Here is a 72,089-nt window from a genome sequence, read left to right as displayed (position 1 = left end):
CTTGTCAGAAAGTGTATCTCATACAAATATGACTTCAATAACGCACAATGCAGGTGAAGCAAAAGCATATTACCAGGAGACCTTGGCTGCTCGTGTCATACCCTGTGAACTATGACAACTGAACCAATATGCTAGTCAAAGTTTCTTTTGCCAAATTAATGTCTTCATGTCTGTGTGAGATGTCTCATACCGTAACCTCACCAATTCTCCATTAAGAAGTGGCATCTTCTAGTGCACTCAGACTGCCTGGAAAATTGGTGTCCTTCTTTCTGCAATACTTCATGTACTGCTCCAGACAATATTGCAGCTAACACATCAGAACTGGATTCTGAGGTGGATGTTACACACCAAGGATCACTCTTTCCCAAAACATGCTCTGTGGTTACCCTCCATCTGCTTTGGTGACTGTTAGACAGTTCCTGGTATAAGCAAGTCTTCATCAGCTGTAGTAGCTAGAAGAAAACAGGAGGAGTCTGAAGACAGGAAAACACACAGTAATGTCCATGCATCCAGTCAGTAGCAATCATGACTACTGAGTGGAAGACAATGGCAATATATGCAATTCAAGAAATGTGCTCACCTTCATCATAACTATTCTGCTTGCCATACTATCAGCACTGCATTGGTTAGCACCTGCAGGCAGCAATGGAGCATTGTGAACTTCCAGGTGCTCTGCGTGCTTTCAGGAATCTGCTATGTGTATGTTCCAATTGTTGAAGGGCACAGATGTTTGCCTTTGCAGCCATGGTTGCTCTTTTCTCCCAGACCACATCTCTTTATTGCTCCCAGAAAACAATGTGTTAAATGAAGTTGTCTTTGCTGAAGCTGTTATCCAGACATTCTCTTTCCTTGCCTTATGCGTGTTCTTTTTCTTGGGCAGCTGCAGATGAGACAGAGGGACTTGTGACTTCCAGTGCATCCTCCAGTCTTCTTGCCAGCATGGTGGTATGAAAAGGAGAAAAGGCCTTGGCTCTGTATAAGCACTACTCAGAAGTAACAAAAACACATATATTATCATCCCTGTGTTTAGCCACTGTGAAGAAAATTAACTCTACCCCAGCCAAAACCAGCATAGGCCTGTACAGTTGCTGTCACAGTTGCTGAGAGTACAATGCTTGGTTGGCAGTCAGCTTACAGTGGTCAATGTTGAATGTACAACACCATGTGTCTAGTCCATCTACCTGACTATCAGACGGAAGTGGGGGTTGCCTTCACAGTAGTTGTGGCTGTTTACTTGAACTGGATGTTCAAAAGAGTCAGATCATGAGATGGCAGGAGAAACATCCCAGAATTTTGGTTGTGTAGTCTAAGGTGGGGTGTACCAATTTTTGGTTGCTCCATGGCCCACATCCAAACACTAGGAAAATGCCACAGGTAGTGGAGGTCAGCACTGTTATAAAAAAGTGAAACCTCCAGAGCAAACCTTCCTTGTCTGAAAGCACTAACTCACTGTAAAGTGAAAGCTATTGGACTGCTGCCACTATGTGCCTGCTCAGATAAGTACACTTAAAATGAATTACATAATCTTGATGTAGCCCAAAGAAAGCAGACAAGCAGCTCCAAGTAATTTCCTGTTTAGGGTTGGTGTGGGTTGGTATCACTGATGTAAAAGGCCTTGCGCAAGTAAGCTGTAGGTATTCATTGCATCTGCTCTAGAGGGTGGTCCCATGGTGTAAAGGAGAGCACTCTGGACTCTGAATCCCAAGGATCTGAGTTCGAGTCTCAGTGGGGACCATCCTCTGGGCAGTTAAATGCCTCCCTGCCATCTGATTCCATCAGATCTCAGATGCTAAGCAGAGTCAGCCCCAGTTATTACCGGGTGCTGTACACAGTCCTGAGGACTTCACTGTCACTGTCCAAGCTCTCTTGGCCATGGCAAATGGACCTTAGGACTTAAACAGTGGGGCTAGTTCTGCATATGCTGTGCCTCACCTCAAAAATCCACTGGGCAGGCTGGAAGGGCACACCCATGTGGGGAGAGCCCTTCCCAAATCTTCCTTCACAAAGTCTGGCCATAAAACTGCTCTAGACTGCTTTTCAGAGTCTTTATTGACTTACTTGATGTGATTCCAAAACTAGAGTAATTCTGGCTATCACGCTAGGATTTAGCTTTTCTTTAGAAAATAATATTGTGTAGGCATTCAACAGTCTCGTTGCAATCCTGTATTTTTGCATCATGACTCCAGCTATAAGCTTGGTAATGTCCTTAACATTATTTCATTAGGGAAATAGCTCAGGAAAAAACTGCCTAGAATTGACTAGCAGTCTCCAACTGTCTTAGTTTGAGGGAAACCAAAATGTTTGCCAAGACCAGAGGAGAGTATTCCTCCTCAATAACCACTCACCCCTTATTAAATTTAAAAAAACCAAAACCAAAACCAACTTTAATTAGAAAATGTATGTAAGAAGGTGTCTGTCTATCTATCTATCTATCTATCTATCTATCTATCTATCTATCTATCTATCTATCTATCTATCTAGATACAACTATAAACGGACCAGAACAGGCTACTCCCCCAGCACCAAAAAAACAACCCCCAAAATACTCTAGGTTCCTCCTGGTGCAGTTATATTTATGGACCCTTCTCTCTCTCCTCTCTCTGTCTCTGAAGCTCAGGGTGCCCAGAGATGGAGGGGAGAAGGTGAAGAGCAGAGCCAGAAGGAGCTCTCACCAGCTTGGGAAACAGTGGTTTTCCCCAGCAACTGCCCAAAACAAAGTGAAGTCAGCACCTAGGAAAAAGCTTCTCCCTCTCCCAGGTGCTAGGAAGGTGTTTTGCACCTCCACCTCTCCATTAAGTTGGAATATAGAATTGTTAACCTCTCCTTTGTTCTCAGTCCTGGCACTTCAATGACCAAAATCTTTGTGTTGGTAGGGTGAGAAAAATTCCCTGATGGACTCCCATCACCACATTCCTTTGTCTGAACCTTTAACACAGACTAGGCATGCTAAACAGCAGTTTTGTTGTCTTTCCGATTCTGTTCCAAGTTATGGCCTAACTACAAAATGACGTCTGTATATTGCCATAAAATGCCACAGACAAGAATTACAGCCATGTCTGGGTATGGAGATTGAGCTGCCAGGCTTGCTGAAGACCAGCACTGTACTCAGGGATGCTGCTAGATCAGTAGACTGCAAATTCCATGAACACTAATTCAGAAATTTTTTCAGCAAATGGGTGGAAAATGGAGGATGTTTGTCTCACTGTTTCTTTACTGCAGCACAAATGTCACTATTCTTTTTCTTCAGCAGCTAAGTGAGGGAAATGTCAATTTCAGTGCAGGAAAATAAAACTGGGCTCCTACTCTGAACACTGATAGAGACAATGCTGAGATGAGAATTACAATGGGGACCAAACACGTTCTTCTGCTCATGATTTTCTCATCTTCATTTCATTGTCAAGCTTTCATTGTAATGAACACCAAAAGTTTAATAAAGAGAAGCCATATGTACTCAGTTTGACTGTGTTATATCAAATTACTTTTTTGTCTTACAAATAGCTGCTGCTTATTTATTAGCTGTAGAATTTGTAAGGCCACAATTTAAATCCTCCCACAAACTGGATGAAAGAAGACTATGTGTGTGCATGTGGGTGTTCAAACTGTCTTTTCTATGTATGTGGTGAGAGGATGACAATTGTTATCATTACCAAAATACAGACGAATAAAAATAATGCAAGATCAGCACACTTTGACTCTGTGCTATTGCTGAACATTTCTTACAGCTGTCAGTGCAGTTTTTCTGTGAACTCTTGGCAGTTGTCACAGACCTTTAGAGAATAGTATTTTAAAACAAAATCATTACTTAACTCTTGGAAGATTACAAGCAGTCTTGCACAAGTGTCTTTTGAACGACAGAAGAACATCCCTCCTTCTTCCACTAAGAACTGGTTTAAAAACTTCCTCCCACACCTCTTCTCTCATTTTGAACTAGAACACAATGAGGATTTCTCTCTCTTGAATAAAATTTGTAAGGAGGTACATGCAACAGGTTTATGTGTGTGATGAATTGGAAAACATTGATACTTACGTTAAGAGTATGTTGGAGTTCACTGAGGGACATACACTGTATACTTTTGTATACAGAAAAGGAACAAAATAGGAATGTATTTGCCATCTGTCTAGATTTCGTTTGATGTGGTTGAAGAAAAGAAATATAATATGCGCAAGATCACATTTCTAACATTCGGTTTAAAAATGTGCAGCAAAGACATGTTAATATCAAAATATAGGAGAAAACAAGCCTATTTTGCTGACTGGCACTTCTCTTAAACAAAGTGAGTATGAAGATGTTTAAATCATGTGAAGATTCCACTATCAATTTTTCAACGGAACATTTACAGTGTTCAATAAACAACTTCTGTATTAAATATGTGTATATTATATCTTGTAATATATAATGCAATATAGCAGTCCATTACATTACACAAAAACTGGTGAAAAACAAATTGGATATTTCTTCTACAATGGGAGAAACCCTTATGGCCATACAGCAGGTGAAAACTGGCAAGGCAGCTGGGGTGATGGAGTTTGGAAGCAAGGAGGCCAAGCACTCCATGCTAAATTTCATGAGCTTGTGGTGCACTGTTGGGAACAAGGTGAACTACCATCAAATCTTTGTGATGCAGTAATCATCACTCCATATAAGAAAAAAGAAGAAAAAAACAAACTGCTCAAATTACTTTGTTGTCTACTGCTGGTAAAATTTTTCCAAGAATACAGATTAATACCTGCTATTGCAGAAGAACTACCTGAAAGCCAGTGTAGTTTCAGAGCCAATAGGAACACCACAGACATGGTATTTGTTCTCAGACAATTGCAGAAGAAATGTAGGTAACAGAACAAAGGACTGTATGTAACTTTTGTTGATTTCACCAAAACTTTTGACACTGTGAGCAGAAAAGGGCTGTGGCAGATTTTGGAACAATTAGGATGTCCTCCCAAGTTCCTCAAAATTATCATTTTACTTCATGAGGGTCAGCATGGCCGAGTCAGACATGGCAATGTACTTTCTGAGCCCTTTCTAATAACCAATGGTGTGAAACAAGACTGCATTCTTGCACCAACTTTATTCACACTCTTCTTCAGCATGATGCTCCAAAGGGCCACGGCAGACCTTGATGAAGAAAATGGCATCCAAATCTGATATCATACTGATGGAAGCCTATTCAACCTAAGGCGACTGAAGGCTTATACTACGACTTTAAATTATCCTATCTGTGAGCTGCTTTTTGCTGATGATGTCACTCATGTTGCCCACACAGAAGCAGCTCTGCATCACTTAACATCGTGCTTTGCAGAGGCTGCTGAGCTTTTGGGGCTGGAAGTCAGCTTTTCTCTACCAACCTGCACTTCAGGAAGTCTTCCATCATCCCCATACCATCATTGGTGAATCAGAGCTCAAGTCAGTCCAGCATTCACCTATCTGGGAAGCATCATTTCCTCACATGGTAAGACTGATAGATAGACAACAGGTTAGCAAAGGCATACAGAGCTTTCAGAAAAATCCATAAAGGAGTCTAGCATGATAAACATCTGAAGAAAAGTACAAAGATTAGAGGCTACAGAGCCATTGTACTGTCTATGGTTTTATATGGGTCTGAATCATTGGTCATCTACCGCCACCACTTGCGACTCCTCAAATGCCTCCATTGGCAATGCCTCCATACAATCCTAAACGTCTGGACTGATTACGTGACTGATTACGTGACTGTGCTTGTTCTTGAACAAGCAGGGGTTACCAGTATCAAGGCCATGCTGATGAGAACACAGAGCTGTACTGGGCAGGGCATGTTTCCAGGATGGAGGATCACCACCTCCTGAAGATTGTGCTCTGTGATGAACTCATCACCAGCTGTCATGAGAGAGGAGCCCTGAAGAGAAGATACAAGGACTCTAGTGCCATGAGAGACCCCATAAAACAGTCTTCAAGCCAAGTTAGCGTGGGATAAGATAAAAAGGTAGATTCTGTAATATCTAGACTTAGGGTTTTAGGAATACATGATGACATGCCCGCGTTAACACAGATTTCCATGGTTTTTATAATAATGTCCACCCAATCCCCTACTTACACATCTCTTGGTCCAGCCCCATCCTGTCCCTGGTCCCAACCTTGTTCCACCCCCTTAGGATTTGAGTCTTGGGTCAGTGGGACCCTGTTCTTCATTTTTTCTTCCTCAGCATACATAGGGCTCTTGGAGGTTTTCCAGTGTTCTTAGGCCCAAGGTTGTGTATGTTTATGTCTTGTTCTGCAGGCCTTCTGATATTCTTCAGCTTTCTACCTTGAAAAGACGTCTAAACACTAAAATAATTGGAACTACTGATATGTGGTAGGGGTTAGGATACATAAACAATGAACTTAAGCTGCCAGACATATTATCACACTACTTTTGCTTTTTTACTACAGTTACAAGTACTTTTAAAGTCTATAAAAATGAAAAAAAAACCAAAAAATCAAAACCCCCATAGTCATCAACTCCCTAAAACAATACCTCAGCCTTGGCCATATTGACTACCATCAATGGTCCACTCTGACCTCCAGTCAAAAGACATGGAGACACACTATTCATAACGCTGCTGCTTTCTTTGAGAACACATGCAGAATCAGTCTTGAGGAGAAAAGACAATGCAGAAAGAACCAATATTACCTAAGGAGACTTTCTGCTGTGCCTTTTGCAAACAAATTTGCTTATCCCACATCGGCCTTTTTAGCCACCAGCACACTTGCAGCAAGCATATGTAGAATCCTTCCCAAATCTTTGTTTGCAAAGCCTAGCCATGATGATGAATGTTTGTATCAAAAATAGTTATGTCATCATTCTTCGGTGTCATTATTATTTTCCCTGGGTGGATTTATCTGTTTGGCTGATGGCTATCAAATGAGTTAGCACTTCAGCAGTACTCAGAAGGGTATGTGGACTAATATTTTCCATTTCTCCTTCATTACGTGTTTTCAGCTGTGGTAAAGAGATAATACTTCCATCCTCAGCTTTTGCATGCATACATGCTTCAGCTCTTGGTCTATTCAGTAAATGTTTCAATAAGGAGATAGAGATTTGAACAGAGAAAGAAAAATGTGGCACATTTGTCAGCAATGTAAGCCCTTCTAGTGTTCAACAAACCCAGTTAAGAATGAGGCCAGTAGTCTAAACCTGTTGTGCTGGTTTAAAGGTAAACCAGCAGAAGAAATGAACTCAACACGAGAGAGATTATGAATCAGAGCTACAATTTAATGATAATATTATAATAAATACACTGACACAAAGGGAAATTGCTTTCAACTCACAAACCCCAGCAGTATAACGCAGTGTCCTGGGGCACAAACCCAAAGGGGTTTGTTAGCCCTTGTGCTGAGACCTGTGTGGTTCCCCCAAGTCCAAAGCAAAAGGAAGTGAAAAACCTCTTGGTGCAGGTGATGGCTGTAGTCTGGTCGAGAGTGGTGGTCTTCTCATGTCGAAGCCCTACTGTTCCTCTGGATACTACGAGAGGTTCCTGAGGTCTTCTTACCCACCACTTATGTACCCTCAGGGAGCACCCAGTCCCTCCCCCAGGACAGGGACTCACACAATGGATGATTAACTCTGTGAGTCATGGGGTATCCCTGAACTGTTGATGGCCAATTAGCAGCCACACCGCCCCAGGCTGGGTGCGAAGGTGCTAATGACTCCCTGGGCAGCTGCTGCTAATGGTCCATTGTTGTTGGGAAATGAGTAGAGGGGTTAGAATACACAGCTTTGTTCACCCCCACACAGTGATAACTGGTCCCACCTGCTGAACTAGGACACCTGTCTGCACTGGGTGCATTTTAATACTTTTTAACATACTAAAAGTATTCTGTATTGTTCTGATTTTACTGCTTTTAAATATAGCTAGATTAAACTGAGAGTGGGTTTTTATTTGTTTGTTTTGTAGTTTTTTTGGGTTTTTTGTTTGTTTTGGGGTTTTTTTGTTTGTTGTTTTATTTTTAGGTCTGGTGTTCTGTAAAGAGAACCCTGTGTAAATGAAAACTGTACAGTTTTATTCTGAATCTTTGATTACTATTGGAACTTCAAGAGTAAAGAAAAATATGGCACCTAGTTCCTTCTTATGTTATCTCCAGTGGCAAGTCTGTCTTCAAAATGTTTGTGGCCACTTTGTGTCTCCTGACCCCAGCTGCCCCTTCCCACATCATGTCACAATTTGATTACCTGTTCTGTGCTAATGCAATTGTTTGTGTGTGTGCTGTGGATGGGATCACTGCACTAAGGTGACTTGAGAAACAAATTATTTTCTTTGATTAGTGACCAGTCTAGAGGGCAGGCCTGTGGACATTTTTAGTGATACACTGATGAAAGCAGCAAGTAGTGGAACTCATAGAAACAGTTTACTTCTATAACCACAAGTATAAACCACAAACTGGACTGGACCTATCTTGTCTACACTAAAAAACTGTACTGTGATAAAAGTATTTAGTTAAATCTGGTCACTGACTGAGTCAGGGCACCTTGAGAAACAAATGAAATGGAGTGTGCAGTTCACGTATATCATAGCAAATGTTCAGTCAGAGACCACATTCTGACTGTATATATGACCTTAATTCTTTTATTTCTATATCTTTATAAATACTACCTTTGCATCCTTAATTTCCATAATTTATTCTTGCCGACCAGGCTCTAGTGAGATTGCACACACCAATATGATGTTCAAGCAAATCCCAAGTTTATTCAAAAACACAGGTATATATCACCTTAAGTCCTCCCGCCTTAGGTGCGGTGGTCTGACTCCAATTGGTTGAGGCTGGAAACATGTCCTTTTAAGGTGAAAATGAAACTTGTAAGGTGGTCATTCAGACCCACCAAAATCAGGGGCTGCAACAATTTATTTTTGTTATTTTTGGGGGGTAAGGCTAATAAAGCAACCCTCAATATATGTTCCTTTTCATATATCCAGTAAAATATTTTCCAAAGTGGCTAACTTTCAATTCTGAAGGAGGCTCATGCAATTCCATCAGTGCTACGGCCCTGATTTGACTGCAACTGCAAAAAATCTTGTTAGAATTCTTTGATTACTTCTTTTTCTAAATGCTTGCATAGCCATTATATTGAATTCCATGCTCATCATCCTTCTCAAGGTGTTCTTTCTTTCTGTATTAAAGTATAGAAGTCTATAAACTGAATTTTTAGAACGTAATTATTATTTTTGTGAAATTTGAAACATAGCCTAACTATAGATATTCAACGATGATTTAAATGTTTTCCAATGTTTCTTGTTTTGAATTATAAGTCTTTTGGAGGTATATAAGGGCAAAGAATTTAGGATGTTATGTAATGACTAATATGAGACTGCATGCAAAGGCAGTATGTATGTAAGCTTAATCTCTTTGGGAATATTTCAAGTAAAGGATGTTAGTGTTCTAAAAGAAATAGGAACACACTTCAACAAAACAAAACCAAACAAGGAGGGAGTGTCGACCTGCTGAAAGGCAGGAGGGCTCTGCAGAGGGATCTGGATAGACTTGAGAGATGGGCTGATTCCAATGGGATGAAGTTCAATAAGGCCAAGTGCCGGGTCCTGCACTTTGGCCACAACAACCCCATGCAGTGCTACAGGCTGGACACAGAGTGGCTGGAGAGCAGCGAGGCAGAAAGGGAGCTAGGGGCACTATTTGACAGGAAGCTGAACATGAGCCAACAGTGTGCCCAGGTGGCCAAGAAGGCCAATGGGATCCTGGCCTGTATCAAAAATAGTGTGGCTAGCAGGACCAGGGAAGTGACCCTTCCCCTGTACTCTGCGTTGGTGAGGCCACATCTTGAGTATTGTGTTCTGGGCCCCTCAGTTCAGGAAAGATATTGGGGTGCTGGAACAGGTCCAAAGAAGAGCAATAAGGCTGGTGAAGGGACTGTGGGGAGAGGCTGAGGGAGCTGGGGTTGTTTAGCCTGGAGAAGAGGAGGCTTAGAGGTGACCTCATTACTGTCTATACCTACCTGAAGGGAAGTTCTAGGCACGTGGGGGTTGGTCTCTTCTCCCAGGCAGTCAGCAATAGGACAAGGAGGCACGGGCTTAAGCTCTGCTAGGGGAAATTTAATTTAGATGTCAGAAAAAAATTCTTTCCAGAGAGAGTAATCAGGCGTTGGAATGGCCTGCCCAGAGAGGTGGTGGATTCACCATCCCTGGAGGTTTTTAAACTGAGATTGGACGTGGCACTGAGTGCCATGATCTCGTACCAAGGGTTGGACTTGATGATCTCGGAGGTCTTTTCCAACCCAATCGATTCTATGATTTTATTCTAAGCCCCAACCCAAAATACCAAACCTGAAAATTAAAAGGTGAAGTAATCAGCATCACTTGATTAACTTCCAGATAAACTTCCTTCAGACATCTGAGTGACAGCTCCAAAGAAAAAAAAACAAACCAACTTTCACAGCCATGTGTGTAAGAGAATCCAGAAACCACAAAGGAGCATCTGAGACTGTAGGATATTCTGCAGATGCCTACACTTTTTTTTCAGCTGGGTTACACTGAAAGAATTTCAGATGAGGAGCGTGGGGAAATTATGATGGAATTACCTAATTAAATACGGATTAAGAATTGTATTTGACGTTGTTTTATTTGTAACCTATTATTTAATTTATAACATATTGTTTTGTTTGTAATGTCTTTCTTCAAATCTTTTATTTCCAAGGCTCACCTGTCTTGCTCACTACACTTTTGCTTTCTTTCTTTAATAACTTAGATAAAGGTCAATCAGGATAAAACTGGTAAACTTAGGATGTAATATCTGGATAAAAGCAGAAGCAAGGAGTCTTAATAGAACTGCAAGGAAATGCAAATATAAAACAGTAGATATATCAGCATCCTGCCCATTTTGCTAAGATTTCTCAAATCAGTGTCAGGCTGTTCTGTTAAAGCTATGTCATTTAAGTATGTCTAAGGTAAAAGCTGTCCTTCCCGGGGGAAAAAAAAAAAAAGAAAAAACAAAAGGATCCCTGTAACCTCCTCCACATCTGGAACTGTAGACCTGCATACAGCATCAGAGTATGTCCATGTGGATGTTTGGCATCTAAACACTTTGGCATCTAAATACTAGTGTTAGCCGTAAGTAGGTGCATTGCAGAAAAGTTTTTCATATTTTCAGCAGTAATAATAAAGAAGGTGAACAACTTAATTGATTCTTTTGAACCTAGCATGACAATCCTAAGTAGTGAGCTAAACATTCATGAAAGATTAATCACTTAGGAAATTAGTATCTTCTTGTATTTCAGTAGTGAAACTTCACCAGCGCCATCCGTTCGCTAATAGACAGGATGATGTTCTTGTCGTGTACTTCATCTTGAAGCACTCAACCTTCGGATGCTCTCCTGTATAGGTAGCACCTGCAGCAGCCCTGTGAAATAGTCATGATGTCTAAACATGAAGAATCAACAGAAGGAAATGGTAATTAAAAATATAATTATGCAACTTAAGCACATATTCATTTTCTGCATGTAGCTCAACAGTGTGCAAGTTGTGTTTTTTTCTTATTCTTTTTTAGCATGAAATTCTGCTAATCACAATTCAACATCTTTTGTTCTGAAATGTATTTATTGTGTAAGTTGGCTAGTGGTAGCATGGCAGTGTGGCTTTCCACTGGTTAGCAAATCAAAAGAGTGCAATCACAGTTTTGTTATTTGACTTATATTTATATGTAGTTTATAGGAAAGATTAAGAAACGGGGTGCATTTTGTGGCTTCTGTAAACTGGACAAACCCAATACTTTCTTTTCTTATTGCTTTCAATATTTGGTATGAAATATCCAATATTCTTCACAGTAAGACTAACAATATTTCTATACTGATATCACATTGTTCTAAATCTAAGAAATATTTTTGTAGGATTATAATGCTTAATGATTTATTCTGGAAAAGTGCAAGGCAATTCTTTAATTTGGGAAATGTTTTCTGTTCCCATGGACCATACTACTCTTTCTAAAATATTGATCTTTCTCTTATGGAACAAACACTACATTTCTTCAGCATGGAATATAATTTTCAGGATCTTATTCTAGGCTGGTTTCTGAATGAATTCATTAGGTCTTGCTGAGTACCAGGACTAGTACTATTAAACAGGGCTTTCTATATTCTTAGTCCGTAATTATAGCACATAATAGTAATAAAATGTACTTCAATACAAAACATCAAAAGGGACTGCTTAGCATTTTGGCAGAATATAATACGTAGTTCACTTTAAAAGTATATCCTCCGTTTTTTCCCCCATTTGTTGTCTGAGCTCCTTCATTGTTTTTCTTCCCCTCAGTTTTTTTACTACAAGACCCTTTACTGATTAATTTGGTTTTCAAGCTGTAAGTGCTAATGGAGTTCTTTTTAACATAAGACAAGCACAAAATTTAATGCAATATAAGAAAACTACTTAATGGCTTCAACAGAATCTTTACCTGAATAAGAAATAATATGAGCATGACTATAGAACATATACATTTTTATAAGCATTGATAATGAACAAATTCTAAGAATACCAAAGTTTTAAGTTTACCAAATTGACATATATTCTAATTCAGTGACTTCAAATTGCAAAGAACAGCATTGCCATGGCAAGTCAGTACTGCATACTTTGTAACTGGACAAGGTGGACACCTTTATGTTGCAGAATTATGATCACTCTTTGACACTTTTCCCCCCATGAAATTTTACTATATATATATATACCCAGTTTGGGGTATATTTGGAGAGAAGATCATATGAGTAAACTGAAGACAGTATTCTGATTTCAGAACACCTGAAAAGCTGGAGTTCTGTTACAAGTACATATGAGTCATTTTTAGAATGTAAATCTAAATCCACTTCTGACTTAAACAGATCCAAGGACAGGAGTTATCTAGCATAGGACTCAGCAGATAATCTAGTTGCTATTTCTTTACAGCAGGTTTTGCCACATTGCTGTTGACAGTCCCAAAGAATACTCTTGCAACATTTGCGAAAAATGCATTCTAGGGAAAGAAATTTTTGCTCTTTTATATTTTTAATGAAGCAATTCTTAGAATGGTCATTCTTCTTGTTTCATAACCAGTCTTCTGCAAAATCTGTCACAGTGGGAAATGTATTGTTCATTATGCTGAATTCACGACTGTGAATTTATTGTTCCTGGCATCTCATACAGGAAAAGACAACCTAGAGCAAAAATCTTCAGAGTGGATGTTTAAAAGGGAGCAGTTGGAAAGTGCCTCTTGTCCTCTAAATATAATGAGGAGAATATGTGGTGTTCTGATCAGCTCTACTTACAAACCTTAAAAGAGCTTTCTTCTCATGAGATAGGTAAAAATACCATTGCCTTCAGACCCACTAAGAACACTACATTTGTAACTTGAATATAAACTTTTTTTCATATTATTTTATGTCATCCTCATTTTAACAATACTAAGAATGAATGACAATAAGCTAAGTAAATCCCCCTTTGCAACCTGAAAAGACCAGATTGATATGATTTACCGCAGTCTCAGCCTTCTCACAGTGCATTGAATACTTAATATTCTGATCCTAGTTCTTACAGTAAAGACTGCGATGAAAATGAAAAATTGCCCACCATCACACCATTGTATGATGAAGATACAAAGCAAATGTGGTGTCTTCTTTTTATTTTATTACAGTAACCAATGAGTCCTGCAAGCTTTTCAGTTCTCTAGCCTTGATTGAGGTAAAGCACTACATGATTAGATCTTTGCTGGGAAACAGGTGTATCCACAGAGGTGATGTAAGACACAGAGGCTGGCAAAATTTTGCACATGTTTTCCTGAAGGGGGTGAAATACTGAGGAGCTTCTCACTGAATTATCTTCTTCCTCTACATTCTGTATGTTTTATAACAAACAAACAAACAAAAAAATCAGATTTGACCCAAAATTCTTGCACTGAAATTGTGCAGTAGACTTACTCATCCTGGAAGGAAAAGTTTGGCTAGCAGAAGTCCTGACCTATAAAGATTTCAAACCTTGGCATGTGTAAGTACAGCCCAGAAGAAAACTGAAAAGAGGAGAGTGTAATCAGATGTTGTATCCAATGCCAGCCATGGTGTCAACATGACCTATGGAACCTCAGTCACTGTCATTTTAGTAGAACATCAGTAATCAGCAATTTTTCCTTATCAATGGAGAACAAACAAGCTATTAATGGCTGTCAGTTGAATGCATTCCATTTGCTCCCTGTGGTCCCCATCTGTATTTTTCAAATTTTGACTGGACTACAACTAGTTGAGCAAATTCTCTTAAAGAGCAGTCTTCAGAGAGGGAAAGCTTATTGCATCTGAGCCAACTTCTGGAAACTCTTTGGGTGTAAAAGTCTGCAGGACACCGCATAGACAATAAGATTAGTAAGTCTTATAAGACCCTGGTGTCTTTACCACATTGTAGTATAAATATTCTGTAATATAAATATTCTGTAGTATATATTATGTATGGATATCTATCTATGTATGCATATATATGTAGTATATATGTAGTGTTCTGTAGTATAAATGTTCCATGTTATTTATGATCTTGTCAATTCAGCTGGGGAAAATGAGCACTGTATTAGCTGCTGTGTGTGTAACTGGAGAGCAGTTATAATTTTACTTTATAAATTCATCGCTATTGCTGGACAGGACATATTTTTGGGGTTGTGTGATTTTTATTTTTGTCCATTGGCAGAAAAATTTTCAACACTAATTAGGAAAAAGAAAGAAAAAAATCAAGCATGATCTCAAATAATGAGTGTAATGGTTGTTCTATAAATGTAATTTTTGTTTGAAATTTCTGTGTTTCAAGTTGCTTCCTTTTGTGCATGAGTTGGGCTCAGGTGTTTTTCCCAGTGTCTGAAAAGAGACTAAAAGGCTGGGAAGTGTTAAGTTCTGAAATTTTGGATGCTGAAATCTTAACTAGTTCACTCTTGCCAAAGACTTTCTGTGAGATCTTGGTATATTATTCCCTATGTGTTTCACAGCTGTTACTTCTAGTGATATGTACTCTCCCAGAAGCATCCTGACATAATCTCATATTTACATGATCAGAAAGAAGACTATAGTAATGTATATAAATATTGGGAATTGAATATTGTGCAACTCTTTTCTCTTTTTGACTAGTACTTCATATACATTGCTGATGTTTCCACACAATTGACATTGAGTTTATTATCTGTCCAGGCTGATGTCTTTCCAGCACTGAAAAATGTCCAGCATGATCCAGTTTAGAGGAATACACAGTAATTGCTTGCAAGGCTCTATTGGTATATGATCAATTTGGCTTGATAATTCATAAAGTAGAAAATAATTTTATAACATATACAAAAAGTCTGACAGTGTTTTTTGATATACAGATTACTTTGCATAGTGCTGAATTTTTTGTAGCACCAAAATGCAGAATTGATTAGCATCAGTCAGTTTTACATAGCAGTAATGGGAGAAGGGATATTACAACAGTAAGTCATATTGTGTGAGGGAGTTTCAAAAATCACTAGTGAAAAATTACAGTGAAAAATCACAGTGAAAAATCAAGAAAACTCTGAAAGTGTAGAATAAGTTTAAAAAATCAAACCATGAAATCTGAGTAGCAGCCTCTGATAGAAGATGTACAGACAACTTGGGAAAGAAGGTAAGGATAAAATAGCCCCCATGATCTGCTAGACACCTCATGAAGCAAAGACTAAGGTGTTATTCAATTTTTTTTTCCGTCCTTACTTTCCTCAGCAGCCAACCTGTAATGTTCAGAGCTCTGTCCTGAGCTGTCAGATGTTCTGTCTTGTATCTGTGACATGCAGGTTAGTCTGAGTCCCTATTCAGGATGTCCTTTTTTAGCCTTGTTGGCTCATATGTGTCTGTAGTCTAAATAAGCCTTCAGGTAAAATGATATCTTACTCAGATTACACTGTCACTACCTTTAATCTAGAAAGGTGAGAAAGTTTCCCTAAACTATTGTGGAAAAAAAAAAAGTGAATGGATTTCAAAGAACGAAAGGAGTTATGTACTATATTTAAGTATACTTAATGATATATACAAATATACTGTTATTTGGACAAGATCATATATCCTGGAAGATGTAGCAGTTGAGATTCTGCTCTGGGTCACATAAACTCAAGTTAGATGAGTCAAAGGCTAATAAGCTGATACTAACCCTATGAATATTGATACTGTGAAGATAAGAAGTCTTATCAAAACTTTTCTGGAAAAATGAGTAATTCCAGACACTGCTTTTGTGACAGTTGATTTTGCTGGAGGATTCATTGAACTTTTCATAAGTTTGATCATGTTTAAAAAATCTCAAGATCAGTATATGAACTGCACATATAGTGAGGATTTTGTTCCTCCATCAAATACTACATTTTGAGCATCAAAAATATATTTCAAGTTCCTATAGGATACTAATAGAACGTCTGAAGAATGCACTCAACTGTTTCTCTATATTGTGGCTTGTAGCAGAACATTTAAATTAAGTGCTAGACTGCACATAGATTTAGTGTCACCGTAAATGTAATTTGTATATTGCTGAAATGCTTCTCCAGTAACTCAGTAAGACAGGGTTTTCCACAAACATCTAAATTGCTGAGTTATGTGCTACCTAGCCTCTTCCTTTGCTCTTTGAAAAGTATTACAGAGTTTATTACCTGAAGTAGCTTTTTAATAATAAAATAGTAATGTTAAACCCAGTAATATTTATTTATCTCATATTGCTTGAATACTCAACCAACTATCAACACTGGTCTTTGAATGATAAGTGCAAAACAATCAGACAGAAAAAGACAGTTATTAATACCTCTTGTCTGAAATACAAGTCATTGAGATAGCCACAATGTGGTTGTGGTGTGGGGTGGTGATGTAGCTTCATGAACCCATGCATATTACGGTGTTAAGGACAGATCTCAGTGGGGGTAAGGCTATTCTAACGCCTCTCCTCAGAGATTTTTTTCCCCCCTCCTAAACAGCAGAAACTTACACAGCTGTCACAAGTGAATAACTTTTAGTTCTACTTTGAACTTCAACTTTCAGGCTGGTGACATAGGTCATGGAATAAGGTAGAGAGTTAGAATACTGGAGGAGCAGAGAGCCTTTGGCTTCCAGTTTCTTTTAAAAATAAAATCTAGTAAAATGCTTTTTGCATCAGCATCATACCCAAAGACCTGGAATAGATCTCTTATTCTGTAGATACATCAGCATGAGATGGACACACCACTAACATTCTTCATATCAGCACATTTTATTTTTCTATGAAAGTCAGTGTGGAAATATAATTTTAAATTTTTGCAGAAATTAATTTTGAAACTGCACTTGTACTTTCTGCATATGTCTATAGTACCCATTTCTCTTTTAGCTGCATGATTCCATGCAATCACTGGTTGTGTTTTCTAGGTTTGTTTTGTGGCAATACCTATTTTTTTTAATTTCATGTTTCTTCTTTATTTCTTTAAAAATCCTTCTGTATCACTCATGTGCCTGATCATTTAGATGCAAAAAATGATAAATACACAGAAATTAATATTCAGATACAGTCCCTTATAGTAGTGTTTGCAGTACTTTCTTCAAGCAGTCTGCAACCTGTAAATTAGATTAGGACTTTATGTTACTCAAATATTGGATTCAGTATAGTAAATTTGTTATCTTATGCTATTAAAATTAAACAGTCTCCAACAGCAATCTTCTCCTTTTAAGTCTCTATGTTGCATAGTCCCTTGTCACTTTCACTCTCATGTGAATATGATGTCAACATGATGTAAACTCAAGCTTAATATATTTCAATGCTAATGAATGTTTCAGTATATATGATCAACCTGCATTTGTTTGCTTAATGTATAAATTCATTAGACTCTGCATTGAGGCAAATCTTTCACCAGTAATACGGTTTTCTGGGAGTTTCTGTTTGGCTGTAGGTGATCAACAAAAACATTATTTTCAATAAAAGATAGTGTCCTGCTGTTGCACATGAAGTATCTGTTTAGAGGTGTCTGCTGTCATTTTTGCAACCTTTCAAAAGCAGCATAATTATCTTTATCAAAAGAAGATCCTGTTATTGTCAGCAGCAGAAGGCATGTGCACAGACAGACAAAGGACCACTTATTGTTGCATTACATTGACAGTACAGAACAATAATAATTTTGTATAATATTAAAAACTATGGTGTAGATGCTGTGGAAGTGATAGTGTTGATTACGATTAAATGCTTTGTGAAGGGAATACATATATCCCAGTTTTAAAATGTTAGTTAAATTCCGGATAATAACTGTTTGCCTGCAACTGCACATAGTGAAACAAGACCCTAGATTCCTTCTTGCTTTATGTGTTTTATTGTTTTTCTTTGATACTATGTAAAGCCAAGAAGTTCTGCTTCACAGATAGCTACAGCAGTCCTTAAACAAATCCATTTGCATACAAATTTTCAATGGCTTTGTAAAATTTATAAAAGGAACTGAGAAACTAGGGAATATGTGAAGACAGTATATAAAGAAAAATTCAGAACAATTATTGATTAATGTAAAAGGAAGATATCTGTAGTTTCCTCTTTCCTGAAAAATGCAACTGTCCTATCTGTACAGAGGAGAAATTAGACAACATAAAGGAGTGGAATGACTGCTATCTATTTCTACCACTTGTGGTAATAGCTCTCAGTCTTCTCATTAATCTCCTATTACCATGTATTTCTGTAAATTTCACTGGTGTTTCTAAAGGGCTGTCCCACACGTACAAACTCAAAAATACCGCAAGAGGGCCCATTAGTCTCTGCCTTCTCATGTGTTGCTTCTGAAGAAACACTGCTAGGAAATATCAGTAGCAGCTTCAGAAGTGACCTGTCAAGTAATATGTTAATTCCAATGTTTTTAGAGAGCATATAAATTAGGTATTATTTAGATATTATGATGGATATGACACATATGGGTAAAATATTTTAATTTATTTTCTTTGTATGCATCATCTCATTTCCAAAGTATGCTACGCAAATAATTGGATACTTTTCTGCTTATTGATGGGTGGCAGAGACATTATCTCTTGTTGAATTTATTGAGACTGAAAATATTAACAAGAGATCCACTCCAAACCAAAGATGTTTCTAAGAATAAACACTACATTCTCCTGTAAATGGGCTATCTCCCTGAAGTCTTTAGTGTTTTTATTTTTTTTGAGTGCTAGAGTAGGACTCTAGTACAGTGTACTAGTGAGCTGGATCAAGTTTTGTCACTGTGTTTAGAGATTTGGTCACTGGAACTGAGAGTAAGTCTCCTCTTTCTTTTGGAACTGTGCTTTTCAGCTGTGCTGGAGCTATGAATTTTCATGCCCTCCAGTCAGAAAAATCAGAACACTATTCTTTTAGTCTTCTTTAATCTTAGTCCTTTATCCTTCATGTTTAAGAAAATATCTGAGAATTCTCTGAGAAGTAGTTTCATCCTTCTTGTTATTTTTCAAATTGTAGCATCTTCCTGTCCTACTTATTTCTTCCATGAGAGAGAGTTCATGGCATTACTTTGAGACTTACTTATTTGAGTCCTGAAGGAAAGTATAACTATTTTTTCTGTCTTCATCTTGTTTTTGGAACACTATTTGCCATGTTCCAAAAAGCTGGGTTCATGAAATGGTGTAAAGGAGTACAAAGCAGTAAATGCCAAGAATTTCTTGAAACCCCTGCATTCCTAATGACCAATCCACACTTCACGTGCACTGGCCTTTGTTTTCATCCCACAGATGGCAGTGGTGTTGACAATGAGGAAGGCAGTGCAGCTGAGAATGAAGATCATGTCAAAGGAACAGGTTAGTAATGTGGATTATATTGAGGTCAGAATATTTTCTGATTAACAATATGAATTAAAGAGGAGGAAAGATCTATCACACTGCCTTTTCTCATGTGTTCTTACTTTTTTAATCAATCACAGATAAAGAGGAAATAGTGAATGGTTAACTCCCAAATATTGGTGAATGATGCAGCTCTGAGGGGCTCAGTTCTGCGATGAGTGATATTCAGCTCTTAGCACATCAGCCTTAGCCCCTCAAAGCCCAGGAAGGCTCCCTCTGCACCGATCCCTCGCTGCACCCCAAAGAGAGGTCCAGACACCAGGCTCGGTGGCAACAGAAGAAGCAAACTTTATTAGAGATGCCTGCTTTTATGGGCTTAGGCAGGGAAGGTTCTGGAACAAGGTGCGGAGTCAATCTTCCCATTGGTCAAGGGAAGGATTGAGAAACGGACCAGTGGGGAGTAGGGGTGGAACTTCAAAACAACCAATAATAGAAAAGGCATAGCAACCAATCAGAGAACAATGATAAAGACCAATGGGAATACAGAACTTCAACCAACGGGAAAGAGTGGTGGGAAAGGCACCCTAAAGGATCATGGGAAGAAGAAACTTGGACAGGGATGACTAAGGGAAAAAGTAATAGGGAAGACATATTTTTGGTGCAGTTTTATTATACTGCTGAGGTGTCCAAATAAGGTGCATTTGAGTCCAAACCACAATAGATCTTGTGCAAAACAATAATATTAGGAACATTAGGATTTGTAACTTCTACATCTTCATCTATCCAACACTTGTAATATTCCTGCCACTTTATAAGATCTGGGTCTTCTCCCACAGGGAGAAAAAGAGCAACACCAAGAACCACAAAGGGACATGCCAGAGGGAGAACTGGGCATGGTGAGGAAGAGGCTGAGGCTGATGAAGATGGGACTAGGAGAGCTGGGCATCGCAGGCACAGAAACCGTAGAAGAGGACGAGCAGCTGGAAATGAGGGTAGTGATTCTGATATGGAACCTGCAAAAGCCAGGAAGAACCAGGCAAATCAGAAATCTAAGGAAGATAATGAAGAAGAGGAAGATGGAAAGGGTGGTAAAATTGGAAAAGGTAAAAATGAGAAGAAAGTGGACAAAAAGCCTGATAAAAAAGCAAAAAAAGAGAAGGCAAATAAGAAGAAAAGAGACAAAAAGAAATCAGGATCTGGGTAATTCAGTAAATTTTTTTTCTTACACTTAAGCCACAGGTATCTTACATAAAATCCATTTTCATTTATAGCTGTGAAACACCAGGAGCCAGTATGGCTTCTCTACTCATTAGAGCTGAATTAGAGCCTGACAGGCATTTTTTTCCTGCAGGGAGGAAATGCTGGCTGAGTGAAATGGAGACTTTCCACAAAGTCATATCTAATTCAATGGAATGAAGTCAGGGATAACTAAAATTAACATGAAGTATGTTTTTCTGTAAAAACTTCAGTCCTATCTGAGTTTTGGTCATGTTTTTTGTTCTTGTTTTTGTTTGAAGCTCTGATTCTGACTCTGAGGAGGAGCCAGTGACAGAGGAGGAATTGGCCAAGCTGAAAGAAGAGGTAGAAGACAAAAAGAAACTAATTGCCACTCTACGAAACAAGCCATGGAAGATGAAAAAGAAGTTGTGTGTCCTGAAGTATGGTTTGATTTCCATAATGAATATCTGTTATCTTGGTTTGCACTTTGCACTGTTTTAGTTTTAGGCCCACTCACAAAATTAACTTCAAACCATTTCTAATCGCTCTTTCCTAAGATGTACGTGGAGGTAAATGCTGTTGCAGATCAGCAGTTTCTTGTCCCTGTAGAGCTGAAATCAGATATGAAAAGCCAATTAGTTTTCTTTTTGGAATTTTCATTATAACCCTGTTCAAAACCTTTCATTTTTTTTTCCCAGTTAGGTTAATATTTGTAAGTTCTTCCATTGGTAAAATTAACATATCTCAGGAAAATGAGAAATTTTGAGATTATCTCAAGTTTACTGGGGGGAGAAGAGAGGATTTATCTCTCTAGTCTAACCTTTTGTAAAGAAAAACAGATTTTTTTTTCAATTTATGTAAAACCAAACTGATTGGAAAGGAAATTTGCATTTTCATGCATTTTTACACATGCCACATAGAAAAGTACCCTAGCAAATCTATCGCTTCATGAAAGCTAAAAATTAAGTTTTCATTTACAGTTAAATTTCCTACCAGCACAGAAACTGGGTAAACAGAGAGAAGTTTATTCTTTTGCCAAAACTATTATGCTCTTCAGTTTTGAATACCCATTCACTGCAACACTGCCCAAATACCAACAATACCCATGGTCACGTTTTATTAGACACATCTAACAGGGACAAAATGGTCTGTCCCACAGAGAGTTTCTGATAAAAAGTTATAGAGTGTGGTAGGTCTACAAGTTTGACCTTCTAGAAGGTAAGGTGATTTTTGAAAGTGTGCACTTAAAATGAGGCAGTGGAAGGTATCTTGTGAAAGAGGTGGAATGGAAGGGGGTAAAGGAGAAGAGAGTATCTAGGAGATGTAGATTCCAGATTCCAGAAATAGAAGCGTGAACATCAGAGAAATTTCAGAAAACATAGATAAACAGATTAGATTTTGGACAGTATATACTTGAAGGATCCCCATGTACAGAAAGTCAGCATTTATTGTATTTTTTCTATGAAGAAATCTTCTATTTTTATAGCCATTCTACTATACCAGCATTCCTAGAAATGTCTAGGAAATTTCCTGACCCAGTGTGGCTCTTGGACTCTTGCCTTTTACTGCATTTCCATCTGAGTGGTGATGATGCTGCAATATGTAGCACAAGGAAAATCTAAGAGAGACTTCTGGGTCTTGGAATGGCTAGTTAAGGAAAGATGGAGCAGAGATTACTTTTTCCTCTATATTTCCACAACTGAGAGCAGTGATATTAGCAGAAACAGATGCATCCAGTCTATTAATACATGTCTCTGTGTCTGCTGTCAGTGACAGAACAACAGCATGGTGTACACAGCACCATGCCTGCTGGTATGATGGGATTCTTCTCTCACAAAGAAGGAAGGTCTCTTCATCACAAAGGACACAGTGCAGTCAAGGATCCTCAGCCTGTTGCTCTGTAATGAACTAGATATATTGGAGCACATTTGAAGTCTTACAGAGACAAGCCAGAGGCTTCTGAAATAGTAGAAGCCAACAGGGAAACATCAGTGAAATGTTTCTTCTAAAAAGGTAACACCCGTCAGCCCAGCTGAAGTGCATCCTGGAAGCCATATGTGCTGTTAGTAAGAAATAATGTAGCTGACATTACTGAAACTTGATGGGACAAATACCATGACTGGAGCTTTGTCTATAAGCTGTTCAGAAGGGATAGCAGAAGGAGTGGCAGAGGGGTTTCCCTCTATGTCAAGATTGTGAAGAGCTGTCTTGGAAGAATTGAAAGTTCATGGGTAAGAATTAGATGCAGGAGCAACCTCATGGTTGTAGTGTACTATAAACTGCCTGATCAAGCTATCTATTGACTAAGACTTCTTCCTTCAGCTACAGAAGGCATCACACTCCCAGTCTCTCATTCAGGTGGGAGACTTCAACTACCCTGACATCTGCTGGGAAAGTAGCATTATGAGCTGAAGACAATCCAGGAGACTCCTGAAGTGCATGGAGGATAACTTCTTAGGCCAGGTAGAAGGCAGTCCTACCAGAGGGAATGTGATGCTGGACCTGTTGGTCATGAATGCAAATGAGTTCATCAGGAAATATCAAGAAGAGAGGATTGCAGTGATCATGCACTGATGTAGTTTGTAGTCCTGAGGAATATGGGATAGGTAAAAAGTGAAGTCAGGACCATGAATTTTAGTGAAGAAAAATTCTGTTTGTTTAGATAGTAACTCAGTAGGACCCTCTGGAAAACTACCCTCATGGACAAGAGAGCAGAAGAGAGTTCACAGATTTCTAAGACACCTTCCATAGAGCACAAGAACTAGCAATCCTGTGCATAAGAAATTGGGAAAGGACAGCTGGTCTAACAAAAAAGCAAGAATGATCATAAGCAGAGGAGTAGAAGCAGGATGATGAAATGTATAGGGATGTTGCCCAGTCGTTTAGGGTTGCCATGAGAAAGGCCAGGGTCCAAGGCTGGATCTGAACCTGGGAAAGGATGCAAAGAATAGCAAGAAAATAGTTTTTCATGTGTGTCAGCCAGAAAAGGACTACTGAAGAAAACATTTACCTCCCCAAAAAAACAAGGCTAGCAAACTGGTAGCAATGGACAAGGAGGAGAATACTTAAATTGTCAACAATATTTTTGCCTCAGTCTTCAATGGCAATCTCTGTTTCCAGACTTCTTATGTGGATGGACGGTGAGATGGAGACTGGGGCAGCAACAAACCTCCCACTGTAAGATCAGATTTGTGACTATATGAGGAATGTGAACATATATAAGACTATAGGACCTGCTGATACATGTCCCAGAGTCCTGAGGGAATTGCCAAGACATTTTCCATGATATTTGAAAAGTTATGGCAGCTAGATAAAGTGTCAGGTGGCTTGAAAGGGGAAAACATTGTACCCATCTTTAAAAAGAGTAGAAAGGAGGATCCTAGGAACTACTAACCTGTCAGCCTCACCTTTGTGCCTGGGAAGTTCATGGAACAAATCCTCCTAGAAGTTATGCTAAGGAACATGGAAGATGGGGAGGTAATTTAAGAAAGGAATATTCAATGTATTCATGACCAAAAAAAAAAGGCATCAGAAATATTTCACTGTAAATATTTTTAAAAAGGAATTGTCAGAAAAAACTATTTTGGGAAAATACTTAGTTTTCACTAAAATTTGTGTTTGAAAAACCCCAAATAATTAATTTAAAATTGTTCAAACTGTTTGCTGAAGTATTTTCAAAGTAACATTTTTTCATGGCTTAAAAAGTATAAGGTGAGAAAGGTGATTTTTGTTTAACTCTAGTGACTGCTTTGTAAAATAGTAAATATTTTACTTCATTCTTCTGTTCTCAAAATGCATGAATGAACAATAACTTTAGAATACAGATGCAGAACTAGTTACTGTGCAGAAAATGCCTTTTGTCAAAACATAGCTGAGAGCTCATAGTGGAAAAGGGATTCTCAATAGGGCTGCACTGGCAATTTAGATCAGCTCTGATTTCTAATTTACCTTTCTGAGTCTAAAAAGATGTATTTCAAACAGCCCATAATTATTCTCTGAAGAACTGTGACTAGGCAAGGGTACTGCTCTGCTGCAGGGTGTCCCTCTGCCATTTGAAGTTGAGCTGTACTGATATTGCCAGACTCTAACCTCACCATGAGACATTATAGTCAGATATTTACAGGTCTGGATATATGAAAAAAGTGAGGTAGGAGACACGGAGTGTAAATGCAAAGATGTTATGCATCACCACTTTTCTAGGCCCTAAGCAGTAGACATGTTAGGCTGTGGACATAATGGTCTGAGTGTATGAGTGTGCCTGGAATCTGGACTTTTTTGCAATTCCAAGACAAACATTTTTCTTCAGAGGAGTTTTCTTGCTCTATTCATTTTCCTTCCACTGTTTTACATGGTTTTTGAGTACTGTTGTTTTACCTTTTCTGTGGGAGATGATAACTTGTGAACATTTCTTGTCACTGCCTATGCAGCTCAGCACAGAATTACCTGAAGAGCCATCAGATGATAATGACCATCAATCATTACTTACAAACCTGAGATTTTGAGAAGGGGGTACACTATTGGAAAGATTTGATTGACAGAGTTCCTTGTGAGCCAGCCCAGGAAGGCTGGATATGCTTTGAAAATGAATTGTTGAATATTCTTGGGCAGGCTGTCCCTATGTGTACAAAGACAAGTTGCCAGGTAAAAAGACCAGCCTGGTTAAACACCGAACTTAGTCTTGAACTTAGGGAAAGTTCCTGTCATCATTGGAAGGAGGGTCAGGCAACTTGGCAGGACTACAAGGATGTCTAGAGGTCATGTAGAGAAAAGATTAGAAGGACCAAAGCCAAACTAGAGTTTGGTTTGGCTGCTACAGTTAAAGATAACAAAAAAAGTTTCTGTAAACACATTGGCAGCAAAGGGGGAGTCAAGGAGTGTCTCCATCATTTGTTGAATGCAGAGGGTAGTGCAGTGACCGGGGATGAGGAAAAGGTAGATGTACTGAATGAATTCTTACCTCAGTCTTCAACATGAAGACCAGTTATCCCTGGGATACCCAGTTCCCTAAGCTGGAAGTTGGTGATGGGGAAATGAATGAAGGCCCCACAATTCAGCAGGAGATGGTTAGTGACCTGCTATGCCAATTAGACATGCACAAGTCTATGAGTCCCAATGGAATCCACCCTGGAGGAATGAGGAAATTGGTGAAAGAACTTGCCAAACCACTCTTGATAATCTACCAGCAGTCCTGGTTAACTAGAGAAATTCCAGCAGACTGGAAATTAGCAATTTACATTGCATCTACAAGGGTTGGAAGGATGATCCAGGGAACTACATGTCTGTCAGCTTGATTTTGGTTCCAGGCAAGGTTATGAAAGAAATCATCCTGAGAGCCATTAAGCAGCCCATGCAAGACAACCAGAGGATTAAGGCCAGCCAACACGGATTTATGACCAACCTGATCTCCTTCTATGACAAAGTGACCCACTTAGTGAATGGGGGAAAAGGTTGTGTGTGTTGTCTGTCTAGACTTCAGTAAAGCATTTGACACTGTTTCCCACAGCATCCTCCTAGAAAAACCATCTGTTTGCAACTTGTATGGAGAGACTCTTTGATGGGTAAAAAACTGGTTGGCCAGGCCCAGAGAGTTGTGGTAAATGGAGATGAATCCAGTTGGCAGCTCATTGCTAGTGGTGTTCCTCACTCAGTTTTGGGACTGTTCCTGTTTAACATCTTTATTGATGGTCTGGACCTGGAATTGAGTGCACCCTCAGTAAATCTGGAGATAACAACAAGTTGGATGTGAGTTTTGATCTTCTTGAGGGTAGGAAGAGAGAGACCTGGACAGACTCAACCAATGGGCTGAGGACAGCTGCAAGAGGTTCAACAAGGCAAAGTTCTGGGTCCTGCACATGGGTTGGAGCAAACCCATGCAGTGCTACAGGTTTGGGAAGGGGTATTTTGAGAGTTGTTCGGCAGAAAGGGACTTGGGATCCTGACTGACAGCTGGCTGAACCAGAGCCAGAAGTGTGGCCTGTATGAAGAATAGTGTAACCAGCAGGACTAGGGCAGTGATTGTCCCCTTGTACTTGGCACTAGTGAGGCCACACCTTGAGTGCTGTGTTCAGTTCTAAGCCCCTCATCCTAAAAAAGGACATTGAGAGGCTGGAGCATGTCCAGTGAAGGCTCATGAAAGGTCTAGAAAACACGTCTTATGAGGAACAGCTGAGGGAGTTGGGTTTGTTTAGTCTCAAGAAGAGGAGGCTCAAGGAGGGCCTTATCTACCTGAAAGGAGGTTGTAGTGGCGAGGAGCTGGTCTCTTCTACTGTGTCTGTAGTGAGAGGACAAGAGGAAATGGCCTTAAGCTGATTCAGATTAGATATTAGAAAAAAAAATTTCTGTTGGGGTAGTCAGGCATTGGAATAGATTGCCCAGGGAACTGGTGGAGACACCACCCCTGAACATGTTTAAGAGGTGTCTGGATTTGGCACTGGGTGATGTGGTTTTGTGGTTTAAGGGTTACACTGGTAGTTCTGGGTTGATGGTTGGACTGGATGATCTTAGAAGTCTCTTCCAACCTTGACCATCTATGATTCTATGATTTTTGTATTAGAAGCAGGTACAAAAACATAAAACTCATGGACCACAACTTTCACTGTTGAAAATTGGAAAACCTCTAAGGAAAGCAATACTAACTTATCTCTGAGGGTCTGCTTTTGAGAACTGCATCCCTGACTGTGCATTCTTCTGTTTGGGTTTTGAGCCAATATGAAGGAAAGGGGCGAGTTTAAATGCTGTGCTATTATTTGGCTCTGGTATATTCATCTCACTTCCCTTATTAGTCCTCATTCATAATACATAGCCATAAGTCTGTGCTATAAAACCACAAAGTCTGTTAGTAACTATGTAGTTTATATCTAACAGCAAAGCTTATTTTGGTACCATGTAATCAGAGAATTGAGCACAAGAACCCAGAAATGTGCCAGCTGTGGTGTCACTTCAAAGTTGTATCACAAGTCTCTTAGTAAAATGTGAAAAATAAATAAATAAATAAAGTATATTTATATAAAAAGACAGTAAAATGTCAAGTGTAGGTTGTTCAAAGGACTTAAATGCAGACCATAAAGAAAGACATGAGAACTTTGTGTTTTTTTTTTTTTCCTAAGAAAATCAGAACAGTACAGTCTGTTCTTTACTTAGAATCAGAGAATGGTTTGTTTGGAAGGGACCTTAAAGATATCTGGTTCCAACTCCCTACTATGGGCAGGGTTGCCTTCGACTAGACCAGGTTGTTCAGAACTCCATGCAGCCTTGCCTCAACTGCTTCCAGAGATTGGGCATCCACAGCTTTTCTGGGCAACATGGCTCCAGTGCCTTACCACCCTCACAGTAACAATTTTTTTCCCTAGTATCTGATCTAAATCTTCTCTCTTTCAGTTTGAAACCATTTCCCTTTGTCATGCTACTGCATCACCTTTTAAAATGTCTCTCTTCATCTTTCTTGTGGGTTCCCTGCAGGTACTGGAAGGCCACAATTGGGTCACCTCAGAGCTTTCTCTTTTCTAGCCTGAAAACCCACGTTTTCTCAGCCTTTCCTCAGAGGAGAATGGCTCTAGGCAACTTGGTGGCTCTTCTTTGGACTTTGTCCAATAGTCTGATATCCTTCCTGTGCCGGGGACCCCAGAACCGAATGCAACACTTCATGCAGGGTCTCTCCATAGTGTATTAGAGGAGGAGAATCCCCTCCTTTCGACCTGCTGGCCATGCTGCTTTTGATGCAGCCCAGGACATGGTTTGCTTTCTGGACTATGAGTGCACTGTGCTGGCTCATGTCCAGCCTCTCATTCACTAGCACTCCCAAATCCTTCTCAGGAAGTCTACTCTTGATCTGTTCATCCCCCAGGCTGCTTGTTTGCTCCAAACCAGGTGTAGCACCTCGCGTTTGAGCTTTTTGATCTTAATGAGATTCCCATGGGCCCACTTCTTGAGCTTGTTCAGGTCACTCTGGATGGCATCCTGTCCCTCAGGTGCATCAACAGCACCACTCAGCTTTGTGTGATCTGCAAATTTTCTAAGGGTGCACTTGATCCCTTTATTTAAAACATTAATGAAGATATTAAATGACACTGGTCCCAATATGGACCCCTGAGGGACACCACTCGTCACTGATGTCTGTTGGGACTCTGAGTCATTGACAAGATGGATGTGACCATCTAACCAATTCCTTATCCATTTAATAAATCCATATCTACAATTTAGAGAGAAGGATATTATGGGAAACTTTACAGAAGCCCAGGTAACCATTCTCTTGTCCACAGATGTAGTCACTCCATCACAGAAGGTCATATGTTAGGGACAGAATATATTGTGATGATTTTTCAGTATTTATCATAATTTGGTTTTTTACAGGATTTAGATTACCCATCAAGACAGATGAATGGGAAATAGGATATTTTATAAAAATACAAAACCAAAGATACATAAGGTACATGTATGAGATGGTAAAAATTTCTTATCTTTTGATGCACTCTTTGTACTCCAATTAATCAGTATTTTATCTTTCTGACTGTGGACACACTGGCAGTCCTGGAGGACAGACTGCTTGTTCTGCAGGCCAGCTGGGTATTAAATAATGCTGTAATTTGCCCATTATTACTACTGAACAGCTTTTCAAGTGACCTGTGCCTGACAACAATTGTTTTGAAAGATGTTTTTTAGCCAATCTTTTTAACACTTGGGAGAAGTCCTGGATGATCTGTATTAATATATTTCTTTTTAATGAGTTTTTAGGTCTTAGAGTTTGAAACCTTCCTGAACTGTTACTGACAAATGTGATCAATCTACTTGAATTCAATTCATTAGCAACAGCCTTTGAGAGCTGAAATTCATCCTCTCTCTGGAACACAGAAGAGCCTGAGGTACCGTACACCTAGCATTTTGAGAGCTGTAACTCCACACCTAATATTAATAATTAACTCAGGCTTCTCTGGGACAATAATGCCTGGCCCCATTAAACATTTACTAGTTCTTGCATCTGTAATTCTATTAATAAGCTTTCTCTGAAGCATCTTTAAATTCCCATTTAGCTAAAGGGGCACACCTTGCCCTATCTTGTGATATAGATAATTCACCTATAGTATGATACCACTAATTACAAAGCTCAGTTTTGTTGCTCTGTGTTGATTTTGACACATCCTTATGTTAGTGAAGTCTCATTACTTCCAAGCAGGCATGAATTTGTATGTATGTATGTATGTACTTTTGGGATTTGTTTTGGTTTCTAACTTAGTTCTAAGGCTACTTTTTATTACTTGATCATTCTTCCTGTTCTCACATTTTATTTATAGCATACAAAAAATAGAGGAAGGGACAAAGTGTGACAAAAGGCTGCAATGATGTAGAAATAGAGGTCTTTCAGTGAGAGGTTAGACATCAAGGTATAACCCTTAATTCAGTAATCTATTGAATTATAATTGACAAAAAAAGAGCATGTGTCACAGACATGGAAGGGGCATGACAAGGGAGGTCCCTGACTGAATCGTGCCAAGTTGTTGCTGAACTTTAAGGCCAGGAAGCTTAAAAATGTACAAACCACAGAGGTCAGGAGTAACCCTGTGGGATTAATTTGCTGCAGAGCTGGTGGGGGAAGAAAAGCTGGGGTACAGAACTAAAACATCTTCTGTTTGATGACTCTAACATGATCTGGTCATTATGGTTTCTGTATTAGTTCTTTGCACAGAACTGCACACTTGTTTATGCCTCATTAATCGTAGGGCCTCTAATAAACATTTTCTGCACTGAATTTACTTTTTAGAAATATTATTAAAGCTCTGGTGGGAATTTTTCATAGTATCAAGTTTTATTGAGAGTTACATTTAACTGTGAATTAAATAAGATCTATAAGTGATGCAAATATTCATGGATGAAGCTAACAGACAGGCTGCTGAAGAGCATTGACTAACTTCTCCATATATTTGCATGTGGTGAGATTCTGTTGTAAGACTTAGTATCTTGAAATAAGTAACATGAAAATGTTATTGCTAATATCCACACATCAAAATGTAAGACATGCTTGTAGAACATCAAAGATAACTTAATTTCATTTATTCCAACAGTGTAAGAAGACTTCCACTTATCTTTCACAAAATAATAGATTTTTAAAAAATTCTTTCAAATGTATATTAATAATAATAGAGATTGCAAAAAGCCACTATGTCATTCAATCCAACCACTAACCCAGCACTTACAAGTACATCACTAAACCAAGTCCCTCAGCACCACGTCTATGTTTCTTCTAAAGACCTCCAGGGATGGTGAATCAACCACTTCCCTGGGCAGCCTGTTCCAATGCTTTACAACACTTTTGGTTTAAGAAATTTTTCCTAATATCCAATCTAAATCATCCTTGGTACAAATTGAGGCTATTTCTTTTTGTGCTGTTGCTTATATCTGGAAGAAGAGATTGGCTCTTCACTGCAACTTTCCTTTCAGGAGTCAAACTGATTGAGGGTGCCCTTGATCCACTCCTTCAGATCATCAAAAGAAGATAGTAAACAAGACTGGTCACAGTACTGAGCCCTGGGGAACACCATCTGTGTCTGAATGCCAGATAGATTTAACTTCATTCACCACCAACCTTTGGGCCATATAACATGTTCTACTTTTTTACTAATTATGTGATTATTTGGCTATTAATTGCCAAGAATGGGAGATACTTCAGCCACAGTTTCTGATGCATGCTTGAAACGTCTTTTTCTCATTGTCAGTGTGATATGAATGTCAACAATTCTAATAATAAAAAGAAAATCAAAGTGCGTTGTTACTAGACTAAAATTCAGTGCAAATGGAAAATGAAAGTAATACTGCAAGTCTACCATTTGGACTTAGCTGACTTCTTTCAAGATTTATACAATAAATTTATAAGTACATAAAAGAATGTTTAAAAAAATGAGTTAGTTCATACTTATTTCATGTAACATGAAAGCAGCTTCACAAATATTGTGCATGGATACAACTGGTTTTGTGCTTTCCAAGGTTTTGGAAACCTTGCATCCAAAACTGAGTTGACTGCATGTGTAACCACTCAGTAAGAAGTAACTGGCTTGTTTGTGATGCAGGACTTAGTCCAATGCAAGGAAATGGAATGAAAATCAGAGAAAAATACATTATAAAGCAGTAACATTTAGGGGAAAAGGGATGCAAGGAGAGATGAAACCTCAGGCTCTGGCAAAGCAAGATGTAGGAATCAGATCTAGATCCTCTAGGTTCAGTTTACTACCTTCAAAAAACAATGTTTTGATTTGTCCTGGAGAAAAAGCTAAAGTACTGATAACACTTGTACTTGAAAGATTGCTTGTTGGAAGGTCAAGGAGGCAGAAGAGGATAAGAAAAACCAGTTTTAGTAGAAAATCTTGAAAAATATTTTAAAACAAGTCAAAAGTGGGTTTGGATTAGGAATTTAGAATAAATATTTTTATGAATTTAATTGTGAAATGTTCCATTCTGTTTTGGCTCACTTTCATTTTATAGAGGAACAAGTTAGTGGAGTGCTCTAGTGTTTGTCTACAGATGAAAGATGTGCTCATATCTGCTATGGAGTATTTTTAAATGTGTTAATGATTGTTTTATATAGCCTCCTTACATTTCTAACTTACAGTTTCACTGTGAAATAAAAGCCTATAATTTGAAGTTTTGATTTCAGAAATTTTTCATGAACAAGCCTGAATAACCTAACAGTAGAAGTGGTAGCAGAAGGGTTTCCTTTTAAGTTCAGAACATGGTGTGTTGACCTGGGAGATTGACACATGTCAAGTTTATTGATTCTGGTTTCTTTTATGGCAGTGGTCCAGCACTGGCTGCTGAATTTAGGAGGAAACTGCCATCTGCTGTTAGGACTGCCTTAAACCTGCTGGCAGTGCAACAAGATTTTAAGTCTTGATGCTTGGATTTAAAAGGTTCTCTTGGACAGTGGTTTCCTGAATCTGAACCAATCTATTCTCTCTGACTAATTTGGGAGGGCTGAAATTTAAGTATTAGATTTTTTTTTAATGATGCAAAATGAAAGAATGATCTGTGAGCACTGAACCCTAAAATCTCTGAAGGACTCAGAGTGGCTTGGAAAATAAAGACCCAGTCAATGTCAATGCTAGCTAAATAAGGAATGATCAGATTTCAAAATCCAGAATATGAATGTGATCTAGAAGCACAGAATTGGCAACAAAGTATCTAGACCTTAAAATGACATTGACTTGATGTTCAAGGAACAACTCCTTTGAAGTGGTGAATAGGTGATCTGTATTATTTGACTTATCTTTATAAGCAAAACTTTGGTGCTTTGGGGACCAGTGAAGCTATGCTTCTAAGACATGACTCTGGGAATGGAACAGTTAGAGAAGATATATGCAGAAATTCTTAAGAAATGAATTAAAAAATTCAGTGATTTTTATTTCTAAACATTAAAAAGGGAACAAGATTTTCTAAAACTCTATGAGGAGATGGAACACAAAAAATCACACTCATATTGGGGAGACAATGTAAAGTGTACTATTTCATTGTCTATATTTCTCTTTTGCATTCATTTTCCAGAGAAGCACAGCTTTTTGTTGAAAAGTTTGAAGGTGCTCTTGGAAAAGGAAAAGGAAAAAAATTCTATGCATACAAAGTAATGATGACCAAGGTAAATTGGGTTTTAACTAACTTCCTGTAAAGCTAATGGGGAGCATTTTGTACATTATTGCTGTAGCTACTTATCTTTCAATATTAAGATCCTTGTCTTTCTGTGTATTTCAAAACTTTTATTTCCACTGCCCTTGCATTCAAATATTTCTAATGAAAGGTCACAGTTTGATTAAAACTTGTTATCAAAATAAAAATCAACTGTTTTACAGAAGTTTAATATATTGGGAAATTTAATTTCTCTTTGTGTAGATTGGGTATTTTTGTGGACTGATTCCGAAGTTATGATTTTCCCTTAAGATAGTCCTCTGCAAGTGATCAAAACCCACCTTTTTGCCTCACAGCAAAAATACCATAAGGCATCTCCACTAGGCTATATATATATATCTCCTACATACAGGAAGCAATATGATTCTTTATGGTTTTGATGGAAAGGTTGAAGAGTGGTTGCTGGGGTCACCACATCCACAGAAGGTGTATTGTGAAAGATCTTTCTTTGGCTAAGTCCTCTGTGTCCCTAGGACTATATACCTAGTAGTAGTGGATGTGATTAGTATGCCCTTCAAATACATATTTTGACTTAGTTTTATGTTCAGATATAAATTGCTTTACAATAGTAGTGGTTTGGAAGATTCACTTCAAAAGCACACTCTTGCCCCAAATTAAAATGCTGATGCAGAAAGAAGCTAAGAATATTTGGAAGGACTGCTTATTATGGCCAGGTTTACCCTTAGGTAGACTGGACTTTGTGCAAGCAGCTGTGTGGTCACAACTCATAAGCATTGATGGTCAAAGAAAATGATCAGTCCTTCAAACTCAGCTTGCCTCAGGAAGCTCAGTTACAGAAGTTATACTTATTCAAAAGATAAACTACTGGCTAGAGTAATTGCAATTAAAGGATACAGCTCAAGCTCTAGATCTAAATTTTGAATTGCAAAGGAAATAAGAAATTAAGACTCAGAAGCAATTCTAAAAAAGGAGAAAAAAGAAAAAGAAAAAGAGAAAAAGAAAAAGAAAAAGGAAAAAGAAAAATAAAAAGAAAAAAGAGAAAGAAAAAAACAGAAAAAAGAAAAAGAATGGCACAAAAAGAAGTGATTAGTTAATCATTCTTCTTGTGAAAGAAATAGGAACCTCACACAAAGCCAATAGGAGGCATATTCAGAACAAACAAAAGGAGATGGGTCTTCACAAGCTATTACTCTGTAGAGTCTGACAAAAGATGCTGTGTATGATTAAGGGCTTGCGTTAGCTCAAGGGAGAACTGAACATCTGGGCAGTGAAATGATGGTGTATTTTTTTAGTGTTTGTTTTTTCTATGACTCTTTTCAGAAATGGATGAAATTTCAAAGAGATTTTGAGAATTTTAAGACAGCCTGCATACCCTGGGAAATGAAAATTAAAGAGATTGAAAGTAAGTAAATAAAAATAGTTTTTACTATCATATTTCTAATGTCTGCCAAAATGATAAATTACTTTAGAATATGTGTCATTTTTCAAATCATTTTATATGTCAAGCTCTGACCAAAATCTCCAGATTTTTCAGAGATAAACTACAGAACATATGGGAGGAGGAGCCACCTTTTCAACAGAGTCAGCTTTAACTAATATGCATTAACTAGAGGAAATCAAATGTTCTTTACAATTGCTGTCTTCTGGCACACAGTTCTGTTCTATAGGCAGAAGGAATAACTCTGCCAGGGGAGGCAGGTTTCCAGATGGCTCCGAACTGAGCAGGGACTTTGACTCCCAGCATGAATGGCTTTGTCTTTTGGGTGAAGAATCCCAGTAAAACTACAGACTTACATATGTGACATCAGACAATGAACAGAATGTGACTGATACTGTTTAGAAATAATTTGGCAAAAAATATCTTTGGTTGATTAAGATTTTACATTGGACTTGTTAAATGGAACACATGAAGCACCTTAGAGTATTTTGTTGGCACAGGGAACAGCTCACACATAACCACTGAATCCATCAGTCAACCCAAAATACTGAGGAGTGGTTTAGAAAATGGTTGAACCCTAAGCTTGGACACCAGGATCACTGTTTTAAAGGGTATTGTGGTTAGAAAGCATTGTTTGCGGTGTGTCCTTAGTCACCTCTGTTTCCATAGGTTGCAGGAGGGACCACTGCTTACAAGATAGATCATTTTTAGAGGAGACAGTACAGTGGAACAAGCCACAAATGACATCCAGTTGTGACACATAAAGTAGACTGTTTGGACCACTTGTCTTTAATCTTTGCTTAGTTTCCCATTGCAACAAATGCTGCCTATTACAACAAATTGAGCTCTTCTTATCATAGCTCTCCTCAACTAAATCTGACTCTCTCAGTCCTCCAGCTACCTAGAAAGATCAGGTAACAGCTTGAAGTGCAGTGCTGTCTCAGGTAGACTCCCTTTCTAGTACAAGGAGACCAACTTCAAAGGCATCAAGCTCTGCAGGGTGGCATCATCATGTTAGCAATAGGTGAATCTGCTACTGGGGTTTTGGTGTTTCAAGGGACAGACATTGATAACTACATGAAGTATTTATATGTAGAAAACAGATGCTTTGAGTACTTAATGGGAAGAACATGTTCCTGTGTTAGGACAGGGTAAGCCTTCTCATTCCACTGATATATCTATAATATGTCTTCCAATCTGCATGCCAATATCTAGTGAGGCTGTTAATACAGGAAATGATGACTAAAGTCTACTTTAAATTATTGCTCTTTCGTTCATACCTGGAATGTGTTGCACCTGAGGTGGATTCAATACACTGGTGAAACTGAGACTGGTTTTGCTCATGGCTAGTGCAGTCTATTTGTGATATTTTCCATGTTCTGTCTTGTGCGTCATTTGGACCTACTCACTCTGAAAATGTAATGAAGGACAACCATGGATAAATTATCCTCAATCACAGTTAAATGTTTTACATAGCAGGGATGTCTGTTCTTGTATCATTGACAAAAAATAGTAAAACTCACAAGGAGTCTGATTTATGATAACTATACTGTTGCAGGTAATTCCAATGTGTTTCGTTAATGTAGTTGTTCCAGATGGATGCATAGCAGACTATAACTCAATGCATGATGAAAAGGCATTCCCAAAAGGATGGGTATTTTAGGATTCAAGCAAAAGAAATAATGTGGCATAGAGATGTCTACAGTATCAGAAGTAACTTGAAATCAGAAATCTTTCTGATTTCCTGCACTTTATCTTTTTGAGTCCATAGCATCCCCCAAAACTGTAGTTTGGTTATAATTGGGTATCACAGCCAGATGGACTAAGTCAAAGTCTCTTGCTTATACCTCTCCCTAGACTGCCGAGTATATAGGTCAGTGCTAAGATTGACCACTTTGTGCAAAATCTCAAAATGGTGGTTTAATCCTGAACTTTGAATAAAACAGATTCAAAGTACTGAAATCCTTAACAGAATGACTAGTTCCTCCCTTTGCACAGCTGTGATAAATGCATCTTAGCTGGTCTCTGTTTATACTCTCAGCTTATAGCAGCATAAGTGTAAGAAATTTTCTACTGATTGTATTATAGTAAAATATACATATATGTGTCCCAAATAGCATGAGCTAAATATATCTCATTTTACAGAATGGAAGAATCTCTTACATATCTGCAAAACAGTGTGGAGATAACAACATAAATTCCTCTGATCAGAGAGATTTACTTCTCATTTACCATCAGAGATCACTAGTCTCCTTTCCTAGACTATGTGTGAAAAACCTCTTGAAAGGTCTCCCTTTTGTTCCCTGCAAATGAGTGATCATGAAACTGAAATCTAGTATTTTTCTAACTCTGGCAGACAGATGAACACGACTTTCAGCTCTCCTACACTCAGCAGAACTGTGCAGCAGCAGGCTGGGATTGAATTTGAACATTTATTTCTCTTTGGCCTGACTTGCAGAGCATTGGTCAAATGAGGCCCTTGGTACTCCTTCCCTTGCAGTTTCTTCTTCTGTGCACAGGTCTGGGTCAAGGAGCTAGAGCAGGTGGAGTCCAAACCTTCACCTGATGATGGGACTCTTCACACTTGGGTACTGGTGGAACACATAAACAGCAAAGGAAGGCAAACGAAGCATACAAACTTCTGCAGATAATTTTGTTCTTCCCTTGAGAAAAAATCTGGTGAGCACTCCAATAACAGCACTGACAAGAGTTTTGTACTCTTGGAAACACTGTTCCCACTAGCTAATTCTATGCTGCTTCGTGTTAAAACTGGGCAGGTGCTGGCTTATCATATCAAGAGCGCTTAAAATCTGTATCAGACAGAAAAAAGGATAAAAAGAATTGAAATGTACTTATAGAGGTTACTTAATAATAGCAAGTATCATAGCTTTTATATGGCCCTGGATAGTCTATATAACTAACACTTTTATATTTTTTGTTTCTGTTTTCTCAGTTGGGTCAGTTCATACTATCATGTAATCTGCAATAATGTTATTAGAATTATGGTAGTAAAGAAGAATAAAAGCCTCCTCTGATTTTACTTATTTTAAATAAATTTTTAACATCTTCATCTCTAGGTAAAATAACTTCAAATGGCTAACTTATCTACCTTTTTATCACATCTGATATTTTCACAGGTCACTTTGGCTCATCAGTAGCATCTTATTTCATATTCTTGCGCTGGATGTATGGAATAAACATGATTCTTTTTGGACTGACCTTTGGACTTGTAATGGTGCCTGAGGTGGGACTCTTTTAAAACTGTCATTGAGAATTGCCATAGTAGACAGGCTTCTAAGGGGAATGGAGGGCCTGATATGCAGATCAGCCCCAACTCACAGGGAAGTCTATTTTTACCCAGGGACTTGGGTAAGGGATGTTACTGGAAAACTCTCCAGTCTAATAAGGCTCTCCGGCTACCATCCACTATTGGTTGTTCAAACTGGCAGCAATGAAATAACAAAGAGGGCATCATAGGAGTCTTCAGGGCTCTGAATTAATTGGTAGAGGGATCAGAAACACAGATAGCGATTTCCTCAATACTCCCAGTAACAAGGAATAATATTGATAGGAATAGACAGATCCATCAGGTCAATGAGTGACTCTGAGGTTAGGGCAATCAGAAAAATTGGGGGTTTTGACCTTGGGATGATCTTCTCAACACCTGGTCTACTGACACCTGACAAGGATGCACCTATCTAAGGGTGGAAAAAGAGTTCTAGCACGGGAGATAATGGGGCTCATTGACAGAGCTTTAAACTACCTTGAAAGGGTGAAAGGAACAAAACCAGGCTTGCCTGTGATGGGTGATGGGATGGAGTGCCAAAACTTGAAGAAACAAGCACTGATGTGATCCCTGCATCTGTTGCATGAGCTGTTGGCTACAATGTAGGACACTCAAAACATTTCTACACTACCCTACGAAGCATGAGAAACAAAACACAGGAACTCAAAGCTTTGGCCGAGTCCCAGGATTTGACATCGCTGGCATAAGTGAAACCTTCTGAAATGAGTCCTTTGACTGGAGCTCTCTGTTCGACAGTTAGAGGCTCTTCAGGAGGGATAGGCAGGGCAGAAGAGACAGAGGAGTGTCACTGTATGTAATGGAAAGCTTAGAACGTATGGTGTTCACAATGGGGGCAATGGCACCGTTGAGAGCCTCTAGGTAAGAAACAACTGGCAAACAATTAATAGATCTCCCAGCCAGGAGGCTATTGATGACGAACTATTCTTTGAGGACACTTTCAAGTCAACTGCCCTTATCCTTGTGAGGAACTTGCCAGAAATCAACAGCAAGCATCCCACAGCTGTTACAACCCAGGCCAGAAAATCCCTAAAAAACCCGGATGAGGGAGTCAGTTTGGAAAGATGCCCTCCTTGATCTGCTATTTGTCAAAAGAGAGGATCTTCTGAGAGAAGTAGAGATTGGCAGCCACTTTGGAGACCACAATCATGAAGGCATTGAGTTTAAAATCTCTGTTGACAGGAGGAAAAGTGCCAGCAAACCTCAGCTCTGGACATGAGGAGAGCAGACTTCAGCCTGCTCAGGGAATTAGTAAGGAAAGTCCTCATGGAAAATATTTTTTTTGGGTGCTGGGGTCCCTCAGTGCTGGTCATTTTTTCAAACATCACCTCCTAAGGGCACAGGAGCAGGCAAATGCCAAACATCAGAAGTCAAGCAAGTGAGGCAGAAGACCATCTTGGCTGAGCAGGGATTTCCTCTTGGAATAAGGCAAAAAAAGGAAGCTGGATGCCCAGTGGAAGCAATGTCAAGTGGCATGAGGTGAATTTAGAAATGCTGATTTCAGCTGTTACCAGAAAATTTGTGCAGCAAAAGCTCAACTGAAGTTGCAGCTGGCCAGAAATGTAAGGGACAGCAAAAAGAGGTTTTCAAATATATAAGTGGCTATAGGCATTGTAGAAATATCATTGGCCCATTACAGGATGAAAATGGTCACTGCACAAACTGGGATAGGGACAAGGCAGAGGTGTTTAATGTTTTCTTTACCTCTGTCTTCAATGTGGGTGATGGACCAAAGGGGTCTCAGTGGCCTAAGCTGGAGAACTGTGACTGTAAGAATGATCAACTCCCAATCAAAACTGAAATTCTGTGGGATCTGCTGCTCCAGCTGGATCCCTACAGACCTATGGGATCTGATGGCATTCATCCCAGAATCCTCAAACAGCAGACTGATATCATTGCACAACATCTCTCAGTGATTTTTGAGTGGTCTTGGGAATCTGGAGAGGTCCCAGCTGACAGGAAGCTGATGAAAGTTGTCTTGATTTTCAAGAAGGGCAAGATGGAGGACCCTGGAAACCACAGACCTGTCAGTCTCACTTCAGTGCCTGGTAAAGTCATGGAGAAGATTCTTCTAGGAGGTATTGAAAAACACCTGAAAAACAACACTGTCATCGGTTACAGCCAGCACAGCTTCATGAGAGCAAAGTTGTGCTCATCAAACCTGTTTTCCTTTTGTGACAAGGCAACCCACCTAGCTGATGTAGGAAAGTCAGTTGATGTAATCCTTTTGGATATCAGTAAAGCTTTTCATACTGTCTCTCACAGTGTCTTTCTGGACAAACTGTCCAGCACACAGCTGGATAAACACATGTTGTGGTAGGTGAGCAATTGGCTCATGGGTTGAACACAGAGGATAATAGTGAATGGGGGAACATCAGACTGGTAATATGTCACTAATGGGGTTCCACATGGCTCCATCTCAGGCCCTGTGCTCTTCAATATCTTCATGAACAACTTGGATACCACACTGGAAGGGATCTCAAACAAGATTGCAGGTGACACAAAATTGGGAGAAGCTGTTGAGTGCCTTGAAGGCCAGAAGGCCCTGCAGAGATCCCTGGACAAGTTAGAGAGATGGGAAATCACCAACCACATGAAGTTAAACAGGGGAAGTGCTGGGTTCTGCACCTGGAATGGGGCAAACCCAGATGTTCATACAGATGGAGAATGAGATGCTGAAAAGCAGTGCCATGGAAAGAGGCCTGGGAGGTCCTTGTTGATGACAAGTTGAATATGAGTCAGCAGCACCCTGGCAGCCAGGAGGACCAATGATGTGCTGGGGGGCATCAGGCAAAGCATCACCAGCCCATCGAGGGAAGGGATTGTCCCGCTCTGCTCTGCACTTGAGCAGCCTCACCATGATTTTTGTGTGCAGTTTTGGGCACTACAATATAAGAAAGATATTAAGCCATTAGAAATCATCTAAAGAAGGGACAGAAAGATGCTGAAGGGCCTTGATGAGAAACTGTATAAGAGGCAGCTGAGGTAATTTGCAGTGTTCAGCCTGGAGAAGAGGAGACTGAGGGGACACTTATTGCAGTCTACAACTTCCTTGTGACAGAAAGGGGAGGGGTGGGCACTGATCTCTTCTCTGTGGAGGCCAGTGACAGAACCTGAGGGAATGGTCTGAAGTTTTGTTAGGGGAGTTTTAGGTGGCTGTGTGATGGGAAAGTGTCCTCAGGAATGTCATTGCAAAACCAAGTCTAACAGAGTTCAAGAAGCATTTGTATGGTACTTGATTTGTCTTTTGGGGATGGTCCTGTGCAGGGCTAAGGGCTGGACTCAATGATCCTTGTAGACCCCTTCCAACTCAGCATATTCTGTGATTCTATGAGATTTCATAGGACTGGACCTTTAAATAAGTTTTTCATCTCTTTATGATCCATTCGAAAGTATTAAAGTGTACTAAGTCTGTAAAGATGTATTTTCTTTGTGGACAATTGTCTCTACAGAGAGATGTCTTGAAATAAACATGACAGAAAAAAGCAAAATGTATATGGGGTTGTCTACTGAAAGTGTTTTTTGTTAGTTTGGTTTGGGTTTTTTTGTTTGTTCTTTTGTTCTGATGGTTTTACAGAGAACTAAGTAGAAGAACTGAGACTAAAAAGAAGCCTAGTAGAGTATCTTGAATAAAATGTGCATTGTAGTAGAAATTAGAAAGATGCATTACGGGGCTCAGAGGATCCTTTCAGATATAATACTCACATGCTGAGAAGGCCCAGTTGGTCTAAAAAGTCAGAAGAGAACCTCTCATGCTTTACACTACATGCAACATTACTGTTAAAATCAGTTTTTAGAGCAGATGTAATTCAAAGAGAATTTACTTCTATGAAATGTAATACTTTTGGGGATCCTTTGAGCCATCATATTGTCCTCCTAAAATCAGGGCTTTTATGGAATAAAATTATGTGCCATCTTCTTGATTCAAATATTTGATATATTCCTACCTTATTTTCTAGTAAGCAGATGGGAAACCGACAGGCAGAAATTTCCACGAGCTCCTTAGCATGATAGCTTTCAATAGCATGATCCACCTTCCTTAGAAGTGAAAACTGACAAAATTCCCAAGTTTTCAGGGTAAGCCTGGAAGGGACCCTGTGAGGCAATTTCCTGTTCATGAGTAAGTATCTTGCCAGTAGCAGTGGGACTGTCATAATCCAAAAACTGATTCCCTACCATCTTCCCATAGATGTCAATTAAATAAACAAACAAATAAACAAACAAACCCCAACAATAAAATCCATAATGCAAGAAAAACTCATCTTTCAGTCTTCTCTACAAGAAAAACACCACTCAGAGAAACCTGGACTTTTTTGTTGCCTTTGAATGTAAGATGCAGTTTGATAACTCGTGGAACTTTAAACTCAAAAAACACCATTGAATGTATATGCTAAGCACAAGTTTGAATCAGTAATGTGAGGATCAATGAAAGGAATTATGCAAGTAGGTCATTCTCGCTAAGAAGCTTAGGAGCATAAAACAAGTCTGTCGAAGAAATGAAAAATCACTGACCCTTCCTTCCCTTTGTGATATTTTGCTTTAAAATGTAATTCACTCTCATTTTTTTGCTTCAGGCTTTGATGGGTAAGCCATATGGCTCTTTACCTAGAAAAACTGTTCCAAGGGCTGAAGAAGCAACTGCTATGAACTTTGCTACTCTTTGGGATTTTAGTGTAAGTGCATAATCTTGCAATACTGCATATTCATATGACTCTTTTATTTGTAAGTACTTATTTAATATTCAATGATGTAATACGAAATATTCAGGATATAATTGGCAATAGAATTAATTTGTTTTTTTTTTCACAAGCTCTCTGTATAGACATTTGCTTCAGACAAAACACATAGTGAAGCTTTATGTTCACAACCACATTTCAGTATTTGTAGCAACCCAAAGACACATAGAGAAATATCTCAAAGCTGGTTTGACATCTCTGGATGTTGACTGTCCATCTCTTATGCATGAATTTGGTTTTCTGCTTTTATATGATTAAGATTCTGAATTTTAAATTGCAGTGTGACTTAGGAAAATCGAAAAGTTAAAAGCAAACCTCTCTGTAACATTTTGCTAAAACAAAGCATGATGTTTTTCATTTTTTCTGGCTTACAGGACATGCAGATATTTTAGCTGAATTGAGAAGCATATTATAATTCTTTGCTTTTGATGCAATCTCCAGTCTAACCTGTACTGATAAGTTAATCCTATATGTCATTCTTATTTTTTCCTTGAAAACAACAGTTTTATCTAATTGTGGTAGATCTCTATAATTGATGTCTTTATATAAAGATGCAACAACTTTGCATAGAGTCAGCTGATCATAAATTTGGTACCGCAATATGTTGTTTAGAAGACTTTTATGTTTCTCTATGGTATGCAGTTACTGTCATCCTAAGCTACTTCATGTGTGAAAATGTGCAACCCTATAGTTAAAGTTTTCTTTCAGATTAATGGAAGCAGCATCCATTGAAGTAAATGTGAACCCTTTCTCAGTCCTCTGCACTCTTTCCCTTCTGAAAGAAGTACCAAGACTTTTACAGAGTTATGTCTTTTGGCACTTGAGTTGGTTTAGGAACAGCAAGGATGAATATCATGTTGAAAACAGATTTATTTTGTGAAAAAATAAACTCAAGTACAGGTTACTCCAGTATACAGCTCAACCACTTCAGATGTCTGCAGAACTTCTATCTAAAAGTGCCATCTCCATGTCAGTTTGGCCCATGTGAGGTCATGTTCAAGCTATACTGGATGGGAGACATGGGCAGGCTTTACAGCTCCATAGGCAATCCCGGGTGTTGTGCAGGCAGGTTTCATACCTGTTCACTTTCCAACAGAAGGCCAATTCTCCTGAAAAAGCATAACTAGGGTATGGTGTCTATGCTTCTCATTAGCAATGCCTTTTTTAAATATAATTGAACTGTGTAGAGATCTTGTGTCATGCAGATCTCAAACAAGATCCCTTGGTCTGTGGCTCAACAACTTGATGTGGGGACTGAGATAATGTCAGACTGTGGTCTGTTATTTTTTTGGCACTATTTTTAAACTTCAGCTACCAGTGAAGGAAGTATCAATTTGTCAGACAACATAAGAACAGAAAAAAACTAGACTGGATAAACAACTTTCACATTTACAATCAAATATTTCAGGCTTACTAACTGTAGACAACTGAATTCAAACCAAGTAATATAATAATAGGTAGAGATTACAATATTCATCTGTCTCTTGATGTAAAATGAATAGATCCCTTTTGTTTTATTTTGCTACATGAATTCATAGAATCACAGAACAGAGTATGCTGAGTTGGAAGGGATCCATAAAGGTCATTGGGGCCAATGCCTGAACCTATGCTGGAAACCTCAAGAATCACACCATGTACCTAAGAACATTGTCCAAACACTTCTTGAACTCAGACAGGCTTGGTGCTGTAATTAACTTCCCTGGGGAGCCTGTTCCAGTGCTCAACCATCCTCTGGGTGAAAAGCTTTTTCCTGATATTCAGTTGAAACCTACTCTAGCACAGCTTAATGCAATTCCTTTTAGTCCTGTCACTGGTCATCAGAGAGACGAGATCAGTACCTACCCCTTCTCTTCCCCTCATGGTGATGATGACTACAATGAGGTCTTCCCTCAGTCTCCTCAAGGCTGAACACAAAAAGTGGCCTCAGTTTCTCCTCATACAACTTTCCGTCCAGACCCTCCACCATCCTCATAACCCTCCTTTTGTTGTTGCTTTCTAAAAGCTTAATGTCTTTTTTGCACTGTGGTGCCCAAAACTGCATACAATATTCAAGATGATGTTGCCCCAGTGCCCAGTAGAGTGGGGCATTTGTCTCCTTTGCTGGACTGGGTATGCTTTCCACTCAGAGCACAGTTGACCCTCCTGGCTGCCAAGGGCACTGCTAACTATTCAACTTGCCCCCAACCAGGACCCCTAAGTCCCTTTCTGCAGTGCTTCTCTCCAAACTCTCATTCCCCAGACAACACACACAACCAGAGTTCCCCATCTCGCATGCAGAATCCAACACAATCCCTTGTTAAACCTCATATGGTTGGTGATTGTCCATCTCTCTAGTTTGTCGAGATGTGTCTCAAGGCCTCTCTGTTGCTAAGGGATTTGACATCTCCTCTCAGTTTAGTGTCATTGGCAAACTTTGTATTTCTTTAAGTTCTGAGTCCAGGTTACTAATGAAGATCTTGAAGAGAACTGGTGGGAGGATGGAGCCCTGTGGAACATGACTAGTTACCCGCAACCAGCCTGATGGCACCCCATTCACTATATCTCTGTGAGGAAGATGCTCACCCATCATGTAGCAGTTATCTAGCTGTATGCTGGACATTTTGTCCAGAAGGATCCTGTGTGAGACAGTATCAAAATCTTTGCTGAAATACAAAAAGATTACATCTACTGGCTTTCCTAGATCAACTCAATGGGCTACCCTGTCATAGAAGGAGATCTGGTCAGACAAGCAGGACTTTTCTCTCATGAAGCTGTGCTGGTTGTGACCAAGGACAGTGTTATCTTTCACATGTTTTTCAATACTTCCCAGAATAACCTGTTCCATGATTTTACCAGGAACACGGGCAACTGAAAAACAGAAGGGAAGTAAATGGCTTTTTTAATTCACAACTGCTCAGCTTATTGTATTACTATCAAAATAATGCATGGTCTTTCCTCCAATTACACATTCAAATAGTATGTATTTGACTTCATAGATAAAAGATTTTGAAGTTGCTATAAAATATTATATGTCTTTTTAATTATAAGGAGACCTTTCCCGTCCCATGAGATTTATTACAATTTTGCTTACAACTGATTTGAAATCATTGAAATGAGTGTTTCAATACATAGTTATTGGTACAATTGCTGATTATGATCATAATTAAGAAATGTAATATTATATTTTCTGCTGACTTTTCAGGGCTTTGCTCAGTATTCTGTGCTCTTTTATGGTTACTACAATAACCAAAGGACAATTGGATGGCTCAAGTTCAGGATGCCTCTTTCATATTTCCTTGTTGGGGTTGGGACTATTGGCTACAGCTTTATGATTGTCATTCGAACGTAAGTGTTCTTTGCCTCTGGAATAAAGTATATTCAAAAAAGCAGATAATTCCACTGTGGAGCCCTGAGACCATCTTTTCAAAAATACAATAATTGTAAGGACAGGGCAATGCAAGATCAAGTGCAAGGTCACAGTTATGTAAAATTCCTTGAACCAGTATTTGTCTATCTGTAATTCTACACCAGAAGCTCTGTTATAGTGTTTTAAAAGTGGGAATAAATTGATTGAAATAACAAAACAATTCTACCCTGAACTTCAGAATGAAGAACTAATGCATAAAATATGAAAGAGAGCTGTCAGCCCATCATTTCATAACACTTGGAATCTTTTCATGATACTTGTAAGCTAATGTCCAGGAAATCCAATTTTTCTTTCTTTAATGATACCTTGTGTTAGCTAAACTATTTTACAAAACAGGAAAGAAGCATGAGGCAGATAATTCCATGTGTAGCTCACAGTCAGCAGTAAATGCTGCCAAATAGTATAATCTTTAATACTTTTGATTCAAGCAAAATGAGCACCTAGAACAATAATACATTTAGCTCTAGTGCTGGATTCACAAAATGCCTGTGGTGAAAAAAAATCAGAGCATCACAGGTCAAGATTCGAAGACACTTGTAAATAGAGATAAAAATGCAGTTAATCTATTTCCACTGTTTTGTGCTGAAGGCAGTATTTTTCACTTGCATGAGAACTAGATTAATTAATGCTTTGTTTTTCAAACTAGTTTTCTGCATAGAGCAACAAGCATTTCAGAAAAAAAGTCTTCACTCACATATATATGGTTTTGGAGTGCAGTAATTAGTTTAGCTTAAAAATATATTTTAAAATATTTTCAACAATGCAGCTGCCAAGAATAAAAGAGTATTCATCTCAGAAAATTTTATTTCAATGACTGTCACTCAGACAAAAAAAAAATCTTTTGAGTGGAAAAATCTTTTAGCTCAAACAACAAAATATCTTTGAGGAAAAAATATATGTGCTAATTTTCCATCTGGTCGTATGGTGTTAATGCTGACCAGTATTCAAGTAATCATGTGAGAGTTCTTGCAGTCTTCTGCTCTTTGTGTTTCTCCAGAAAAAAGCACAGTGGTCAGAGATACTAAAAGCATTGTAACAGAAGGTGTTACCATTTTTCTGTAGTTGACTGAGAACTGGGAAAAGGAATATCTACATGAAAGAGGTAGTGAGAATTATAAGCCCTATTATTTTGTTTAGGGGAAATATTTTGATTTGGGGTTGCTCTTCTCAGCTCTTAAAGTGCACGATGTAAAATGGAAACATTTCTGATCTCAAAGAAATTACATTCTAATGACAAGACTGTTCATTATTTCAATAGAAACTCTTCAGAAGGAATTCTTAGTCTTAAGCCAAAACAGGGCTTTCATGATCTCTGACCCTTCTGTATATGATCAACTCTGGCACTGATTTATGGCATCTCAAAAGGATTTTCTGTATTATTTGCTTACTATTATCCTCTTAGATTTGAGAGGATGTGTTTTATTGGACTGTTAAAAATGTGTATGTAGAATGCATTAATATTAATATAATAACATAACTCTGCTGCACTAGTGAGTTTTAAAATATGTCTTGCCTTTTCTTTATCAATAGATAACTACATTACCGAAGGCTAAGTGATTTGTACCTTACCAATACACTCCATTCTTGTGCTTAATGATTTGAATTAGGTAGCAAATTATGCAGAAGTAAAATCACGACAATCCTTTGACAGAGAATTTTGTAGTTAAGAGGAAGAACTATTTATCTGAAGAAATAATTTGCTATTTCTAGGTACTGTTATAAATGTCTTTTGTGTGTGTATAGCAGATGGAAAGATCTATTAGTGATATTTCATATGCCATGTTTTCTTCTGGCTTGTTATTTTAGAATATTTGTTATATTCTTTGCTGTATTTATATATTTTGTTTTGTTGTATTTTTATTTTTTGTTATTTTATAATGTTTTATTTATTAGATTTTTTTTTTCTCTTTAAGAAGTATGTAATAAAATCTATTGTAGTTCAGGATGTTCTGCAGCTTTCTATTTAAGAGATTTCTTGATGTGTTTTTTCTACTGAGTTTCTTATCTCGCAGAGTTTTGCCAAGGTGTTAATGAAGTACATTCATTGTTTCTTATCTAAATGTATATTGTAAGCTTATAAAATGTCTAAATATGAAATTCACCACCCCTTTCTCTTGGTTTTTTTTTCTTTGAGAAAAGAGTTATTATAACTGACAGGAAAAAATGGTAGTTTGGCTTATTTTCCCAGAAAAATATTTGACCTTAGAAACAATTTAAAAATCATGCTTACAATGTAGAAATAGTTATAATAAGATCTTCCTGTGTCTTTCTGCCTTTTGTAGAATGGCAAGGAATGCAAATGAAGAAGGTGGTGGAGATGACACTAGTTTTAATTTCAGCTGGAAAATGTTCACAAGCTGGGACTACCTGATTGGTAACCCTGAGACAGCAGATAATAAGTTTGCCTCCATCACAACAAGCTTTAAGGTAAAACAGAGATCTCTGAGGAGAGGTAACACTATTTGTCTTTCATACTAGTTTGAATCAGATGGAACTAAGGTCAAGTGTAAGCTATGCCTGGGGCCTAGAAACTTAAATTCAGTCAACATCTGTATACCCTTCAGCATCTGGATCTTCATGTCTTGTCATGTTATTTTTTCATTTAAATTGTGGAAGAAAAAGTTTAGCATCTTTTGTGTGCTTGTGCTGACAGTACTAGCTTTAGAAGAATGATTATACTGTAAAAATAAGATTTTCCTTTTTCTCATCTCTGATGGCTTCCAATTTCTGTGGTGCTTGTCTGAAAAACTATTTTTGGAATGTTACTAATATTTTGCTAACCTCACTTTATCACCTTCTCTTGTTAGAGAGAACATGTATAATTAGATAAAGTAATAGAATCATCTATAAAGGGCTACTTCTAATGCCATAAGAATTGGCCTCAGAAGTTTGAGTGTATCCTTGCTTTTCAGTAAGAAAAGGTTACTTTTCTTGCACAATATAATGCTTTTATTTTTAAATTGATTATGAAATATAGCTCAGTTTGTAAAACAATGGAAGATGTTCTTAAGCCTCTTTGCAGTGTACAGGTATGTTGATTTCAGAAGTCATTGTGTCAGGAATCTGGAGCAGGGTGTGACATGCACTGCTGTGAAAACAGTACAGGGAATATACTCTATATGTGGAATGTTAAAAAATGTGTTTCTACACTGGAATCTCTGGTACACATCTGTGTAGAATGTAAAGAAAATTTTATTTTTCTATGTAATAATGTACAGGAAATACACTGGCAAATGGTTGCTAGACAATTAAAAAGATACTAGGCTTGCAGACTCACAACATGCATCATGGAAGCTGCACGACTCAGTTGCACACACCACCTTTCCTGTCTGCAGGAATGATGCAGTGAACATACCACCTCATCCTCCCCACCTTCCCAACCGCAGGCATAACAGATAACTGCACGCAAAGTTAGTGTAAGTCATCAAGAAAAGGTCCTGTAAATGCAAATACTGAAGAAATACCAACTGAAAGCACTCTAACTGTGTAAGCTTTCACTGTCTGCCTACTACAGTCAGATGCTGAAAGCTGTTTGAGGAAGAACACAAATTGGTTGAGGCAAAGGTTTAATTTTGTGAAATAAACTCATGAAGCTTTACTGTGATCCTTGCAAGTAAGCAAGGAATCTCAGAGATAAAGGGTGAAGTCTTGGCTTGGATGAGGTCATTGGAGTTCTTTTCATAAGCTGCTGCAATCTGCTTTGATTTATGTGACAAACACAAGCTGTAAAAAGAGCAGAGCCATGCAGGGCAATTATTGCAATGCGGGAGTTCAGTTTCTTCTCTGGGCAATTGATCACTGTGCCAAAGTGAGAAACTGTAACCAAATTCCCTTCCATAAGGGCACTCCAGAGCAAAAGTTCTTAAGATTTATCAGTCATGACCAAGGGTAAATGTGGGGCAAATATTTTATTCTGCAATCTGAAGCTCTGCACTATCTGCCTTTTGGGTGATTTCTACATTTGGATCGTCTTTCTATTCTTCTGAATTGCTGACTTTCAGAATAAAAGTTTTTCCTTTTATTTTTGTCAGAAATGCACAGTTTTATATTGTAACAGTTCCTTTTCTGACAGATAAGCACATATTTATCCTGCTGTGTTACTCAGCCTCATATTACCTTGCAAGCTGAGAGAGCATGCTGGTTTCTTTTTGGCACATGAGTCAAGTGTAACAAGACTCAGTAGGGACACACTCAACAAGGAAAAGCAAACCCTGAGGAGCCAAACCCCCAGAATTTGCCAGTGCCTAAACAAGATTTTACGAGGTAATATAAGCTCATATCAAAACATGAAGCACAGGTGTGCATTTGCATCTTAATAATTTATTTAACTGACTTCTAACAATTTAGGAAATGACCATTAAAGTATTCATAATATTTTTTTCTTTCTAACAAGTGCAGGAAGCAATTGTGGAGGAGCAGGAGAGTCGAAAAGAGGAAAATATTCATTTGACTCGATTTCTGAGGGTTCTCGCTAACTTCTTGGCCCTATGCACACTTGCTGGAAGTGGCTACCTCATCTTTTTTGTTGTCAGAAGATCCCAGAAATTTGCCTTGGAAGGTCTGGAGAACTACGGGTGGTGGGAAAGAAATGAAGTTCGTGCTAGCACATTTCTATATTATGTGGTTTGTAGATGTGTTCCTCTGCTCTGTTTGTTGCCTTTTCTTTTCCTGATGATTTAAATACTCTGATTGTGGGTGATAAATGTCTAACAAAAGAATTTCTTTTGACTTTTGGCTTCTTGATTCATTAAATAGCTTGGTTGCTTTTTTCAAATGTCACTTTGTATTTAGTTTTCATTTGAAGCCTTTACGTTTCCACCTCCATGCTTTTAAGATTGTTTTCCAGACACTCTATGGACTTACAAGATCACTCCAAGGAACTCTCCTATTGCTTTCTTCATGTGACTGGCCCAAGAAAAATTACTGATGTATGGGCACAAACAAAGATATCTGGGGCCTCATGGGTGCAACTCTGCAGTATAGCAGCTGGTTGAAATTCATGCTTTCCAGTACCACTTGCACTCTCCAATGGTCCTACACCATTTCTTTGTGCCTAATCTGTGCCTAATGCTTTCGTTCTAAAGCGGACGCAGCCTAGAACTGCATAATGATGATAGTGATTGTGTTTGCTGTGACAGTGTGCAGTGTGCACCTAAAGTCAGTGCTGTCATATGAAAACCTGGGAAAATTTTACTATCTTAGCAAAGATACTGCTGTGTATGTTGTCAAATTTGTTTGTTACTTAAAGTCCCAGAAAGTTGAAACAGGCAATGGTAGAACAAGGAATATCAATCTGGAATTTTCAGCATCCAAAACCTGACCAAAATCTCAAGTAATCCACCTTTGGAATCTGAAGAAATAGGGCTGTTAAGACTTGATCTGATTTTTGATCTTATGGGAAAGGAAAATCATGTACAAAACTGTTTTAAAGCAACACAATCTCTAAGTGAGTCAACAGATTAGCAGAGAAAAGCAGGTCAGGAGGAATTCAGCTTTCTATCAGTTCAAAAGTGTGGTAATGGACTTATATTAATAAGACCTGTGCTACCAAAAGGTGTTATATTAGCTTATGTTGCAGTCTAGAAAGTAGATGAGTGTTTATATTCATCGTTTTACTTTCATTTGTATAGTAAAGAAAATACTGCTAAGAAGACACTGTTATGACAGAACTAAGATCTTTTCTAGAGAAGAGTGAATAAAGCAACAGTAACATTATTTGGCTAAAGAATTATTCCAGTTGACAGGCAATTAATATATTTATGAAGTAGAAAACCATGCCCTTGATTGGATATTAGCATTTAATCACATAAATATATTTGGCTCCTAGGTAACTGACATTTACATATTTTTCTTATTTTATAGATCAAGTTTCCTTATATTTGCATCATTAGTAGGTGAATTAAGATTTTGACCAGAAAAACATCCCATTAACACTTAATGTACTACTTAGAGTAAGTGACAGTGCAACTCGCACATACAATGCAAGCTGCAGTATATAAAAATTTACATTCTTCATAAAATTACTAAGCTCTTTTTGTATGAAATTTTGTCACACTGAATGTAGTAAGGGATTGAAAACTGTTTGCATGCAATTAAGGTGTCCATGAAGCAATCCAGGGTAAACACATTTTTTGTCATCTCTTCCTGAAGCTCACAGCAAAATAAAGTACCACCGGTGACTTCATGGAAAAAAAGACCTCTTTTGCGCTGATTCTCCTTCTCTCCCATAATGTTGTCAACTTTTTAGCTTCATTTCCATATCAGCAGTACCTAGTTCTATCAGAACGCAGTTCACATACATTTGTCTAGATGTAATCATTATGGAGAGGAGGAAATTAGTGGAAATAGGCAGACTGGGACCGTGGATGGATTTCATCATTCTTCCTCTATGGCTGTGGCCTCGTGTTTCATTATGGATGAATCATGATTCTGCACTGAGTACCCATTTTCCTATGACTATGGAAATTTTGATAAAGAGGAGAATAAAGCCACTGATTTCCTTGGCAAAGTATTCTGAAATTGGATGAAAATTGGTGAATGAAATTGACTTTTCTTCTTTGATAAGAAGATATCTTGCAGTGCTAATAAGTAGCATGAGCATCTCTTTGATACCGAGCACCCTGTTTTCTCATATATGTTATTGTAGTTTTTAAAAATAAAGCTACTTAAAAGCAGAGAAAACATATGAGGAAACAGAATGTTTTCTCTGAATCAGAACCAGAATAAAAAATACCCTACTGATTAATGTTTCTAGAAATGAGTATGGAGGATGATTACAATGAAGTTATTATGCCATGTTGTCAGTAAATTATCTATTTAATTCCAGAAATAATCGATTATTATTATGAAATATAATTTTTAAATGTATTTTTTGATTTGAAATTATTTACAGAAAAAAATACGTCTTATTTAGAGCTTTCTGCAGCAGCAGTTAGACAAATCTATAACTAGTGCAATCATTGTTAGTGAAAGTTATGATTTATTTTAACTGACTCCTTATTCTTAATGAAGTTAGCATTTAACCAAAAAGCAGGTGTTTTGATGGTGACCAAGACAATGTTTGATACTTTGAAGGTGAAAAAGTTTGCACAGTTCAGTACAAAGAGAAATTAACGAAAATTTTTATTACCATAACGTCATCACCTACTCATACCAAAAATTAGGAATATCAACCATAAGAGAAAAATTATTCAAAGCACTAATGTATGAAATTGACAGAGCTATTGATATAATAAGGTAAAAGGTAACAGGTCATTCAAATATAAATTCTGCCTTCTTGAATTATAAATCCAAATCACGCAACAGATGATAGCCACAAGGTTTTGGTTGCTTGTTTCTCTTTTGAGTGTTATGAGGCAACAGTGACTTGTTACTCTAACAAGATAATGCCAATCACAAATAATGCTATCTAAATAAATAAGAAACATTAGTGAATTCCTGTAAGCATTAGTAAAATATCAATATATTCCTCACAGGGTGCTGCAAGCCATGCACAGAATACACTACCAATTGCCTACAAGTGTAAAAACAATCATTTATTAGCTCTAGATTTAATTTAAACCTAAGAATATAAAAACAACAAAAGGAAAACTATTTACTTCTATTCATTAAGAACACCAATCAAATGGATCTAAATTTTTAGGAGTGGGAATATGCACAGTTGTAAGTGAGTGGATGTATATGTTGCTGTAGTGCCTTGCTGCTGCCATATTACATCTGAGAAGCAAGAGCAGCAGAGTTCACTTGCCTTATTCAGCTTGGAGAAGAGCAGGCTGAGGTGATCCCATCAAAGGCACTGACCTCTGTCTGGGGGCCAGCAACATGACACAAGGAAAAGAAATTAAGCTGCTTCAGAGGAAATTCAGACTAGACATTAGGAAAAGGTTCTTCACTGACAGGGTGGAGTCATTGGAACAGACTACCCAGGCAGGTAGTCAGGGCACCAAGCTTATCAGAGTTCATTCAGTGTCTGGATGACAGTCTTATTCATATGGCTTACTTTTGCATAGACCTGTGGGGAGCAGAGAGTTGGACTTAATGATCCTTACAGGTCAGTTCCAAATCGAGATCCTATGTGATTCTATAATTCTGTGACATCTAGTTTAACTTCGGGTAAGATCTCAGATATATTGAATTTAGTGCAGTGTTTTTGCAGAAATACTTTTTATAGAATGTGTCTTTGGGGAGGATGGGGTATAGAAGATAGGATAAACCAGTACTAAAAATAAGTTTTGTTCAGTCCTTAGTAGAATTTTGGTTAAATTGTAGGTTCTAGTCAGAATAATTAATTTTGAATAAATTGGACATTTATATGAAATGGAAAATGAAAAAAAATCATTTATCTATCTGCAGTAGATTGCATCTGACTTTTCAAGCCTTTCTTCCTTTGTGAAATCAACTTGTGATACTCAGAATGGATTTTGCTTTTTGTTAAATCAAACCCCTAATATAATGTAGTAATGGAAATATATTCTTCATCCAAATCAATAGTAATAGAAGAATTATTTTCTAACTTTTCCCCTGTGAACTTAAACCTTTTTCGCTCTGCTCCTCCTCAGGTAAACATGGTCATGTCACTTCTAGGAATGTTCTGTCCAACTTTGTTTGATGTAATCAGTTCTCTGGAAAATTACCACCCTCGAATAGCTCTGAGATGGCAACTGGGACGAATCTTTGCCCTTTTTCTCGGCAATCTCTACACTTTCATTATTGCCCTAATGGATGAAATCAACCTTAAGGCAAGATATTTTGTTTATAATTTTTAACATGTAGCCAGGTAAGTTTGGGGACTTCCAGTCAGGGCAGACATGTCAGTGAAAGAATTACTTTTCTGTCTGTACTTAAATTACATTCATACCTGAGCTAGGAGTAGGAATGCTGGAATAGAAAAGGCTGACACTTGGTAAGAAGCTCATGTTGTTGTTGGGTATTTTTTTCTTGATTTATTTCTTAGTTGGAAGAAGAAAAGATAGTCAAGTATAACATGACAATATGGGAAGCCAGTCTGTACAACGGTACTATTCCAGAAAATTCCACTGCTCCTCCACTACAGGTTGACCCTGCTGATGTACCCAGAGGGCCATGCTGGGAAACAATGGTGGGACAGGTAATGTAGTTGCTTTGAGCTTATATTTGAAAATAGGTCATAGTCTGTTACAGGGTTACATCTCAACCCTCTTTATTTCTGCTAATAATTGTCATTAAGATGGTAAAATATGAGCAGTAGCAGACGGGAGACTTTTCTTTGAGAGAATGTTCTTTAAAAAAATTATTTTATTTTATTTTGAACCCTGTCTAGCAGGAATTACTTTCTCCTGTTAGTTGACACCTTTGAAAAGACTTCTTTTTCCCGCCTCCTTTTCCCTGTCCTCTTGACTTATCTTCTTTTCCTGATTCCATCTTTGTCTTGCAAAACCTGTTCAACAATTTTGAAAAATAAGGACATGCATGTAAAACAGCTCTTACAGCAGTATGTTTTTGAGAAGGCATTTCTATCTTTAGCCAAGTAATATAATGCAAAAGAACAACAGTCATTTAATGGTAAATCTGCTCAATCAATTTATTTGTTTCAGTTGAATATATATTAACCCAACAATAAAAAAAAATTGGTTTCCAAACACTTTTCTAACATACCCTCTTCCTCTATTTGATCATACTTCACTGGTATTTTGTCCACAAGAACAAATTTAATACTGAATCACTTTTGCTGTTGCTCCATAACTCTGACAATCTGTCCTTCTCAATGAATGAATCACCAGCAGGGAGCATATAGACAGAAAAATCAGGCCCTCTCTTCTTTTCACTGATGCTGAATAGCAAGCTAATGCTAAGAGCTCATCACTTTCCCCTTAATTTCCTATTAGGGAAAGTAATAGTTTATGGGACTATTGGCTTGTGGCAGTAGGCTTTAGTGGAACATACAAAAATAAAAGTAGAGAAATGAGGATTTGCATTAAGATTTTCTTCTTTCCTCTCTGTATTCACTGGGCATTGAAACTCCCTAAAAAAGAAGATACTCCCTTTTTTTTTTCTTTAATAATCTTAAAGTCAAAGGGATCAAAAGCAGTTTAAGATACCAGCTCAGATTCTGTTATAGCAGCAATCTTAACCAGAAGGCTTTCCTAGTCTGATCATACCCTGGAAATCTCATCTAATAATATGAACAAAAATTAGAGTAAAGGATACCCCTAGCAAATGAGGAACAGTATTTGTCTTGGCATTACATACTGAGTGATTGTAGAGGAGGATCAGAGTCTTTTTCATGTTGAAGCAGGATAAGAACAATTTCAGATCTCGTCCAGTATTTAATTATTATTTAACTATTAATTATTGAAATATATTTTTAAAAGGGAATATTGCTCTAACAGGAATTTGTGCGCCTGACAGTCTCTGACACGATGACAACATACATCACGATTCTAATTGGCGATTTCTTAAGAGCTGTCTTCGTTAGGTTTTTCAATTACTGCTGGTGCTGGGACTTAGAGTACGGATTTGTAAGTATCTGATTTTAAATGTCTTTGTTATCTGTCACTTCACTTTTATGTAACAAAATGCATTTTCCTTTCAATCCTACAGTTAACTTTCAACTAGACACATCATCTTCAACATCCCTGAAGAACATCGCATTAGTTTTTCTCAGAATTAGCTTATGCCCTAATATGTGTCTTTTTCCTTAGATTTTGGTAACTTAAGGAATATCAAAATCAAATGGAGGCATTTGAATACAGCATGGGCAGAAAAATTGTCAACAACACACCTGCTTGTAGGGGATCCTGCAACCAGTTTATAATTGACATTTTTATTTGGCAATATATAGGTCTATCTATAATGGTCTGGTCTGTTTTGGTCCTCAGGTCCAGTACACTGACTGAAACAACAGCTGGAATAGAAGTTGAAACTGGAAATCATTGAATTTCTATAAATACCTGATCTTAAAAGGTTCTTTAGGAATGACCTCTACCTATGTCTCTGTGGTTAATGACCATGGATCTATCATCTATTAATTTTTACAGTTTTCCTGTGTCCTAAATATTTTTGACAATCAACATGTTCTTTCGTGAAGAATTCCAAAAATCAGCTTACATGTTCTGTGGAAAAACTGCTCACATTTATTTGTTTAAAAAGTAGATTTCAAATTATTTTGTTAATGCTAGTCCCTATGTTATGAAGACCAGTCATACCTTTTCCAGACCTCCGCATCTTCGTCCACCCAGCGTTTGTAATATATCTGCCACTTGGTGAATTCCTCATCAGTCTGGTCTCCTCTGACAGCTGGGCACAGAGTGGCTGGAGAGCAGCCAGGCAGAAAGGGATCTGGGGGTACTAATTGACAGGAAGCTCAACATGAGCCAACAGTGTGCCCAGGTGGCCAAGAAGGCCAATGACATCCTCTCCTGTATCAAAAATAGTGTGGCTAGCAGGACCAGGGAAGTGATCCTTCCCCTGTACTCTGCGTTGGTGAGGCCACACCTTGAGTACTGTGTTCAGTTCTGGGCCCCTCGGTTCAGGAAAGATATTGAGGTGCTGGAGCGGGTCCAGAGAAGAGCAACAAGGCTGGTGAAGGGACTGGAGCATAGGTCCTATGGGGAGAGGCTGAGGGAGCTGGGGTTGTTTAGCCTGGAGAAGAGGAAGCTTAGAGGTGACCTCATGACTGTCTAGAACTACCTGAAGGGAAGTTCTAGCAAGGTGGGGGTTGGTGTCTTCTCCCAGGCACTCAGCAATAGGACAAGGGGGCATGGGCTTAAGCTCTGCCAGGGTAAATTTAACTTGGATATCAGGAAAAAATTCTTTCCAGAGAGAGTAATCAGGCATTGGAATGGGCTGCCCAGAGAAGTGGTGGATTCATCATCCCTGGAGGTTTTTAAACAGAGATTGGACGTGGCACTGAGTCCCATGATCTAGTCAATGGACTGGAGTTGGACTAAGGGTTGGACTTGATGATCTCAGAGGTCTTTTCCAACCAAATCGATTCTATGATTCTATGATTATGAATGATCCTATTAATATCTCTATGTTGCTTTTGATAACATACCCTATACAGACCTCCTTAGTCATCTGCTTTTCAAGTTGAATACTAGTAATCTATTTAGTCGTTCCTTGTATGGAAGCAGATTCATAAATACAGGCAACATAAATATAGCAGTTCACTGTAAAAATATGCATATATATATATATGTATATATGTATACCTGTATATGTATATGTGTGCATATATTTATATATGTATATATAGACAAGACTACACAGAAAGAGTGTAGGGACTTCAAATATTCCAAGAACATAACTTAGTAACGTAAATTAGTACAAGTCAAAATTTTTACCCTAAATGATGATGTCAATGTACTAACTTTATCTTGGTTCAACCATAAGGAAATAGTTATTTTTGCATTTCATACCCCTTACTCTATCAGTCATTAACATAATTGATACCTGGAAGATATACATTATTCTTGGTCTTTTTATCTACCAGTATTGTGAATCATGCAAGTTACCAGTTATGATGTAGCAATACTCTTTTATAAGAAAGATGAGTAAATAAAGTCTTGTGAGGATGTAAACCGTATAAATACCATATATAGTACTTATATAAATATAAATATATAAAACATATAAATAATATATTTGAAATAGATATTTAAGTGCACACAAAAAGTTTGCAGACACAATTTCTTACCAAAAGGTTTTGTTCTGGTAAATATGCAAACAAACACATATGAATGCATTTCAATATTTTCTTAAATTCAGTGTATTCAATGTTTGCAGGTGGAAATGTTCATGAATTAGAAATTAATAATTAGGGCAAAAGAGCAGATGTGGAAATGATCAATGATTCGGAAAAACAGAATGAAGGGGTCAAGTGAAGAGTTCAGAAATATAGACTAAATAATTCTTCTGGTATTTATGTGACTACACTGGAAATAAAAATGTGTGATACAGGACTTTCTTCAGCAGACAAAGCAATAATGAGACTACATGGCTGAACCTTAAATTAAAAATTAGAATCAAACACAGTTAATTTAGAAATATATTAAGCAAAGGCAACAATGATTGACAGTATCTATCAATTCTTAAAAGGAATTCTTCAACAGTGTAACTGCTAAAATATGAAAAATAATCCTATAGTTCAATCAGGTGTTAAATCACATTAAATCACACTAATCACATTAAAGACCATGGCTGGTCCTGTATTGGAAGACACATTACATAACCATCACTAAGCCACTCCAATGAAGACATCCTGAATTGTTGCTTTAAAATTTACCAAGTACCCAGAATAATTTTTAATCCTCCATTGGCATCTTTCTCTCAACAAACCTCAAAAAGACTGCCTCCTGCTCTTCAGTTATATTATTTATTTCATTATTCACTGATAAGATGCAACAAGAGGCCTTGTGACATGATGCCAGTGTGCTGCTGATATTGGAAGTGAGAATTTTAATCTACTGTAAGTCATATTAAACCCTTTCTCCAAAATTAATGAAAACATCTCTATTATTTCTTTCAGCCATCATATTCTGAGTTTGATATAAGTGGAAATGTGCTGGGACTGATCTTTAACCAAGGCATGATCTGGTAGGTGTGATAAAGCATGCTACATCTGCAGGATGGCAGGATTTAACTGTATCTGTGAAGGATTCTTCTGAAATCCCGATCATGTCCCATTTCATTAGTTTGATAGAATTATAATGAAATATATACCAAACTCTGGTACACTGCAACCAATGGGAACACTTCAAAACTAGTTCTGGGCTAAGACTGTGGGACCAGATCCATCAGGATTTTGCACTGAATTGGTAAGACCAACCAGTAAAAATCTGTATAGACAAATCTTATATTTTTGTTGTCTGACTGCATGCTGTACTGTTTTGATTTGAATTTCAGCCTTTCAACATACCTTACCACTCTTTTCCCATGTTTCCTGTAAAAAAAGGCCTTAAAACCAAATGCATTTTCACTTAACTATGCAGGCACGTGAATGTGCAAACAATGTTACTACTGCAGAATCTTCGAATGTCACAGAAACACAGCCAAGAAATAGGCTGCAAATATCTTGTAGTCCCCACAACCAAAGCCTGTTGTGGGGATGCGCTGGAGACCTGAAAGCCATGCTGTGGGCTTGTTCACATGGAGGCTTTATCACTGGGGATGAACACGGCACCGTCCACAGCCTTGCATTGATGGCATGCCTTAAGTACTGCTGGAGATGGTCCAGCCCTGTTGCTGGCATCTGAGGCCTCCACATTGTGTCCTGCATCTCACAAGAGCAGCACAGCCTTGCAGCTGGCATCTTGATATCTGTGTTAGAACTGCCATTCCAGTTTCTGGTAGGAAACATTTCTAAGGCTGCTGGTCATCAGGCTGCAGCATAAGCTCCATAAGAGGACTTTGTAACTTTGAAAGAAAAATTCACCTCCTCTTTCTTCCAAAAAGAGCAAAGACAAAGACCAGTAAAAAACCCCACAAAGATCATTTTGTGAATTTCTGAGTTCACAGTGTGTATGGATGTGAAGAAAATTGACATAGGGAATGGGTGGCATATCTAGGAAGACAGAATTCCTACAACAAAGTGGTTATTTTTCATTTTCTTCTTTTCTAGGATGGGATCTTTCTATGCTCCATGTCTCCCAGCAATCAATGTGTTCCGCCTCCACACATCAATGTACCTGCAGTGCTGGGCGGTGATGTGCTGCAATGTTCCTCAAGAGAGAGTCTTCAAGGCTTCTAGATCCAATAACTTTTACATGGCCATGCTGCTTTTCATTCTCTTTCTCTCCACACTGCCTGCTGTGTACACCATTGTCTCCATCCCACCGTCTTTTGACTGTGGTCCTTTCAGGTTCTTTGCATTTTACATCCATCTTTTGTAATTGATGTAGTGAACTGCTTCACCACATCAGAGTGAATGATGCAGTAAAGTGCTTCTATAATAAGAATTAGCATCTAATAGGCTAAGTGTTTAATTGAGTCACATTTCTTATTGTGGAAAATTCCTGAAACTGGAATCCTGGACAACTGAATAATTCTTTTAAAAGTTTTGTCTGAGGTGTAGAACAGAAAATCTTTTCTTTTAGTTAATTTTAATGTAAAAATTCTCATTACTGCTGCACTAAAGACAAACTACTTTTGAGGAATAGAGCAATGACCTGTTGTGCATATCCAATCTGTTGGCTTAAAAGTGATGACTTTTAGGAAATATCTGCATACCATGTAGGAAGGGTGTATTGTGGTTCAGTCTTTGACTGCGATGACTCTTTCCAATTCGAAATTTCATGTCTGTACTACCAAACTGAATTTGTTTCTGAAGTCTTCAAGACCTCCATATTCCTTAGTTCCTTCTAAACACTTTGGTCTGCCCTGACTATGCAAACACATGTCTTGCATTCAAGCTAGTTTAGAGTTTGCCACACCTTCTGCTTCTGTGCACACTACCTGGGGCTATTTTCATTATCTTTACCTGCCAGGTAGCATGAGATACAACTATATAATGAGTACCTGACAACAGTCAAGACATGGAGTTAAAAATTCAAATGTCTTGAGTCATTGGTTTTAAACAAAATACTAAAAAAGTGGCAGTAGGAGAATAGTAAGAGACATTCTGTTTGCAATGAAAAGTTTAATAATACATTACTGTTGCAAGTAGAATGATATCTGCATGATTCCCAGTGCACTTGGTAAAGAAGCAGAGGTCTTGTGAAGCCAAAAATGCCTCAAAATAAAGAAACTGCTAAGAAACTTTTATTCTTTTAGCAGCAAAATTATATATTAACAACGTGGGAGGCAAGCCAGTTCATACTGGGCTAAACTTGCCTGGCCTGTTTATGTAAAATAAGCCATTTGTACAGTTTTGAGTTCATAGTTACACCTTCTATTTTCCATATTAATGATTAGGTGAAATCTTGGGTGGAGCTTTCCTCTTGGCTTGAAATGTGGGTAGTGGTCTCCTGACTTCATCCCTTGGGTGGTCTTAAAGCATCTTCATCACTGTTGGACTTCTGCTTTTTCTTTCTTCAATGACATGACCTGTCAAACTTGTAAAATCTTGGCTTTAACTCTTGTCTCTGGGCTCTAATTCCTATTTTAAACCTCTAAGTTTACTTGATTTATGACCTAGGAGTCTATTGTGTTAGACTTTAGTTCAGTGTTTAGAATAGAACTACCTTGGTAAGATAAACAGAACATGCCTTGAGTAATTTGGGCAATTTTCTCTTCTTAGCAGAACTAGGAACTTTACAAACTCAGTTAACTCTTTTAGGCCTAGTTCTGCCTTCTCTTGCACCATTAACTTTGGCCAAAGGCAAAATGAGAGAGAGAGTTTCTAGACACCTGCAACAGTCACAGGTTGAGAAAGGGAGAATTGCATGACATAACAAAAATTCTGATGAGACAGAAAATTGCCTGAATTTACAGAACAAATGACACCAAAGCAAATTAAGATATTTTATTTGAGTCATAGCAAGAAACCAGAGGGAGACATCTGAGGTCTGATCTGAGTAGAAGCAGTTATTGAATTGGATATTAATGAAATAGTAAGATTACTCTTAAAACTGAGAAAGACAATAATGCCTGCCAGTTTTTCTCTGTCATATGTAGAGACATGTTGTTCTTCAATAAAAGTGTGAAACCCCCAACACAACTTGTAATGGGGAGCCCTTGAAATTAGTGAAGAGGATGCACTTGAAACTAAAGAAATTTCATTCAAGTATAGGTAATACCACAGTTGAGAAGCCAGTGGATAAATACTCATAGTGCATGGCTCTGTATTTAAACATTTTCCTGTTGGTAGATCAGTGTCTCATTTGTTTTGAAGTTTGTGAATCTTTTTGGCTTTTGGGTTTTTCTGGTGGTTTTATTTGTTTGTTTTAGTGCATTCAATAAAAACAACATATGGGACTTAGCAAAGACCTGCCAGGAGTAGGGAAGACAGAACAGAATAAGAAAAGTTGCAAGAGAGTAAGTTTTGTGCATGCTGGGGAAAGATAAGGAGAGCACAGAATGGAATTTCTCACCTACCATGAGTGGGTAGAGAAAGTAGAAAGAAAGGATAGATCTGAAGAATTCTATCTGCAACATTTTTATATTACCTGAAAGAGTGTAAATGTTGACAATGACTTGAAACAAACAAACAAACAAACAAAAGAGCCATTTGTCAGAAATGCTATACAAGAACTGAAAAGCAAAGACAAGACTGCAATGACTGGACTATCAGATGGCAATTTGGTGACAACTCCTGTAACCAAGTAAAATTGCCAATTAGTCTTCATACATTTTAGCAGTCTTGCTTGGTTGAAACTGTCAAACTGCATATTTTGAGGCAGAGGCAAAGGCAAAATAAACAGTAAGGGACGTACAGGACATCTATTGAAATGCTTCTAAAGAAAAATAGTCTAGCAAGAAAACACTTTGTAGATAAGCTGGCCATGGAACAATTATATGTGGAGGTAATTAGACTTCTGAAACATGCAGCAAAGACAGAATTGGGCTGAACAGTGCTGAATAAAAACTATTTGCAAGTAGACCAGTGTTTACTTATCAGCCATAAAAAGCTGGATTTGAATTAACTCTGTGTCTTCATAGAGTGCAAATTTCACTTCACTCGTTGGTTGGTGGTAAGGAGTTCACAACTCAGCACAATATTTCATTGAGGAATAATGTTGGTGGAAGTTGAAGGTGAAAACTATTAGCATACAGTAATAATTTTGGTGTCTATTTTCCTCCTTAGATTACATAGATACTGCTTAAAATACTATTCCTTCCAGAGTGTAAAGTTTTAAATGAAGTTATCATGCAGTTTGTTGTACTTGTCCCAGCTTTGATGTGATGCAATTAGCATATATATTCATAGTTGCCATAATATTTGTATGTGACATATTGTCAACTCTTCTGTTTAATAGTGGGAAGACTAGAATGTTTGAAGTCATATCAGAAACTCTGGAACATGACTTCCCTTCCTGGTTTGGGAAGGTATTTGGCTATGCCTCTAATCCTGGACTCATTCTACCCTTTATACTGCTGATGGTGTACGTATAGAATATTAACTATAAGATCTGCTGTTTCCTTCACTCTAAATCTTCACTGCCTGAATATCTAATTAAATGCAGTGCTGATTGTCTAGAGATGAGAGACTCAAAGAATTTGTGAGTTTTTTATTAGATCATAGTTAATGTTAACTTGCAGAAAGGTTGATATCTCTTTTTTGTTCAATGACTTTCTTTTTGGTTTCATCATTAATTTCAAAAAATGTTGCTGCCATAATAACATAATGACAAAACTATTAAAATGCAAAAAGCCTATAGGGGATCTGAAGAGCTGTAACACTGATCACCTGGTCCAGTACGCAGCATAGCCCATCATATATCCTTAGCAACTTTAATAGAAACATGAACACCATTAAGCAGAGTTATTCTCAGGAAGTTCAGTGCTTTTCATTTATAAAGACTGTAGTCCATGCTATTGGGACAGGGTTGTGCAGCAGGGTTTTGAAGACTTTATAAAATAGAGCTAGTGGAGATTTTTGTAAATCAGTCAGTATCTGATAAGGCAAAATTACCCCAGAATATTTGCTCTTAGAGATTGTATTGAATCTTGCTTTATAAAGGCATTTTAACCTGTTGTATAATGGGTTACTTAGTATACTGCTGAACTAAAAATTAGTTCATAGACATGAGCTTAGATTTAACTTTGCATTATAGAACTGTGAATAAATATAGAGTTGATTACAGAATATAATAGAATTTGCAGAAGGATTTTACATGAGAGAAAAAATTCTGAGATCAAATTTTAGCAAGGTTCATTTAACACCATATTCTGTTTTAACCCTTACCTATAAAGGGGAAAGATAAAAAAAAATAAATAGAGAAAAGAAAAAAAACAACAAGGGGGAAAATGCAAGACAAAATCAGACAAAGCAGAGGAAACTGCATGTGGACTATTATTACTATTACTATTTCTATTTCTATTGTTTTTATGTCATTATATAAGTAGAAAATATAACTATAGCAAAAATATACTTCATATTGTATGAAAATGTTATATATCTATACATCACATGTATTTATTGTATCTTCTTATTATATTGTTATTTGTATATATTATTAATCATTTACTGATTATGTCAGTAAAAGACTTCATATTAGATTTTTTCTAATTAAATCAAGATTGTGAAAGCTATCAATTCCATAGGTAGAGTAATTCCATACACTACAAAACAAAAATTCAATTGTGTAGTTATGTTTTATCTCCTAGAAGATGCAGTTATAATTAAAAAAAAACAAAAATGAAAAACTATGCTTGTGGTTACTTTTCACAATATTTCTGATTGCCTACTGTATGAGTTCAATAGCTTTTATAAATCTGATTTACTCATTTTTAAGGTATATCATACAAGTTAATTGACTTCTATAAGTTATGCTTTAGAACACACTTTATAGTGAAGCACTACTTTATAGAACATCTTCCTTAGCTACAGTAACATTGAATATAGAGTATTAATAGAGACAGAAATGTCTTTCATTTTTTCCCCTCCTGAAATAGTGCCTTCTTCATACTGCAAGGAAATACATTGTTTATTGTCAAAACACTAGTACTGATAAGGCACGATAGATGTGGAAAAGTTACAGACTTGAAATCACAACTGTAATTGTTGCTATAGGAATGTTCTGAGTCTTTATATTTAAATCATTGCCTAACAAGAAATTATTATTTTTTAAAATTTAGCCTGAGTATTTATTATCTCAACGCAACATCCAAATCCTACAAGGAAGCTAACTTGGAACTTAAAAAGAAGTTACAAAGTGTAAGGAACATAGACTTATTGAATTCCTTGTTTTACTAAATAATAGAGAAGCTGTTTGGGTCACTGAAAGATGCCTTCTCTCTTCCCACCATTAGCAAGCTGAAGAAAATAAAAGAAGAAATAAACAAAAGGCACAAAAATCAAATGAACAAGAAGAAAATCCATTTGAGACAGAACTGCCACAGTCAAAGCCTAAAGGATGCAAGCAAGATGAATCCACTCCAAACCAAGGTAAGGACTGGTTTGAAAGATTCTCAGGACGAAGAATTCATGCATGTGTGATCCTAGTCTTCCTCACTACCTCTACTGCTTCCTTTGCCATAATCTCCTGAAACATCTTCACTACACTGAATCTCAAGTATTAGCCTAATCCCCAGTTCACTTTTCTTTCTTTGGCTTGTTTAAGAAATGCTGTAGCATTATTCTACACTAGGCAGCACCAAAGTAAAAAGCTGAATGATAGTGAATTGAAGGTCCCAGTCCCACTGAGCTGAGGCACTTAAAGCCTGGTCTGAAAGTCAGTGATGCCTCTTATCTGTCAAAGTCTAGTCTAGTCAAAGTCTAGATCTTGTGCCCTTATGTTGTATTTTATTGGCCCAGAAATACTCAGGACAGTTTTGTCCACTGTGCCAGGTTCATCTGGAGAAGGTATAGTGAGAACACAGTATGGTAGCAATCCTTATCAGAAAACCTAGCTTGGGCAGGCAGGTTTTAGTTTGTCCTGAGGGATTTTGCTCACTGTTTAATTTTCCTCACTGTGCATGCTTGCCATACAGCTGCTAAACTAGCTCAAGCCTAGGAGGATAAGCCAGTTTAGAGATGACTGTGAAAGAGCTATGGACAATTACTGCCTTCAACACCATTCGTAGATGACATCTAAGTGCAGTCTCCACCTTTCCCCACGGGGGCCTTTGTTATGATCTGATTATCCAAGTTATTAGGGGGATGCTTCTGCCTGAATTAAGGTGTAAACAAGACCATATGCTGAAGTAAATAGTATGGATTTTATTTAACAGTAAATGTGAGGTAGAGATAGATAGAAAGAAATAGGAAAGGGGGGAACAGAAGGAGAATGACAGAGACAGATTAGAAAATATCACCACCAAATGGATCCTGATGGTGTCTCATTGGTCCTCCTCTTCTAGTCTTCTCATTGTTGAGAGTTCCACAAAACATAGAGTTCTGTGGATTAATATATGTTCAGACTAGGTGGGAAAGCCTGAGCACCTTTCCTAGGCGTGGAGAGGTTTTACACTGTCTTTTATAACACGTGCAGTTCTCTGGAGGAAGGCCTCAGGAATGGGTCTGGGGGGTGCTTTGTGGGTATTCAATGGTTTATGACCCCTTCTAAGACATGACAGTTACCTCTCAAATAGCACAGTTGAACCAGTTATGCCCCATCAGATCTTTATGGGGCAGAGGGGGAAATTTTCCAGTTGTGTAAGGAAGGTCAATTAATATGATAAAGAGCAGCAGCCCATTTCTGCAGGATCTGTTTCCTATGTAGCTTTTGGCCTCCCTCTAGAAACATGCATGCTTGACCTCAGCAAAAAACCCTGGCATCTTCACAAATGGGCAAGTGTTCTAAGTGATTAACCATTAACATATCTCACAGAAGGGGAAGAGAGTGCAGACCTGGGCTCAGCAAATGAGTTTGTGGGCTATGGCCTCCCTCTGCTAAAACCAACCAAGCTGATTTTCAACACATCTGCTGAGTTTGGCTTTCCTTGTGGATACACTCTTTTCCTCCCAGTCTTGTTTACTTCTCCTTAGACCTAGGGTGATTGGACAGCACTATAGACTTTATCTTACCTGAAATTTGCATCACAGTCCAAACTCTGATTAGGAGGCATATTTGGGGAGGGAAGTGGGCTTTATTCGTTGCAGATGAGCAGTTGCTTCTTTGCATGGTTGGCTACAGCACACCAAAGTCCTTTGGTGATTTTAACAGTGTTTAAGCCATTAATCATTTCAGTATCTCACAGTATTGCAGAAAGAACTGGATGGAAAAGCCAGCACAAAGATCATGAAGTTTCATTACTCCAGCTTTTCATAGAGGAAGCCCAGACTTTCTCCTGCAGTCTGGGGTGGTCAGATAGCTTCAGGATTTCCCTGTCAGGGAACTTCTGGCTTGCATGCTCTTTTACTAATTCTGTCCTCCAAACTTGTTTCAGACAACAATAAAGGACAGGGTGGCAATGAATCAAAGAAGACGGGCCAGCCACAAGAAGCCAGATCCTCTCAGGAACTCACGCGTCCTGTCCCTGCCCCAAATCACCACTATACCACACAGAGCCAAGTAGGAAACCTTCCTGCCCCATCCATAGCTGTTACGAGGGCCCCAGGGCCAAGGAGGTATGGAGTGCCAGGCTATCCACCTGGAAATCCATGCTTCCCAGGGCCACAACTAGGAATGCCCAGGGGCCCTTACAACAATAGATAAAAGAGTCTTAAGCACACTGTGATATGGTGAAGGATGGTGAAGGACAGAAGGGTTGTCCTAAATCCAAACACACTCCTGCAAGTGCAAAACCTCACTATGTTTGTTGTAAATCTTCATATGCATAGAAGTAACCCATGCACTTCAGTTTTTGCAGCATGGGAACATCAGAAGAAAACATTGCATATGTCTTGCATTGGAAGACATTTTGAAAATATATTGTCTGTGTCAACAGGTAACTATAATTATGGATATTATTGGGAGTTATTTATTAGAAGAATGGAAATCAAATTTTATTCAGTTGAATTTTTCTTAAAAGCTTGAAAGTGTGTTCCTAATAACTTGTAATTTTTCTTAGAAGAACAGTTCACTGAAAACACAGCTGTGTATGAAGTTTATGAGAGTCAATTATATGTAAACTCTGGACATATTTTTCTTCTGTAGGTCATATATGCTTAGCCAAAGACTTCAGATTGTGCATGGGAAAACTAGGACCAAAACCAGGGAATAGTGCATGATTCCATCTAAAGTCTTTGTGAAAGTATTAAAAAGAAGAGAAAAAAGCGCAATATTTTGACTGTTAGTATGAAGAAAATTTAACTCCCATTACAGTACCACTTTTAGCTAGTAATGGGTTTATCACATTCTTAAAGACTAGAAATTTATAAAATTGGAGTGGTAAAGAAATATCTCCTGTGCAGAAAAACATATAAGGTGAATAGAGGGGAGACAGTTATGCATTAATTTCCCCCAAATGCTCACCAGAATTGTGTTATGGTATAGATACACTTAATATTGCATAAGAAAATGCACTGCATAATCTTCTCTGTAAATTCATCACTGTGTACTTATATTGTCCTCTATAAGGACCAAGGCAGAACAGGTCCTTAGTCTGACAGGTCTTGTGGAAAACCAGGATAGATGTGGGAGCTGATGTCCCTTATTCCAATGAGATAGGTTGATTTTTATGTTCTGATTTTATTTCCTTTTTCAGAACTTCCATCTTGATAATTATTTTAAGACTCACAAGTGTAGTAACAACAAAATTAGTCAACTGACTCTCTTCTATAAAATAAATGTAATACCATTGAGGGCCTTCTGTATAATCAGTGTCCATTTTGTATACTAGAAAAACCTTAACCATATCAGAGTATAAAAAAGTCTGTGACATCACAAAACAACCTCCATCTACTTAAATTGTGGAATTCATTGAAAAAAGGCTTAGGAAACACTACTGCATCTATGCATCCCTGTAAATGACAATGATCCAGATAACTTCCAGCTCAAGCAGTCTTTAAATCAGTTGCAAGAGGCTGGGAAGATAAACCAAAGGAAAGTTTTTGATTTGGCTCAGCTCTTCTACTGCTTTAATAAGTGTCTTCTAGACATGTCTACAACTGGAGTGCTGTGAGCCTTTTATTTTAAATTAGAGAAAGTACAGTGTCATGGGTTGAGCTGGCAAAATGCCCACTGCCCAACACAGAGTCAGAGCTTCCCAGCCCCCTCCCCCACCCCCCCCAGCCCCACCACGACGAAAAGGGAGGAAAGGGGAAAAACCTTCAAACTACATTTATACTTAAACTAACTATATATATTTATACAGACAAGAGAGAATTAAGAGAAAATAGAATATAATACACACTTACACAAGCTAGAAATAACAAGAGATAACTCCCCACTCTCCATCGAAAACAGATTCTATTACTCTAGATCCATAAGCACTTCAAAAGACAACCAGCAAGAAACAGAAAATATAGCAACAAAATGTTTCCTCTTCCCTGAATTCAAACAAAAGGCAAGTAGCGGCAGCAGCGGCAGGGCCTACTCCAGCAAGACAGCAGCTGTGCGTCCTGCCTCCACTTCAGCCATGGTGGAACTGAGAAAACACTTCCTACTTCTGCACTCATATCTTAGGTTTGTGTTGTCTGGTATGAAATACCTACCTGGTTACTTATTCAGGTGATACTTGTCTCTTCTAATCCAGGCAGACTCTTTGAGCCTGCTAATTTGAGGCTTAGCTGAAACTACTACATACAGACAAGTGCAGGGTAGGTTGTTTGATTTTTCTTAGACAAAATTTCTTATCTGTGGACTTCAGATGTGGAAAAAGTGTAGTACTTCAAACTCTCCATTAATTTGAAATATTCTAATAGGATTACTTTTTGGATTGCACATATCTCCAAGCCCAGAAACAAAAGATTGTCAGAAGTTTTACTGAAGTTAAGTTATTTCAGTGCTCCTATGTTTTTAGGACAAACTTTTTCCTACAAACTGGTATTGATCTATCCTGAAGCACTGATTTGCATGGAGGTTTTAGATCACTAGTTGTTAGCATTTCATAACAAGAAACCACCATATATTCCTAGGAAAATGGAAGATTGTTTATAGAACAGGTGAAGAAGCCAATTTTAAAGCTGTTTTGTGGTTGGTTATGCTGTTGGGTTTTTCAAGAAGTGTTGGAGTAAATTGAATTTGTAAACTGGTTTTAGTGCACTGTCATTCACTGAAATGTAGAGAGGATGTTTATGCCACGTACACAGACCTTAGTAAGGGTTCCTTGTTCTGTCAGGAGTGAAAATTCTCTGTGTATATTAGTGATTTTTTTCATTGTTAACAGGTTTAGTATTTCATTCTATGGGATTATTTTACATCATTAATAGATGGGAGACACAGTAAGGAATTCAGAAGCTGAAATTATTTTGAGGAACTTTTTTTTAGATCTATATGTTATATGGATTTTCAACAATCAGTGTGTTCTCATAATACACCTGTATATGCAGTGATGAACTATTACTGAAAATTAGATATTTATTCTTATAAGAAAAAGTCTTTCATTACTCTCCATGAAGCAGTGATTTCAAATAGATTAGAAACAGCAAATATAAGTGTTGCTAAGATTAGGACCCCAAAGCACTACCAGTATCGTATCTGGGTATAAAAATTGTCTGTGGAGTATTTGCTTGTATTTGCATTATTGGAAGAGTTAATGTTAGTGTGAAGAGCTGAAAAATGTTTGGCATTATTAATAATTCAAGGTAGTAATAAATATCATCTTCCTGCGTGTCTGGTGAACACCTGAATATAGTGACTTGCACTTCAAGGTTCTTATTATTTTATCCTGTTTCACATCAAGATTTAAAGAAAGGAGCTGGTATGACACCATGATATTTTGCTTTCCTTCAAGATAGAATATCTCAATTACAGTGTGTAGTCATAGAAAGTTATGAAACACATCTGTTGAAATGTTAGCAAAATAATAATAAAGAGTATTGTACACCTTATTAGAGGCTTTTTTTTGTCATTGACTTTTTCTTGAAAATTTTGTCTGTGCTGTTAATATATACACTTCCACAATATTGCTGATTTAATTTTGAAATTGTAAAAGAAAAGAGAATTTCCAAAGCTTGTAATTGATTTTC

At 37.9% G+C, this 72,089-nt stretch overlaps 1 protein-coding gene across 1 annotated transcript; it reads left to right on the top strand.

Annotated features, from left to right (window-relative positions):
• Positions 1–11,375: 11,375 nt before the first annotated feature.
• Positions 11,376–68,673, top strand: TMC1 (transmembrane channel like 1). The gene is made up of 20 exons (XM_071580836.1): positions 11,376–11,409; positions 19,662–19,727; positions 20,546–20,909; positions 21,227–21,367; positions 33,453–33,543; positions 34,872–34,953; positions 38,127–38,233; positions 42,868–42,966; positions 46,211–46,353; positions 48,718–48,862; positions 50,834–51,028; positions 54,994–55,173; positions 55,389–55,541; positions 56,803–56,931; positions 59,943–60,010; positions 61,035–61,274; positions 64,330–64,455; positions 66,152–66,230; positions 66,326–66,461; positions 68,405–68,673. The coding sequence occupies exons 1-20, from the start codon at positions 11,376–11,378 to the stop codon at positions 68,671–68,673; spliced, it is 2,847 nt and encodes a 948-aa protein (XP_071436937.1).
• The last annotated feature ends 3,416 nt before the right edge of the window (positions 68,674–72,089 follow it).

Source organism: Pithys albifrons, chromosome Z, assembly GCF_047495875.1.
Source record: "Pithys albifrons albifrons isolate INPA30051 chromosome Z, PitAlb_v1, whole genome shotgun sequence".
Lineage (NCBI taxonomy): Eukaryota > Metazoa > Chordata > Aves > Passeriformes > Thamnophilidae > Pithys > Pithys albifrons.
The sequence above is the reverse complement of the archived record's forward strand: the minus strand, read 5'-3'. Positions and strand labels throughout refer to the sequence as shown.

Coding starts and splice junctions, on each gene's coding strand:
- TMC1 (XM_071580836.1), top strand. CDS start 11,376: ATGTCTAAACATGAAGAATCAACAGAAGGAAATG. Junction 33,544..34,871: donor ACAAAGTAATGATGACCAAG/GTAAATTGGGTT, acceptor GACTCTTTTCAG/AAATGGATGAAATTTCAAAG. Junction 48,863..50,833: donor CCATCACAACAAGCTTTAAG/GTAAAACAGAGA, acceptor TAACAAGTGCAG/GAAGCAATTGTGGAGGAGCA.